This window comes from Castor canadensis, chromosome 9 (assembly GCF_047511655.1).
Source record: "Castor canadensis chromosome 9, mCasCan1.hap1v2, whole genome shotgun sequence".
NCBI classification, from domain to species: domain Eukaryota; kingdom Metazoa; phylum Chordata; class Mammalia; order Rodentia; family Castoridae; genus Castor; species Castor canadensis.
The window spans coordinates 57,735,371-57,807,459 of NC_133394.1; the positions used below are offsets into that span (position 1 = coordinate 57,735,371).

A 72,089-nucleotide genomic window follows, 5' to 3' on the forward strand; every position below is an offset into this window, starting at 1 on the left:
TCAAAGCCCACAGCATGACCTCACTGTTCTGTGCTAGTTTTGTCTCTTTTCCTTTCTTCCAGGAATCAGTCATTCCTGAGTTCATAGTATAACACTCCTGCCTCTATTATCCATATATATCACATTTAACTCTCTTCTCCTCCTCCTCCTCCTCCTCCTTCTTCTTCTTCTTCTTCTTCTTCTTCTTCTTCTTCTTCTTCTTCTTCTTCTTCTTCTTCTTCTTCTTTTTCTTCTTCTTCTTCCTCCTCCTCCTCCTCTTCCTCCTCCTTCTCTTCTTCCTCCTTCCCTTTCTGCTATTCCTCTTCCTCTCCTTCTCCTTCTTCTTTCTCCTCCTCCTCCTTCTTCATTTTGTTATTATTATATTAGGTCATCAGCTACTTCTTCAACCAGAGTTTTAAGGATGTTGACAGTGGCTTATCTGTCTTTGGTCGCTAGCATGCTCACATGCACCTCTCTCCACACTCCCCAGGAGCACACTAGGCCTCTAACAAATGTTTGTTGAATGCACACAGTAAAAAACAAGTCATTCTAAAGACAAAAGTTTAGGATTTAGTTAAGCTCCTACCTTTTTAACCCTTCAAAATGTAAAAGTAAAATTGTGTTTTCTAATATACCCAAAGGCAATTATAGAACAAGAGACAATGGAAAGACGCCATTGCTCTTCTTCCATATCTGTCATGTGTTCTCAGGAAGAGGGAAACCCCCTCTTAAATCCAGAAGATGAACCTAGAGGAGAAGGATTTGCCTCTCTCCACCCGTCACTCGCTCTCCTTCAGTTGGTTGTCAGAATGGTGGAGGAGCAGGCAGAGTTGGCAGAGTTGGTTGGGTATTTCTGGGTCCTTTCACTACTTCTTCACCTATTCTCTTCCCACTTAGGCAAGGTGAACAGAAGAACCCTGCATCTTTGGTGGGTGTGAATTTCCAATGCAGGAAAGTTTACTAGGCCTATAAAAGAATATGGCTTTATCAGTAACAAAGATGTCCATCTTGTTTTTGTTTTATTTTAATTGACAAACAATAGTTATATATATTTCTGGGGTACAATATGATTTGAGTTTTTTTGGTGGTACTGGAGATTGAATTCAAGCTAAGCATGCGCTCTACCACCAAATCTTTGATGTACCCCTAAACTGTGGATGACCAAGTCAGGCTAGTTAACACACCTGTCCCCTTAAATACTTACTTCTTTATGGTGAGAATTTTTTAAATCCATTATTTTAGCTATTTTGAAATATACCATTCATTATTATTAATTGTAGTCACCAGCAACAGAAGCAAAAGTAGACAAATAGAATTGCATCAAACTAAAATTCTTCTACCTGACAAAGGAAATAATTAATAGAGAGAAGAGACAACCCACAGATTGGGAGAAAATATTTGCAAATTATACATCAAATGAGGGGGATAAAATCCAAAATTTACAAGAAACTCAAACTATTCAATAATAAGAACAAATAATCCTATAAATATAGATAAAGGATCCAAATAGACATCTCTCAAAAAAAATGTTCAGATGGCTAATACATAAATGAAAAAATGTTCAACATTTCCAATCACCAAAAGAAATGCAAATTACAACTACATTGGGATATTTTGTCACATCTGTTTAATTGATCATTATTGAGAAAATGGAAGATAATAAGAGTCAACAAGGATGTGGAGAATAAGGAAGTCTTGTATGCTGTTGATCTTTACTGGCAACTAAAATTATATTTGATCTGCATTTATCTGACCTGTATATCCATCTAATAAATCAAACTGAGGTAGAGAGAAGGAGATGGTATTTTTTGCTCCTCCCTCACAACTTGGAAGTAATATATTTCTAGTTATTTGCTACCATAATATTGTGGAATTATAAAATTTCACATAAATTATTATGAATATACTAAGTAATTCAAATATGATATTTTAAAATATGGAGTTGAAGAAGAGCTACAAATAATCTGGCTTACTCAAAAATTGCTTCAGGATCATTCAATTGTGTGTGTGTGTGTGTTTCAGAGAATGGCAACAGGCTAGTTAGGGCTTATCGAGGTCTAACCCTCATCCAATGTGAATACTGAATTCAGCTGTCTTCTTGCTATGTGCATTAGACCACCTTGGTTCACTTTGACTCTGGTAATGGGAACTCATGAACTTTTGAGACTTCTTGTTTAGTAGCTGGGTAACCCCAAAGATGAATGGATACATTATTTTATGAAGCAGAAATTGCTGCTTCATAAATTTTTCTCTTCTTTGGTGGAATAATAGCTAGTCTGTTGCACATTTTCTTTCTTTCTTTTTTTTTTCATGGTACTGGGGCTTGAACTCAGGGCTTACACCATGAACCACTTCACCAGCCCTATTTTTGTGAAGGGTTTCTCGAGATAGTGTCTCGCCAACTATTTGCCTGGGCTGGCTTTGAATCGTGATCCTCCTGATCTCTGCCTCCTGAGTCACTAGGATTACAGGCGTGGGCCACCGATGTCTGGCTCTGTTGTACATTTTCCATGACAAAATTTTAGATAGTATTATTTCATTAAAATCAATGACTATATATATTTCATCTACATATCCCCCTTCTCTGCTTAATGATATTAAAACTAACATCTTTTGGGCATCAGGCACTGTGCCTGGTGTTCGTTATAAAAAATGAGTAAGACGTGGTTCCTTCCCTCAGAAAGAAATCACACTCATGTATAGAAATGACTGTGAACCATAGCATAAACTACTGCAATAGATGTATGCACAAAATGCAAGGAACTGAAGAAAGAGAATGTGCAACATTGCACCAGAAAGAAGGCTAGGATGTAGCCTCAGAATTGTTATCTGACTGAATCTTTGCTCAAGATGGAGGAAACATGGATGGACATGTGGTGAGTGGTAGAGAAGTCAGGAAATAAATGGTTTCTTATACCTACCATGGGTAGGTTTCTTATACCTACTTACCATGGATGTGTAAGAGAAGAAGCCATTGCAAGAGATGTGGTAGGAAAGTTGCTTACTGTACTTAAAAGTTGTACAATGGACATGGGACAAAATTAAAAGCAGGAAGACTATTTTGAAAGTTTTAGTTTCTCTTTTGATTTTTGCATTGGTTCAGCTGACTGCTAAACAAGGGTCAATGGGAACAAAGATGAGTAAGTGATGGCTGGGGATGTGGCCAAGTGTTTGAGTGCTTGCCTACTAACTGCAAGGCCCCGAGTTCAAACCCCAGTACCCCAAAAAAAAAAAAAAGTAAATAATGAATAGGAAGGATATGTAGCATGTAGAATAAATAAGATTTGTGGTCAGATAAAGTTGGAGTGAGAGAAAGAAGCAGAGTCTTTGACTAGGGTTGGTTTGTTTGGGATTTTAGGTGAAAACATCCAGAATGTTGCAAATATGAAACAATGAATCTTGGGAGAGAGTTCTGAGTCTGCTGTTCTTTCAGACTTAGGAACCTTGAACGCATGAATGGTGCTTGAGCCATGGGAATACACAGTGCAGAAAATGCCGTGGTGGAGCCTGTGGGAACAGCAGCACTTCAGGACTGCTGTAGGGGAGTGCCAGCCATACAGACGTGGAAGAGCTACTCAAAAGAGGTGAGAGGAAAACTCAAGAGAGAACAGGGCTACAGAGGTCAAGAGGGAGGGGAGTTTCTCAGAGTCTTCATCATTGTCAGAGGACTCAAGGAGGTCATGTTGAACAAGAACTGATAAACTTCTGGTGCATTTCTTGGTTCAGCTATCACTGATGATCAGAGTCAAGAGTCATTTGAGTGAGGTGAGATGGTAAGAAAAAGCAGAGCTGCTTTATTTTAGATACTAGCTAAGTTAGAAGGTGTTATAAAAAGAATGTATAAAGGATCAAGTTTCTGTCTTTGTTCATTTGGCTTATCTTACCTTACTACCTCTTAAAAAATAATAGGCTCAACAGATTTTAATACAAGACTTCAAATTAAGATGGAAATATTTGAATCAAATATAAATCCCTATAGCAATTTGAGATGTTATTTTTTTAACGTCTCTTTTCATTGATTCTGAAGAAATAAGTGAGATTTGTCATTGTTTCAGTCAGTACAGAATTGCTGTAACCAGCCTGGCTCATGACCATGGGAAGATCATTTCCAAGCTTGGCCTGGAGTTGTCCAAGTCTAGTTGTAACTAGATCTAAAAGGTCTCTGAAATCTGCACTCCACATTTATCTATCTCTCCTGAATATGAAATATTCTATCTTAATATTCATATGAATATGCAAATCATTATCAGAATGGAATTTCTCAAATGCCTATAAAATTCTCTATGGAAAGATACAGATAGAAACTAAAGGAAAAAATATGACACCACAAAAGGCATTTAAAATACTAGTTTAATATATTACTGCAACTTTAAAAGCAAAAAATGAAAAGATTAACTGAGGAACATGTATTATGTTCTTTATAGAATTATTCAAAAGATCCTCTCAGTGGCTTGATAATGGTAATGGAAATTTCTGAAAATTAGTTGTGCTTGAAAGAAATACTGACTTTTTTTCCAAAAAGTAGTACTCAATTTTGTATGTTTGTTTTGGACTTTGCCAGTTGCAAAGAAATGAAAAGGTCAAGTTAAATGACCAAGAAATTAGGTTTGTGAGTAATTTAATTATGTTATCATTGTGCAGACTGATACTGAAAAAAAAAACGGTGTTGCGTGGTAGATTTTTTGCTGGCTTATTCGACAACTTGACTATGGCAGTTTTTAAGAGCTAAGAGAAATTGGCTAGAAGTTACATTTAATCTCCCTGCAACTTTGAATGTGGTTATTTTTAGCCTAATTGGGTAGGACTTGGCTCTACCCATTTAATGAAAACAATCCTTATTTTTCTTTTGTGACCTTTCAGCCTTTTGTGGAAAATGAGTCTCTTCAATGGCAGGCTCATAAAGAGTTGGTCTCAAATATTTCTCCCATCTTGTTCGTCTTCACCTGGAAACCTGCCTGAATGGCCCCAGGTAATAAAACCTTTGCTAGTAACTATGAAACGATCACTCTTTTGGAAAAATATCCTGGTTCCCAGAGTTTTGCTTTCCTATTAAGTGGTTGATTTATTCATTATGCTATATATCTGTTATGAGTTGGTACTATTTCATTTGGTAGAAAATCCCCACAGGAGGGCTTCAATAGAGCAGGCTTTCCTTTCTCCCTTATGGAAATGAGATCAGGGCTCCCACTTCAGGTGCTTATGGCTCTGTGTCCTGTCAGAGGCCAAGGTTCCTACATTCTTGCTGCTACATCACTCTCAGCATTGAGTATCTGCCATCTTGTCAGCATTCCAGCCATCAAGGAGGAAGGGCTGAAGAAAGGCAGACTGCCTCTGACTAAAGATATTTCCAGAAAATTTCACACAATGTTTTCATTTACATTCTATTGGCTAAAACCCAGCCAGGCACCAGTGGCTTACACCTGTAATCCTAGCTACTCAGGAGACAGAGATCAGGAGGATAGTGGTTTGAAGCCAGTCTGGGCAAATAGTTCCACGAGACCCTATTTTGAAAAAAACCCTTCACAAAAAAGGGCTGGTGGAGTGGTTCAAGGTGTAGGCTTTGACTTCAAACCCCAATACCACAAAAATGAATAAAGATAAAAATAAAACCCAAGCACAGGTCACACCTGGCACCATGCAATCTGGGAAATGTAGTCTTTATTCCAGGTGACCGCAGACCTGGCTAAGGTTGGGGTTCCACACTGCAGAGGGGAGGAAAGCAACTGGTCCTGGAGAGCAGCCAGTTTTCTCTCCCCTCCTTGCCCTCCTTGCTGCCACACTATCTCCTCCACCAAACCTCAGTCACGATCCTCCAACTTTGCACAGTTCTTTTGAATATTCACCATCTCTTCTATAACTTTTAGGAAAAGGATTCCTGTGCTATTGTTTTTATGTATTTACATTTATGTTCATGATGTTTTTCTCATGTGTTAGAGGATCTTGTGGATCCCAGGCCTTGTACACAGTTATGCACCTAGAAGAAATTCAGTAATAACATGACTAAAAGTTGGAGGTAGAGAAATTAGAGATAAACATAAACACCAGGCAGTACTATTCCTGCCAGCACAAGGTCCTTCTAGAAATGTCTGTGATCTAGGAGTGGTGTCATTGAGCACGTCAAGGAGAGCATTGCTCTCCATCTACATCCCTGAAGTTTTCCTTGTGGCCAGGAAGGCAACGCCAAGGGACAGTCATGCTTGGACATAAGCAGGGAGAGTTCCTGGGAACCTCTCTTCACCACAACAGTGCTGGCACATTGCTTTATGAAGGATGAGTTATTCTTCATCTTTTCAGTGATCTGGGAACAGAAATAAGAATGATCATGAATAAGAAAGATTTGGTAAATCTGAGTTGTAAATTTAGTGAAGTGATAAATGGTAGAATCACGTATCCTAAGATAATGAAATATTTCAGTAGAAATAACTTCTGTGGCCTTGCCACTGTCTTTAGAGATGAGCTAACAATGTTCACACAGAGTTCTAAACTCCCTCAAACTTAACCTCTAAAATGTTTTTTCTATATTGTGTTAGGAATATGCACGGATTGAGATTTCCTGAAATAAGCAATCACTATTTTATGTTCAGGTTGAGAGGTAATGTTTGTTATAAACTATTTTTATAATGGCCATTAATTAGAGTTTTGAGGTAAAATACATGACACAGTTAAACTTGGAGTCAGATAAACAATGAGGGTTTTTTAAAAAGAACATGTATATGTCTTGTGAAATATTTGGAATATATTTACTACTAAAAAAAGGTTGGCTGCTTTTCTGAAATTCCAATGTAACTGGGCTTCCTGTATTTTATTTGCTAAGATCTGGCAACCCTACCATAATGGTTTGCATTTCCCTCTATTCTTGTCTCTTTGCAATACGGTGTTGCTGCTCATCTCTCAGAAGGAAGAGTTTATACTTCTCTTTGATTAAGTCAGAACTGGTCTTGTGATTGGCTTTGACTTATAAAATTTGGCCAAAGAGCACAGTGCAACTCATAGTACCTAAGTCTAGACCACTGTGTGATCTCTCCTTCACTCTCCCAGAATCCAAACCCATGTAAAAAGGCTGCAAGGCAAGAGAACGTGTGGTCTGGTGGGCGAGGCCATCTTGGACCAGCAGACCACACAAATGAATGTGACTTTTTGGGTGAGCTTGGTGAGAGCTTCAGATGAGCTAAACCACTGAATCATGAGGAGGATGCATTGCTATAGTCTGAATTTATCATACGTTGTAGGTGGTTTGTTAGGAAGAAGCAGAACAGTTGATTCAATTAGATTCATGAGTGTTTTTGAGCACACTTGAAATGACGATGTTCTAATACTTAGCACAAGGTGCCACCCTGTTTCCTGAAGGATGGATAGACTGACTTTCCCAATGAAAAATATATTCAAAGCTAAATAAAATACCTTAAAGCATGGTTTTACAATAGAAACATGGGTCTTTTGCATTGGCAAAAGGAAAATAATTAGAATAAGCCAAGAATAAGTGCAACAACAACCAATCAGGAGGACCAGGGTGCTGAGGCTGGAGCTTGATGAACAGATGAAAGGACATAGCAAAGGCTGAAAATAGCCAAGTTACTTATAAAGAAGAATAAGTTTATTTTTTCATATACAAGCCTGCTCTTAACATGTATGAAGTATACATGGAAACTCAGGAACCATGTTTCCAAATACTTAAGACTTACATTTGAAGAAAGCCTGGTTACTAATCTCACCAAGGCCCCCACAGCATCACAGATCCCAGGAACAGCCCCAGGAACCTGGAGGCTAGAAAACCAACCCTGCCCCAAGCCTGTGTACTCCTGTGGTCTATGGCACTGGTTTGTTGGGAATAGGTGGGGGAGAAGCTGAGCCCAGCCCTACCAATTCTGGGCAGTGAAGGGACCAGGTCAAAAACAGGGTGGGAACTGAGCAGGCCAATCTCCCAGTCACTCTTACCAAACTATTATATGAAGGCCCTGTAATTCCAGATATCTCCTAAGGATAGGGAGGAGGGGACAAACAATTTTAGGGAGCAACATGAATAGTTGAACTAATTGAATTTAAATCCTAAATGAACTGAGCATAGACTCACAATACATCAGGTTTTAAACTGCTAGTGACTAAACTGCTTTTGAGTAATGAGTAATTATATTTTGCTTTATAAACCAAGTTAACTAAATAAATTATTAAAGTGTATTAATTAGATGAATGGATATAAGAGAAGGCATAAACAAAGTATCTTATACTAACTAAATACTCAGAGCTATTATTAACATTGGTGAAAATGTGTACAGTAAGAGTTCAGTTCAACTTATGTAGCAAAAGAGTCCTATGTTGAAGTCTTTCTAATTCATACTGTGTAAAAACAAACTCACTACAATTGTGAAAGACACTCATGACCACATGACTCACAGAAGACACATTATATTCAATCAAAGGAACAACTTCTTGTACTGCTGAACCCAATATTGGTGGTTTACCTTTAAGACATCAGCATCTGTTACATATAACTTACCCTATTAGTCTAAATTGTATTGTATTTGTAGCTTTTAAATATAATTTTATATATGCTATGATTTTATGGTTCTAAAAGCTGTATTCTCTGGTTTAATGTTCCTCTACACAGTATTTAAGTATTATAATTAAGTCAAAACCAGAAGTCCTAGTTCTCCAGTTTAAAAGGTTCCTTCATGTTGGCCATTCAGCAAACACAAAGTGTATTAAACAGCATACTAGGCAATACAGGGAGAATTAAACAGATGGAGTCCTTATTGTTATGAGGTACATAATCTAAGGACAAAATAGATCATAGACAGTAAATATTGGACCAAGAAAGAAGTTAGAGAAAAGTAATAAAATAAGTAAGATGGTGCAGTACATTTTAATGAAAGATAACTTTTAAATATCATAAGTAAATCAATGTGAAGTCAAAGTACAGTACCATTCCTTTTTCTCCTATGGGAATAAGCAAGTGTCCCAGGATAATTTTTAGTGACGTCTCTGTAAAATGCCAAGTTTTCATAAATTTCTGGATCTGTTTTTAGTTCCATAATTTCATCAATACCATATTGTCTTAAGTGCTCTAAGTTTATTGTAAGATTTAATATCTGGTAGAGCCAGAACCTCTTTGAGTTGCAGACAGAGGACCCCCTTCCCAAGCCATGTCATCAATACTAAAAGGCGAAGGCATTTGGTCTTGGGATATATAAATTTTACTTTGAAAGTTGAGTAATCAGTTGAGCAAAACAAAATTTTGAGAGGGATTCATGAGCTGAACCAAGCCTCTAAGACTGGAGTGAAAAAAGACCTGAAATCTTACAGACACATGTGAAAAGGAGAATGTCACTTTTCCCTAAAAATCACAGGAGAGGTTTTTTTGTATGTTCTTTGTTTACAGTTCACTGTTCCACATCACTCAAAGCTATGTTCATGAAGACTCATCCCCAGTAACTGCTCTTGTTCCTTCACTTTTGCTAGAGAACTGTTGGGAGGTGTCAGGGATGCTTCAAACAGCTCAAGTTGGACAGAAGTCTGTCTACCTCGAGGGACAGAGTAAAAACTCTTTGACCAGTTCTCTGAGATCAAGAATTTTCTTCCAACAATACACCCAGCACTTGTTTAATCAGATATGGAAGACACACATACATGGAAATGCCTGTCACAATGGAAAATATTTATATTCACAGATCCTAAGCACAGGAGACAGGACATGGCCAAGGGGAGGCACCAGGCCCAGTGAGGAAGCAAAGGGAAGTAGGAGGGTAAGCAGGCTAAACAGGTTTATCACTGACTGGTCTGGTCAAGCTCCAGGGCAGGAATTGCCCTTCACTGTCTGGTACCCTCCTCCCAAGAGATACTAGGGCAAGGGGATAGTAGCTCAACAGTGACATCTTGATAAAGGAGGAGGGAGACGGGTGTGGATTCTGGTTTGGCCGGTTTGCATACACAAAGTTACTTTCAGGGGAACCATTTGCTGCCTCTAAGAGTTGGCTAGTTCTGGGAGGAGCAGGCTCTCCAAGATGAGCAAGCATTCATATTTCAAAGCCTTACGAAATTTAGAAGGTAAGAAAACATGATTAATACTTTTTCCCTCTGAATAAAATCTGGCCTTTACCCAATTAAAATTATATTTCTCATAATTCTTGTAACTAAAATGAGCTTCAAGAGATAGTTTTGGAATTTAAAAAATGAAAAAATAATTGACCTTACCTTGACTTGCCCTCCCTGTGAAGCATGTGTCAACCTCAGTGGGTAGACAGTCTAGAGAATGGTCGTGAATGGTAATAAATTGGATATTATTTCAAAACACTATTCCACAGTGAAGTATTTTAAACCACTGTCCAAAATGATAGGTAATGACAAACTTATCATGGCATGTTTATGTTTTTATTTGTTGCTATTAAGGTACAAACTAATATGTGCAAACATGGAAGACACAGGATCAATTCATCTGCAAATTGAATATTGTACCAAATGCAACATCAATATGATACAAATAATTTATTTGGCATCTTATAGTGTCATATGTCTCCAGGATGCCCATCATTAAGAAATATTACCATAGATATGTAATTCAATAGAAGACACATGGAGTCATAATCAGATTCACATTTTAGGACTGCTAATTCTACAGCAGGAGTCTGAAAATGACATCCAATAGGCCAGATCTGGAGTGCCTTCTTTTTGGTAAATAAAGTTCTATTAGAATACCACTCTGCCTATTAATTTACATATTATATGTCTCAGTTTTTGAATTATCTCAGCAGAGTTGAAGTTGAGTATTTGAGAAAAAGACTTATGGCATGAAAATGCTGCAGTACTCCCTAGCTCTTTATGGAAGTTTGCTACCCCTACTCTAAAGTATAGACAGAATGGAGATGAAATTATTTACATGAAGATGAATTAAAAAGTATTGACTTACAAAGATACAGTAGTTATGCGAATACAGAGCAATCAAGATGATGTGTAACCATCAGAACTTCATGTCTGACTGGAGAAATGATAAACTCAAGGAGGAAAGCACACTGAATCTGATGTTCTCACTCTGAGTGACAGGGTGGAAGCTGCAGCCATTAGTAAAGATAAGACCATATGACAAGCAGGTAGTCCGTGTGTGTGTGTGTGTGTGTGTGTGTGTGTGTGTGTGTAAAATAAGGATTGTGTGGAGTACATTTGTGAGTACAAGAGAAACCGTGATGATTTGGATCAATCTGAATTCTGAGTACCTATGGGATAACACAGAGAGAGTTTTAGAAGAAAAGAAGGATATTGAAAATCTAGTTTTCATGGAAATGAAAACACAGAAATTTGTTTTTAAGGATATGAGCATGTGAGTGTGCACAGAGTGAGTAAGATGGAAAGAAATGAAGGTCATGGGCAGAAGGCTGGAAATGATACATCTTAGAGATTGAGTGAAGAACAGAAGCAGTAGAGAGGATCAGGGGGGTATACTTCCTGAGGACTGCTTGCCCTATACTTTGTCTCTGGCCATCCAAAGCTTTCTGTACTTGAATCTTATGGCAATCTTATGCATGATTTCAATGATGTCTACTTATGTCATTGTTAGTCACTGAATGTACAGGTTAAACTCTGTTTCTTCAAAAATAATACTCAGCCCCAAATAATCTCCCTTTGCACTACTTCCCTTTACAACATCATAAAGAAATTTTTCCTGTAAATAATGTCTTATATGATAGTGGGTACATAACTGATACTTAATAAATACACAAATAAAATGCTAACTTGGGTATTAGTTTTGCTCTAATGGTTATTTCCCTCTTATATTAAAATACATATATATCTCAGTACCATAAAAACAACAGTGGCTCTGAAAAAGCAGTATCTCTTGTCGCAGCCCACACATCAAGTCTGTGGGAACTGGAGACAGGTGGCATGGTTTGCAGTCATCACATTGCAACAGTAAAAGTAGGGGTTATTTTTGAGAATATTAGAATCATATATCTATTTTCAGTCTTTCCTGGAGGCATGAGTCACTGTCTTGCTTATTTTAAAGGATGTTTTCATCTTTGACAAACACGTTCAATCCCAGTTATTGTAAGATAATGCACTTATAGCCTAAGTGATGTTCTATCAGAAGCATGAATGTGGTTTGGAAGAGCTCATAATTGTATAAAGTTACTGAATTTCACTTTACTCTTAGTATTTTATTTGATAGTTTTCTTTTTGTACAAAAAGATAGTTGAATAAAACAGTAAGGGTAAAGAGCAATTCATACTTTTTCTTTTTTCTGCAATACTGGAGTTTGAACCCAGGTTGTTGCACATGCTAGGCAAGTGCTGTACTACTTGAGCCATATCCACAGCCCCTTTGCTTATATTCTGGTTTTGAGAAAGGGTCTTATTAACTTTGCCTGGGGGTGACTTTGAATACATGATCCTCTTACCTCTGCTTCCAAAGTAGCTGGGATTATAGGCATGCACCATCATTCCAAGCTTAATTCATGCATTTCTGTTTAAAATAAAAACACTTCTATTTAGTGGCCTCAACTTCCAAAATAAGAATATGGAAAAATAAGAGAAAATTAAACACAGAGTAAACAGAAGAAAGGAAATAAATGCAAAAACAGAAATCAATTACATAGGAAGTCAGGACCAAAAAATCTGTTCTCTTCAAAGAAAACAGAAGGTGTTTTTTTGAAAATTTATAAAAGCTTAGCTAGAATGTTTCAAAAAGAAAAGAGAGAAGGATTCACACAAAGGTATATATATATATATATATATATATATATATATATTATAAGATACATATAGATAGACAGATGTGTGCTAGATCTAGCTCACAGAAAGGAAAAGGCTACAACTCTTTTCATATTTTCCTTAGGTATATAACTCTAGTAGGCTGAAAGCAATTATGACATGAAGATTTACACTATAAATATAAAATATAAAATGTAAAATTTTTTTGGCAAAAACTACAAGTTGGAAATTTTTCTTCTCCATAGGGATGGTTTGAAGTGTCATCTTTTAGCAATGAAAAGATGTTAGGGGCAACTTAGTCAGCTTTGAAACACAAGATACAGTTGCTACTTCCAGGAGCTGGGAGGACTGATGCTTGTTGTTGTTTTAAAATAGGGACTGACAATGATCCAAAGAAGAAATGGGCAAGTGAACTGAACAGAACCTTTTCAAAAGAAGAAGTCCAAATTGCCAATAAACACATGAAGAAATACTCAACTTCCTTGGTCATATAGCAAATACAAATCAAAACCATGCTAAGATTCCTCACCCCTCATCAACATCACCATGTTGATGATTCCTCTATCATAGCTATGATAGAATGGCTATCATCAAGAGCACAAACAACAACAAATGTTGCTGAGGATATGGGGAAAAGGGAACCCCTCATACACTGCTCATGGGAATGTAAATGAATACAACCACTATGGAAAACAGTATGAAACCTCCTCAAAAAACTAAAAATAGAACTGCCATGTGATCCAGCAATACCACTCCTGGGGATATACCTGAAGGAATATAAGTCAGGTTACAACAAAGGCACCTGCACACCCATGTTTATTGCAGCACTATTCACAATAGCCAAGCTATGGAAACAGCCAAGATGCCCCACTACTGATGAATGGATTAAGAAAATGTGGTATTCATACACAATGAAAGTTTATTCAGCCAAAGAAGAATGAAGTTTTGCCATTTGCAGGTAAGTGGATGGAACTGGAGAACATCATTATAAGTGAAGTAAGCCAGGTTCAGAAGGCCAAACCAGCATGTTTTCTCTCATATGTGGAATAGAGGCTGAATACAAATACAAGCATGTTACAAACATAACAGAACATGTACCCCAAAGTGGAACTGGTAAAGGAGACAAAAGGAAGAGGAAAAGAAGAAAAGAGAGATAGCAAATAATGAAGAAATACATCATATCTGTGTAGGAACAAGACACAAGGAGACATGATGAAAACTGTGAAACAACACAGGACAGGGGAAAAAGGATGAGGAAGTGCATGGAGGGGGGTATCATTGACTGAAGCATAATAGATGAGTAATACCTTGAACAATACCCGTTCAAGGCGAAAATGCCATTGAACAACGAAGAGACACCTAAACAATGAGGGACAAGAGTGAAAAACAGGTCACATTAAAGGGAGGGTATTAATGGAAGGGGGAGGGTAAAAGAAGGAAGTAAAGAAGGTGAATATGGTTGGTGTACTTTCTATACAAGAATGAATATAGAATATTTAAACTTATTGAAATCACCATAAGAAGGAGGTTAAAGTAGAAAGGAGAAAAATGGAAGGGATGAACCAATCAATTCAGGATATATATTAATGGAAATGTAATAACGAAACTCCCTGTATAACTATCTTAAACAAACAAAAAAGTCTTTTTTTCAAAAACAAAAGACAGGAAAGTAAAAATGGGTCCTGTCTAGGGGTAGGTATCTTTGGGAGGGGGAAGGATTTAAGAAAAGGGTGTAGGAGAGTGAATATGATGGAAATCTTATGTACTCATATATGAAAATGGAAAAATGATACATACTGAAACTGTTCTGTGAATGGGAGACATAAGGGTGAATGGTGGAGGGGAAGAATCTGACTAAGATATATTGTAAGCCTTTCTGTAAATGTCACAGTATACCCCATGTACACCAATAATATGCTGATAACAATACAATTAAATTAAAAAAACAAAATGGGGATGGATAATTCATTACAGTGAGGCTAAGGTTGTTAATTACAATGAGATCTGAAGTCATTTAAACATATTAAAGGAGAGAATAAATTTCTACTCAGGGTAATGGAAAGATTTTGTAAGTAGAATTTGGTACTGTGCAACACTGTAAATACAGTTAATTACACTGAACCACACACTTAAAAATGGTCAAAATGCCAATTTTATGTTACATATTTTTACCACAATAAAAAGTTAAAAGCGAAAGGAAGGAATATAATTGAATTGCTTCTAGTTATGTTGTGGTAATGTACATTAGTCTCATAGCCTGTGGTAAAATTCTGTGTAAAAGGAATAAGTAGATCTTGTTATTATTTCTACTGGCAAGTCATTTCTGTGTTCTTCGTGTAGTGCTCCTTTAGGCTCCTAGAGTTGCATGGACACCTTGATCGTGTGTGTTAGGAACAGAAGGAAACATATGAGCACAAAGCTTCCCTTTCCTGGTCAGATTCCTTTCCCAGTGGACTGGCTTGGTTTACAACTGCTCCTCCTTGACTTCTTCAGCAGGCCTCTCTCACTTCCTATGAGGGACATCAGCGCAACATGATCACTGATTTGTGTGTTTTTCTTTTTGGGCTTCAAGTGTGCAGTTTTTCATAGTTTAATTACTTGATATATTTACTCATCCACCTATGAATGTAGGAGAAATACTTACATTCCCTTACCAGCAATGGAATCACATAAGGTCACTGAATCCATTTCTTTATCTGTGAATGAAGGAGAAGACATGCATATCATGGTTACTCTTTTTCCTTCATAAGCCACCCCTCATTCCGCAATGTAAGACAACTATTTTATTATGCTGTGTGTTCTGTGGGCCAGGCAGGATTGAAGTCTTAGCTCTACTGTGTAGTGTCTGGGACCTCACCTATGAAGACTCAAAGCTGGGGCTGTCTTAAGGACTTCAGGATGGAACTATCCAAAGGCTGTCACTCAAATATCTGGATCCTGGGCATAGAAGACTCAAAAACCAAGACTGCCAACCAGGGTGCCTGCACTTGGTCTATGCATGTGGCTTAGCTCTTGGTAGCACAGTAGTCTCAGGATACCTGATGGTGGTTCAGGACCCAAGTGCAAGTGTTTCAGTTAACAAAGTAAAAGCCACACTGTCCTTTCGGACCTGTCCTCTGAAATCACATAGCCTCTGTTAGTTTCAAATGAGTCACAGGCACAATCACGCTCAATGGAGTGATTCATAGATCCTTTTGGCTGGTGTATAGATCATGTTGAAAATGAGAGTGGGAGAAAGACGTTTTTAAAGCCATGTTTGGAAAATTCGGTCTGTTACACTATTTGATTTCTAGCTGTCTTCTTGTTCAGCTTTTCAGTTTCCATAGTTCATTATGACTCAGGAACATTTGAAATAGAATTTTAGCATTCACCATCCTCACTTTCCTTTATCTCTATCCCTATGGAGCCTCCATTACTTTAGCCATATTCTATGTTTGTAAGGCTAAGCACCAAGTGGAAGATAAACTTTTATAATTACCTGGTTTAGGGCTATTTTTTTTATGACTTTTCAGAGCCAAAGAGGAAATTTCCTGTTATGACTGTAAAAACTTCCTGATGTTTGTCCAATGCTTGGGGAAGCAAAACACTACAGAAAGAGTATTGCTAGCCAAATCAACAAGTAAGATTTACTTTGTAGAGATTGCTAATCCAGACATATTTTCTTCTTTTAACTGTAAACTTACAGTACTAAATTAGGTTTTATTGAAAACAGTGGTCATTTAAAGCCACTATTTAAAAAATATCATGATTGAGTTCCAAGAGGTGAAATTCAATATAAATTAATTCATTGTCCCATGCGCTGAATAGTATTTTCCTTCAGACACTAGGCATAGCCACTATAGCAGTGGATGGAATCCAGCCTGGTCCTTCCCTAAAGTAGCATTTTGTTGAATTCACAGGAGAGCTGAGAATGTGTTGTAAGAATTATCATATCAATAAACACACAAGTAAATATGCAATTCTAAATTGTGATAAGTAAAGTGAAAGGGAAGGATAGAGTCCCAGGAGAGACATGAAAACAGGAAGCTCATTTGGATTATACGTGTCAGGGAGGAAATATTTGAGAAAATGACTTTTACCTGCTACTTTATGATGGTAAATTATAACTAATGAGGCAAATATAGGAGGAAAAGGGTTTTTTCCTAAACTTTTTCAGAGGCTCTGAGTCAGATAAAACTTTGTTAGATTTTAAGAACTGTAAAATGACAAAACATTGATGCATTTTAAATGGAAGAATAAGACCCATTTGTACTTTAAAAGATCTCTGGTGTACAAATGATGAATAAATACATGAAGAAGTGTTCAATTTCCCTGGTTATAAAAGAAACAAAAATCAAAACTACACTAAGATTTCATCTCACCCAAGTTAGAACAGCCATATTCAAAGATAATAACAACAAATGCTGATGAGGATGTGGTGCAACAGAAACCCTTATACACTGTTGGTGGGAATGAAAATCAGTACAACTGTTATGGAAAGCAGTATGGAGATTTCTCAAAAAGTTAAAATAGAACTGCTATATTATCCAGTGATACTGCTCCTGGGCATCTACCCAAAGGAATGTAAGTCAGGATGCAATAGAGACACCTGTACACCCATGTTCATCGCAACACTATTCATAATAGACAAGCTATGGAAACAACCCAGATGCCCTACAACTGATGAATAGATCAAGAAAATGTGATATATATATATATATATATATATATATATATATATGTACACAATAGAGTTTTACTCAGCCATAAGGAAAAATGACATGTGGTTTGAAGGTAAATGGATGCAAATGGAGGACATCATGTTAAGTGAAGTAAACCAGTTTCAGAAAGACAAAGGCCACATGATTTCTCTCATATGTGGAAGATAGACCCAAAAAATAAACATATACACAAAACAAACATTATCATATGCAAATTTATATATAAAACATGTTTGTAATAGTGGAACTGCTCTATGGAACTCAGGGGAAAGGAAGGAAAGGAAAAGAGAGTGTAAGAGAGTCAACAATATTGAAATACATTGCATCTGTTCAGGCAGAGGATATAACAATAGGTATTGAAAGCTGTTGAATAATGGGGGGGGGTGGGAGGGAAGGGATAAGGGAGACTAACAGAAAGGGTTCAACTGACCAAAGTAAAGTATACTTACAGTGGGAATACATTGAGAAACCCCTTTGAACATCGACTTTGGAATTAATAATGAAAGACAGGACTGTAAAATATGTACAGTATGGGGGGTACTTGTAGGAGGGAGGAAGGTGAAGATGAGGGAATATGGTTGATGGGCTTCATATACACATATGAACTAGAACAGTGAAACTTCTTACAATTGCTTTAAGTTGGGTGCAGAGGGTGATTAGGGGGAGGGATGGTGGTGGTGATCTAGCTAATATATAATATAAGCCTGTTTGGAATTGTCACAATGAATTCCCCCTGTACAAGGAATATATCCAAATAAAAATAAAAAACAAAAAGATTGAGAAGGAGAAAAAAAAAGATTTCTGACTGTTGTTGTGTAGAAAATGGATTGCCCAGTATTCAGGAGGTGGAGGCAGGAAGATTATAAGGTCAAGATCAGTGTGGGCTACAAAGCAAGACCTGTCTCAAAAAACAAAAAGAGAAAAGAAAAAAATGATAATGAATTGAAGCAGGACTGAATGCAATTGATCCTTGCTGATATCTATGTGAAAATGTAAAAAATTATGTAGGAACTATTTTATCAAGAAGAAATAAAGAAACATCCTAAATTTTCTAATTACCTCATAGAATAATCTGAGGAGTACAAAGGATAATCTGGGTCTACATGCAGGCTCTTCCAGGAGAAAATTCCCCAGGCTACTTCTGTGATTCTTGACTTCTTGCCTTCTGCCTTTGCACATAACTTTTAATTGTAACTCTAGAGAAAGCCCTTCTCTGTCAAAATCTTAGCCATCCTTCATGTTCCAATTTAAATGCTTCCTCATACAGGAAAGGGCAATACCTTTAGCCAGGTACTTCCTCTTTCCAGACTCCAACTCTCTTGCATTTACTTTACATGTTTCTTATGCCATTTTTCTATTGAGTGCAGAGCTAAATTTCCTTGTGTCATGTGTCAGGCTGGATTCCATGAGTCATGGACCTAGGATCTGCATATCATCTGATGGAGTGATGGTATGTGATAAGCATAGGTAGAGTAAATTAATTTATATCTGAAATGTGCATCCTGGCAGGGAAAAAGGAAACCTCTTAAACACCGTTGGTGGGAATGTAAACTAGTACAACCACTCTGGAAAAAAATTGGAGGCTACTTAAAAAGCTAAACATTGATCTACCATTTGATCCAGCAATACCACTCTTGGGGATATACCCAAAAGACTGTGACACAGGTTGCTCCAGAGGCACCTGCACACCCATTTTTATTGCAGCACTATTCACAATAGCCAAGTTATGGAAACAGCCAAGATGCCCCACTACTGATGAATGGATGAAGAAAATGTGGTATCTATACACAATGGAATTTTATGCAGCCATGAAGAAGAATGAAATGTTATCATTCACTGGTAAATGGATGGAATTGGAGAACATCATTCTGAGTGAGGTTAGCCTGGCCCAGAAGACCAAATATCATATGTTCTCTCTCATATGCAGACATTAGATCAAGGGCAAACACAACAAGGTGATTGGACTTTGATCACAAGATAAAAGTGAGAGCACACAAGGGAGATATGAGGATAGGTAAGAAACTTAAAAAACTAGATAGCATTTGTTGCCCTCAACGCAGAGAAACTAAAGCAGATACCTTAAAAGCAACTGAGGCCAATAGGAGAAGGGGACAAGGAACTAGAGAAAAGGTTAGATCAAGAATTAACCTAGAAGGTAACACACATGCACAGGAAATTAATATGAGTCAACTCTCTGTATAACTATTCTTATCTCAACTAGCAAAAACCCTTGTTCCTTCCTATTATTGCTTACACTCTCTCTTCAACAAAATTAGAGATAAGGGCAAAATAGTTTCTGCCAGGTATTGAGGGGGTGGGGGGAGAGGGAGGGAGATGGGGTGGGTGGTAAGGGAGGGGGTGGGGGGAGGAGGGAGAAATGACCCAAGCATTGTATGCACATATGAATAAAAAAATTCAGAAAAAAAAAGAAAAGTGCATCCTGAAACAAAATCATCAATGTACATGGTTTTCTATTTTTTAGGGATTGGGCTTATTAAAAAAACTCCTTTTTTTTCTTTGTCCATCAGCCATCTCTTAAAATTACCTCTCCAGCATGTATTTTCCATGGTTCCTCTGTAAATGTTTATTGAATCAAATTTAACTTTAAATTTAAATAACATTTGAAAATTTTAAAAAATGGTTAATGAGGATTTACTCATTTACTTAGTTAAATATTATTGTCCATCTCTAGATATTATGTAGTTAAATATCAGCTAAATTGAGGGCTTTGTGAGTTTAAGTTATTATTTTATCAATCTCTAAATGCCTTTAAGTGTGTTTTTATTATTTAAGTGCCCAGCTCAACTATCAGATATTATTTGAGAGTGTAGTTAATTGGTATTGTGCAATGTTATTTGGTGTTTAAGGCTAAATTAATACATTTAAGGGTTTAAAAGAGAAGTTAAAGAATGAAAACATATAATTGTATTTAAAATTATATACGTTGCTTAATTGAAGCAGGTGTGATCATACACAAATGACAAGCACTTCCTAGGATCCACAGAGGCTGTGACAAAATGGTGCAACAGTACAAAGTTATTACTGATGCTTGATCAGTCCTTCAGTCTATTCAAGTCTATTGTGTTATCAGTATAACTTATAGCATTCTTCCAGTTCTTATATTTTCCTCTAAATTTATTAAACTTGAAAAATGACAGTGTTCTATTCAGTAATTAATAAGTAAACCAATGACCTTATTCAGATCTTTAAGATTTTCTTCTCTTGTATAAGCGATATTTGCAACAAATATGTATTCATCTTATAATTTCCAGTTACAATCATTTTCACAACTCAATTTTGGGATTTTGTACTGGCTAAAAATAGCAATACTCACTATAACATAAAAAGAGACAGCTAGTTGGTGGAATGAGTGTTGTAAAAAGCAAGTCACAGGATTCAAGTGTATGCCTGGTTCCTTCACTCCCAATTATGTAATCATGAATTATAATTTTTTTCTGTAACAAAGAACACCATGTGAGAAGACTTGCAATCATGTTGATGGATTAATTAACCTATTGTTCTGTTTCCTCATGTCTTTCCACAGATTGCACCCAAATACAGAATCAGCATTTCACTTACTGACTAGCAATGCCACAAGGTTTATGGCAATTAACTTATTTAGTGATTTGCTTTAAAGTTATGGTTATTACTTTGTTTTATTTTTATCTAGGCTGATTGTGGATTCATGTATTTGGAGAAATGATTAAGTGTTTTACCTGCTTGTAAGAGAAGTGAGTAAAGAGAACTCATGGATGATATCAGGTAATAGGTAATTAGTTTGGCACCTGACCAGAGTGAGGTCCAGGCATGGGTATTTTTTTACTTACTAACACAAGGACTATTTAGCTTTTGGGTCAGCTCAGATAACTGCAAAACAGATACTCTGGCACATTTACACCCTGGTGAACAAATTTATGTAATTTTTGGTCCTTCTTTTGATTTACCTGAAAAATACATTATGTAAGATAATGAATTTAACAGAAGAATATCAGTAAATACTTTTGCACAGTGTCACTTTTTATTATAATGAAAGATCTGTCATTTCCTCACTTCAGCTTGTCCATCCTCATGTGATCTCGGTATGAGAGATGTGGCCTCATCTTTTAAATTGAAATTTTCCTTTGATTAGTTTCCCTTTCAATATTGCATATGTTTTGACCAGAGTATTTCCAACCTGAGTCAAGCATATGTATAAGCCAAATATTTTCAAATATTAAGACTACACAAGTAATTAACAAAACAAATACAGAATTACTTCTTCTTTCTTTTATTTGCACTTCAAAATACAGCTGAAACTTTGACCAGAGCACTTGTTCAGATAGAGCTAGGATTGCAACAGGGGTGAGGGTGGAACTGGAGTGAAAAAGGAAAGTGGAAAGTAAGGAAACTTTTCTTCTTTCAGTATTATGTGCTTTCTCAGGAAGGACGACCTGATTTATTTATTCACACATTCTAAGATTCACCAGTAAGCCTATCAGATAAACACACATAGTTTCTGAGAGGTAGATAATTCAAATAAACCATAGAAAAGACTGATTTAGAAATAAGCTAAGATGATTTAAATAAAACTCCTTGGAGGAAATAACACAACAGATATACATATAGGAAATAAAAACCAGCAAATGCAAAATGATGATTAAGGTTAGGAACATATAAGAAATTAAAATAGGCACTCAAATACTTCTTAAAAAGTTTGGGAGAGGGTGGATTAGGGGAAGCTAAGTGATATCACCTGGCATCTCTCCTTATATGGACACCTTATTGAGCTGCTGTCCTTATACCAAACTCCTTACAGAACTGCAAAGGAAATCAGTGCTGCCAGCATGGTAGATTTGATTCTGCCAGCATCTTAGGAACTTGCTAACAGGTACTGGCTTGCACAGATCTGAGCACACTAGTGGCACTGACCAAGCACAGACTCTGAAGGTGGTGGGAAGAGAGGTGGATAGGGGAAGCCACAGGGAGTGGGATCTGTTGGTCCAGCTATGCTATCTCTGCACAGAAACTGGGGAGACTACAACACCCACATTACAGAAACCCCTACTGCAATACAAAAATAGAGTCCTGAGGACCAGCATAGTCCTGCTCCTAGTCACAATTCTATCTAGGAAATCTCAGTGCAGGTTTAAGTAACATGACCATTGAGAGAGAGCCAGCAAAACCAGAGTACAGCATAGCAATCTCAAACCCAGGAATTGAATGGCACAGGTTGTTAGTAGGACCATGCAAGATAGACAGTGCCACAGATTAAGAGGGGAATGATTGGGAGCTAGGATATAGGAGCCTAGACTCAGAAGTCATCATGGGAGCTTGTAATCAGAACTTTAAGCCTATTTTTCTGTGCTTGGGAACCACTCAGGGCTTTGAACAGCCACTCTCTTGCTGAGCTAAGCCACCAAACTAGACAGCCCTTACTGGACTAACTACTTTGGACTAGAAAAAAAAAAGCAATAATAGGGATTGCATAGGAATTGCTGTATTCTCAAGGTGGGTGTCTATTAACTGTGATTGCTTCAACAACTAAATTTCTTCTTCCTGAGTGGAGTAGAGGCCATATCCAGTATTTCAAGTGCTATGGTTGAATGTCTGACTACTAAGACACATAGTGGCAGTGATGAGAAAATATACCACAACATTGCCACTACTCAGTCTTGCCTAAATTTTGTGACTACTTCAACTAAAAGGACAGAGATTAAAACCTCCAACCCAAAACTTGGCCTCACATGCTTAAATCTCAATGTTGAAATACAAGTAATACGAGAAAACAAGGCAATGTGTCAACAATTCCAGAATAAAGGACTCGAATGATAGTGAAGTGAATGAAATCTCAAATACTGAATTAAAAATAACAAGAATAATCAATGAAATTGAAGAGGACACATATAAACACCTGAATGAATTCAAAGATAATACAAATAAAGAACTGAATGAATTCCAAGAGAATACCATTAAGCTACTGCATGAAATGAGGAAGACAATGCAGGATATGAAAGAGGAATTCAATCAAGATACAGAAATCCTGAAAAGAAATCAAACTGAAATTCTGGAAATGGAAAGCTCAATAAGTCAAATAAAACCTCAGTTGATAGCCTCTTCACTAGATTGGATCAGATTGGATATCAGGGTTTGAATGCAGGGAATGTGTATTAGAACAATCAGGTAAAGGAAAAGAAAAAGGTAAAGAAGTATTAATGCAACATCAAGATCTCTGGGCACTAAGAATAATGGGCATAGAAGAAGGAGAAGTGGTGCAACCTAAGGGGAGGAAACATATTCAATAAAATAATAGGAAAATTTTTCTCAGATCCTGAGAAAGAGGCAGCCATGTGAGTGCAGGAGGTTTTTAGGACACCCAACAGATAAGACAAAAAACAGCCACTCTAAGACATAACGTAGTTAAAACATTAAATGTACGGCAAGAGAGAGGCACAACATATAAAGACAAGTCTATCAGAAAAACAGTGGATTTCTCAACAGAAATTCTAAAAACAAGGCGGGCATGAAATGATGTATTTCAAACCTTGAATGAAAATAACTGGCAATCTATATTATCAAAAGCTATCCTTCATAAGTGAAGGAGAAATAAAAACCTTCCATTACAAACAAAAACTAAAGGAATTCATGACCACTAAGCCAGCACTGCAGAAGACACATAAAGAAATCCTATACACATACAGCCAGGAAAATATTAGAACAAACAAAACTCAATAGATGACTTGATAAGCAAATGGGGATTAGTAAAGAATTAAACATTACAAGAACAATTAAATGACAGGAATTACTACATATTTTTCAATGTTAACTAAATGTTATTAATCTCAATTATTATTGGAGAATAATCTCAATTCTCCAATCAAATGACAAAGATTGGTGGGTTGGATTAAAAAAAGATCCCAGCTGGGCAATGGTAGTTCACACCTGTAATCCTAGCTACTTGGGAGGCTGAGATGGGAAGGATTGTGGTTTGAGGCCAGTCCTGGCAAATATTTTGAAAGACCCTCATCTCCAAAATAACAGAGCAAAATAGGCTGGAGTTGTGACTCAAGCACTAGAGTATCTGTTTTGCAAATGCAAAGCACCAAGTTCACCAAAAATCAAAACAAAAAACAGGACCCAACCATTTGTTGCTTACAAGAAACACATCTTACTGAAAAGACAAACACAGGCTTAAAATGAAAGGATGGGGAAAGATTTCCAAGCAAATGGAGCTCAAAAGCAAGCAAGAATAGCTATACATTTTATCTGCTAAAATGAACTTCAAACCAAAATGAAACAGAAGACACAAAGAAGGTCATGTCATGTTGATAAAGAGAACACTCCATCAAGAAGGAGAAAACAATTATAAATATATGCACAGTCAATGTTGGCACACCCCATTTCATCAAAAATGCTTAAAAGCACAGATAGACCCCAGCACAAAAAGAGTGGGAGACTTTAATACCCCATTCTCACAGATACACAGGTCATCTAGACAAAAAAAAATCAACAAAGAAACCAGAATTAAATAACTGACATCTACAGAATATTTCATTTAAAAGCTGCACAACAATGGTTCTTCTCAGCAACTCATGAAACAGTCTCAAAAATAGATCATTTTTAGGAGATAAAGCAAGTCTTAACAAATAAAAGAAAATTGAAATAACCCCTTGTATTCTATCAGAATACAAAGGAATAAAAGTAGAAATCAATAACAAAAGAAACTATAGAACATATTCAAATGCACAGAGACTAAAGTGTTGAATGACTAGTGGGTATTGAAGAAATAAGGGAGAAATTAAAAAAATTTAAGTAAAGGAAAATTAAAACACAACTTACCAGAACCTTTGGGATATAGTAAAGGAAATTCCCTGGGGATAGTTTATAGCTATAAGAACCTACATTAAAAATAATACAAACAGGTAGGTCACAAATAGCTAACTGAAAAAATGTACCTGAGATTTTAGAAAAACAAAAATAAACCAAACCCAAGATACTAGATGGAAAGAAACAATAAAGGTTAGGGCAGAAATTAATGAAATAGAGACTAAAAAAATACAATGAAATGAAAATTTGATTTCTTGAAAAAATAAGCATGATTGATTAACCTTAGCCAAATTAACCAAAAAAAGGAGGAAGACCCAAATTAATAAAAGTAGAGATGAAAAAAGGACATCACAACAATTATCAATGAAACCCAAAGGATCATTAGGAAATACTTTGAAAACTTATATTCTAATAAACTGGAAAACCTAGATGAAATCAATAAATTACTAGATGTATTTGAACTATCAAAATTGAACCAGACTCATTCTATGATGGCAATATTATCCTGATATCCAAATCCCTTAATGAAACAACAGAAAAAGAAAGTTATATACCAATTTCTTTGATAAACATAGATGGAAAAAAATTCTCAATAAAATACTTCAAACTAAATTCAACAACGTATCAAAAAAAATCATATAGCATGATCAGGTTGGTTTCATTCCAAGTATGAAAGGATAGTTCAACATATGCAGATCAATAAATGTAATACAGAACATAAACAGAATCAAGGTAAAAAATCACCTGATGATCATCTCAATAGATGCAAAAAAAATTTCATTGACAAAATTCAATATCCTTTCATGATAAAAGCACTGAAGAAACTCAGAATGGAAGGAATGTACCTTGACCTAATAAAGAATATATATGACAAACCATAGCCTACATCATACTGAACAGGGGAAACCTGAAATAATTTCCTCTATAGTCAAGAATGAGACAAGGATGTCCACTCCCCTACTTGTATTCATATAGTGCTGGAATTTTAGCCAGAATAGTAAGGTTAAAGAAAGAACTAAAAGTGATTCAAACAGGAAAGGAAGAAGCCAAATTATCCTTATTGGCAGATGATATGATTTTATACTTAAGAAATTACAAAGACTATACACACATACAACAACTACTAGGATCTGATAAACATTTTTGGCAAAGAAGTAGCAGGATCCAAAATCAGCATTCAAAAATCAGTAGCTTTTCTACATGCAACAATTAATAGGCCAAGAACGAAATCAGGAAAACAATCCCATTCATAGTAGCCTGAGGAAAAAAAAATGCCTAGGAATAGACTTAAGTAAGGAGGTGAAAGACCTCTACAATTTAAAGTGTAAAACCTTGAAGAAGGAAATTGAAGAAGGTATTAGAAAATGGAAAGATCTCCATGTTCATAGATTGGTAGAATTAATATTGTGAAAATGACTTTAGTAGTGAAAGCAATCTACAGATTAAATGCAATTCCTATCAAAATCCCAATGTCATTCTTTACAGAAATCCTAAAATTCTCTTGGAAGCACAAAATGCCATGATTATCAAAAGCAATCCTGAGCCAAAAGAGCAACACTGGAGGTATTACAATACCAAACTTCAAACTGTGCTACAGAGCCATAGTAATAAAAACAGCATGGTATCAGCACAAAAGCAGAGCAAAGACAAATGGAATTGAATATAGAAGAGAAGGTCCAGAAATAAATCCACATAGTTACAGCCATCTGATTTTTGACAAAGGAGCAAAAACACATGGTAGAAAAGACGCTCTCTTTAACAAATGGTGCTGGGAAAACTTGCTGTCTACATGCAAACAACTGAAACTAGACCCCCTATCTCTCACCTTTTACAAAAAATAAATGCCAAATGGCAAAGATCTCAATGTAAAACCTAAAACTTTGAAATGACTACAGAAAAACATATGTAAAACACCGGAAGACTTAGGTACATGCAATTATTTTTGAGTTGGACTCCAATTGTTTAGGAAATAAGACCAAGAATTAACAAGTGGAATTACATCCAACTGAAAACTTCTGCATATTAAAGGAAGTGATTACCAAAATGAGAGACAACCCACAGAATGGGAAATAATCTGCCACCTATTCAACTGAAAGAAGATAGAAAGTGTGCAAGGAATTAAACACCAAAAGAACAAATAATCCAATTAATCAATAGGCAAATGAATTGAACAGCTAATTCTTAAAAGAAGTGCAAAAGCTAAAAAATTCATGAAGCAGTGTTCAACATCTTTACCCATAAAGGAAATGCAAATCAAAAATACACTAAGATTCTTTCTCATCTCAGTCAGATTGGCCATAACCAAGAAAATAAACAAAAATGCTGGAGAAGATGCGGGAGGTGGAGGGAAAGGAACCTTCATACACTGTTGATGAGAGTAAACGAGGACAAATACTATGGAAACCAATATGGAGTTCCTGGAAATCTAAAAATAAATGATACTACCATACCACACTGTTGGGCATAAATCTGAAGGAGTGCAAATCAATATATAAGAGAGATATCTGCACACCCATGTTTATTATAGCTGCATTCATAATAGCCTATTTATGGAACCAGACTAGGTGCCCAATAACTAATGAATGGATAAAGAAAATAGTTTATACACACAACGGAATATTATTCAGCTACACTGAAGACCAGAATTGTGTCATTTGCAGGAAAATTGGCTGAAACTGAAGATCATCATGCTGAGCAAAGCAAGCCAAGCTCAAAAAGCCAAATATCATGTTTTTCTCATGAACACTGAATGGAGGGGGCACTGTTTTTTCACTCCCTCCTTTGTTAGAGCAAGCTTTCTCTCTCACTCCTGGTTATTATCGAACCCAACTATGCTTAACTGGGGGCAACTGGAGATTCAGAAAAAATACAGGATAGACAGACAGAAAGTGGGGTCAGGTTTGTTGAGCACTCAGGTGGAGATGTCCAACCCTCATTGCTTCTTTGCTCTATCTTTATTCTTTAAGGCTTTACTTCTTGCAGTTCTTTAAAACCTTGCTTCTAAAGTCTTCTTTAAAATCTTGCTTAAAACCTCTTTCCTGAGAGTCACACTGTCTCATGTTTTCTCTTTACTTATCTTTAGCTTAATCACTCTTGCCCCCAGGCTTGCAGCTTGTCTTTAGCATTCTCTCTTTAGCTTCCTTTTTTTTTTATTGTTTTATTATTCATATGTGCATACAATGCTTGGGTTTGGTAGAATCAACATAGTAAAAATGTCTATACTCCCAAAAGTAATCTACATGTTTAATGCAATTCCCATCAAAATTCCAATGACATTCATTAAAGAGATTGAAAAACTCTAGCTTTCTTAAAGCCTTGGTGCTCAGACTTGCAAAGTCTCAGTCCTCTATCTTGCACTGTCCCATGTTCTCTTTGGCTTTTCTTTAGCTTCTAAAAGTTCTTTGTTTGGCTTAGCTTTCTAAGGCCTATGTGAAAGTTCTCGGTGCAGACCTTCTATCAACCCCTCTTCAGCCATTCTTTTCCCTTCAGCAATTTCCCTTTAGCAATTCTTTTCCCTTCCAAAAGCTTCCCACACCAAAACTCCCAAAGCAAAAGAATCAAGCCAAAGCCCAAAAAACACTCAAAAGCAAAAGTTGAAGGCAAAAAGCAAAAAGCCCCAAGTCCTTCTTCAGGGGCCTTTTATAAGCAGCAGCAAACAGGGTGGAGCAAAGGCTCCTGGGGAGGGGCGGGACATTGTAACAGGAGAAACCTGCTTTCCTGCTTCTCTGAACGCAAGCTTAGGAGACACAGCTGTTCTGCTTTTTCTGTTTCATGGCCAGGGCTGTGCCTATCAGCTGTTCTGCTTTTTCTGTTTCATGGCCAGGGCTGTGCCTATCTCAGCCTACAGGTAAAAGCAATTAAACCTCATCTCACCTTGCTTACGTCCAGTTCTCATAGGCTTTTCATAATCTGCTCTCCACAGCTGAATACAGACCTAAAATGATGATAATAGCACCAAAACTGGGACACTAGTGTAAAAGCATCACTGTCTAGGAGGGGGAATGAGTGAGAGTGGGGGCAGGAAAGGAGAGGCTATGGGGTGTGGGAAGAGGATCAAAGTACATAATAAAACCCACCAAACAGTGTTTGGAAAATGGGAAGAAGAGGAGGAAGGTTAAAGGAATATAACAGAGGTGAACTTGTTCAAAATACTCTGTACAAATCTATGGAATTATCACACTAAAACCCTTGCACTATTAATGTATGCTAATAAAAAATAAAACAACTACAAATGCTTGGGGGAAAAGGAACTGTCATACACTGCTGATGAGAAGGTAAATTAGTGCAGCCACTATGGAAGTCAGTATGGAGACACCACAAAAACCTAAAAATAGACCTATCTTATGAGCCCAACATACCACTCTTGGGCATATATCCAGAAGACTGTAAAACAACATAGAAAATACCTGCACACCCTTGTTTATTGCAGCTCTATTCACAATAGCCAAGCTTTGCAATCAGCCTAAGTGTCCAACAACTGAAGAATAGATAAAGAAAATGTGGTCAATACACACAATAAGGCATTATTCAGGTATAAAGAATGAAATTATACTGCATGCAGTAAAATGGATGCTGGGTGAGATAAGCCAAGCTCAAAAAGCAAAATATTACATGTTTTTCATTCATGTGTGGAATCATCTAAAATGATGATTAAAAATAGATAATGATAATGTGATTTGAGCTTAAAAGGAAGGCTGTATGGGGGGAGTCAACACGGGGCAGGGAATTAGAGAGGGTACTGGGGTGTGAAGAGAATCAAAGTATCACACACACACACACACACAAGATAGCTTAATTAAACCCAGTAAATACTGTTTGAAAACAGGGAAAGAGGGAGGATTAATGCAGTATAATAAAAGGGGTAAAGTTGTACATTGTTGCATGTATGGAAATACCACAATGAAACTCCCTTCTACAATTAATGCACACTAATTAAAAACATTATAAAGAAGAGAATGGAAGGAAAAGAAAGAATGAAATAAAAAAGGGGCTAAACGTTTTTAAAAGATGGGTTAAAATTATTTTATTATTGACTAATTTTCTGGTAACATTTGTTAATTTAATTGGTAAACCCTGTGCTATTTTTAGCTACCTTGTCCATATAGAGAAATAAACTGAAACATAATTATTTGGTTATTTTTTACTTTAAAATCATTTATAAAAATCCCATTTATGAATGGCATGATCATTTTCTGATTTTTATAGTTTTCAGATCATTATAAAATAAGCAATAAGCATCAGCAGTCAAGGAGACAAAATGTGGGGCTTGAGTTTTTGCTTTGCCACTTACCATCTCCAGATTCTTAACTTCCTGTGCTTCAGTTTTCTCATCTGAAAAACAGTGAATAATAACATTACCTGATTCTTAGGTGTACTGCATTAAGTGAATGAACCTACATGAAGCTTTTGAAAAAGAACGCTTACAATATAATGTTTCGATATAATGATCATGCTTGAATGAGGATATAGTACAGCATCCATTATTGTTCCTTTCCTAAGGGTCAAATAAGACATTTTTTTTCTTTAAAAAGAATTTCAAGAAATTTATAAATTGTAAGGTAGTTCTTTGAGTTTTTGTCATGTTTCTACTTTGAAGTGAGGGGTATATGGCCTTAAAATTATTTTAATTGTAGAGAAAATGAGGTCATCTTTTTGAGGACTTTTGTTGTACATAACTAGAAACTTCAGGGTTGATAGTAAAAAATCTTCACTTGTATTCTCTGAACTCAATTTTCTTTACATCCCTTTGACCAAGAGAAGCCAGAGAATGCTGGGATTGAATTTGATTAGAAATAAAAAGAAGATCTGGAAGTGGTGTTAGTTTATCACATTCTTTCAGTAATCCAATGTGCCCTGGGGCAGGGGTATGGATGATTAGAATTTCTAGTTTCTGAAAGCAACTGGTGTGGGTTTAACAGCGTAAAACTGAACTACCCAGCATCACATATGCTTTAGCTCAATCACATATGAGTTAGCTTGATCTCCTGATATGAGTTGAATTTATTGGAAAGAGTTAATCAGAAGTCATAATGCATTCATGATTGGTCAATAGCCTTCACTGTCAAAAAGCAGTGTGTTATTAATAAAGTAAGTTATATGTAGCCTTTGATTATGAAGTTCTACATGTGACTAGCAACCAAAAAGGCTTTTTAAAAAAATTTTTTTACAATAGTAAAAAATGACATAACTGTTTATACTATTGTCTTTGCTATTATTACTTTGTTCAATGAACACTACCATAGCCATAGCCTTGTTTAATTAAGTGGATAAATGATAGGCTCAGGGCATTAGAAATACAATTTCAGGTCATCCTTACAAAAACTGTGATGTAGTCACTAATAAGCTAGATTTGAATAATAGAATTAAGGATCAAAGCTACTAAGTTATTAACTCAAAGTCATCCAAATAGTAAGGCATGCAGTCAGATTTGAATCTGGTCTTGTGTAAGTACCAAAACACCTGCCCTTCCTATTGTACTTGCTTTTTGTGTTGTTCCCATAATTTTGTATGACACATGCTTTTAAGATTTCAAAGCAATTTTGGAATTGTTCATTGAGTCAGGATATTTCTAAGAGTCAACAATTGTTATCTCAGAATTAACTGAATAAAGTTTTAAATTTATGCTTATATGTTCCTATAATGGACTGTATTTAGTCTTATGGAGCTCAATGCATCATCCTTATTTCTTATTTGTACACCTTCTGGTGAAGACACTTCTGGATTGGCATTAGCTTTGTGGTTTTGTCTTTGGAAGATACCACATGGTATCACAGTGACCAGACTGCTTCTGCTCCCAGTTTTATAGTAGAAGAGTTACTGAAAAGAAATGTGTACAGAGTTGCCGTGCTTAAGTTACTGTACATTACCCCATTTATGTCTACTAGAAATTGTGAAATAACTTCACTCTAACACATGAACACTCATGATGCTTGAAAATCTTTGAATTCTTGTGATTTGCATAAAATGAAGGTGATATGCTCTTATTTTAAATCACTGCCTATTAGTTAAATAAGTATTCAATCAATATGATCCTGTATGCTCCTTTTAAAGTAAAACATTTGCTGTAGTTTGAATGTGTTTCTACCTCCAAACTCATGTACAATTCATACACAATTCCCAATGCAATAGTACCAAGAAGTGGGTCATTTAGATGTGATTAGGGGATGAAGGCAGAGTGTACAGGAGTGGAGTTAATATCTTTGTGAGAAAGGCCTGCAGGGGCTTGTTTGCCCTTCTGTGAAGCAGGAAGCAAGGCCTCACCAAATACCAAGTCTACCGATGCTTACTTGGGCCTCCAAACTCCCAGCGCTGTGAGCGATAAACTTCTGCTGCTGGTTGAATATTCAGTCTGAGTTATTTTGTTACATTAGCCCAAACAGACTAACATAACATTTTAAATATTTTAGTGTCAACATTTTAAATGTTTAATAGTTTCATTTTATTTTAAGTTTTATTTGACTTCATGTCACTTGAATTTGGAAATAACTTGGAAATAACTTGGATTTTGGAAATAGCATTGGGCTAAGTTCCTAAAAGTTCTTTGTAATTTTTTAAAGGGCATATGTAGGTAACACTTGGATTTCTAATGCTAAAATTAAACATGTAAGTACACATTATTGTTCACATATGAAGTGTTCTCTAAAGCACTCTCTCTGTAACACCAGGTACATTTTTATGATTTGTTTAATCTGGCCGGATCATACTTTTTTAATGTAAGATTTTTAAGTTTCCTTCTACCACCAGACACTGCTGTATGAAGTCTGCTAACTGATCCTTTCATAACAGGTAGCAATCAGATTAACCTTTATCCACCAGCATCACATACAACTCAAATATTCATGACTTCAGCTCTTCTTACCTTTAAGACCTGGCTCCTTCCTCTAGCAACTAATCTTAATCTTAACCTGTCTTAAATTTGGTAATAAAAAATTAAACACTCACAAGAAAAGACTGTACACAGGTATAGGGAATCTACAAATAGCGATTTACCCCAGGCCACAGTTCTAGTAAAGTGGCATGCCACTTCATGCCTGAATTTTCACTTTAAAAATCTGTTTGTTAAGAAAGAAAAATACAGTTTTGTTTAAATACAGTTTAGAAAATACTGAAGAGACTTTAAAAAATTTATTTTAGAAAGGAATATAGTTTAATGGCCCAAGTTCAGGCAAAAACTGAATCAGATTCTCATATAATTTAATATATGAAACTCTTGATGTCTCTTGAATGTGTTTTAAGAATGTTCATGTGGCTAAACCAAAAAGATGCAAGACAATTTAAACACTCAGGTAGTGTTTTCTGTGTTCTAGATATTGTTGTTCTGGAAACATTTAATTCTCCCTGCAATCCTAAGAGAAGGTGCTGTTATCGTTTTCATTTTATAAACATGGCCACGGGCCCAGAGAAGTGATCTCCTTACTTGAGGTCACGTGGACAGCCATGGTGGCACTGCACCTTGAGCCTGAGCTGCCTGGCTTCACAGTCCAGGCTTTGGCTACCATGCCACACCTGTTTTGTTTGAGGCTTGTTCTTATCTGTCTGTGCTATCCCATTGGAGAAATGTGAACAGTACTTCTTAATGTTTTTCTGAATGTGTTCTGTTTGGCATCCATATTTTGGTACTATTTTTTCTTATTAAGGTTAAGCAACCCTAATCTGAAAATACAAAATTTGAAGTGCCCCCAAATTCAAAACTTTTGAGTGCCGACATGATGGCCAAAGGGAAAAATTCCGCACCTGCCCTCATGTGAAAGGCAGCAGTCAAAACACAGACGCTCAAAAAATACTTCATAAAATTACTTCAGGCTATGTCAATGATTTTTGTGTTTAGGCTTGAGTCCCATCCCCAACGTATCTCATTATGTGTGTCCAAATATTCTAAAAGCTGGAAAAAAAAATCTGAAACACTTCTGGTCTCAAGCAGTTTGGATGAGGGATACTCAACTTGTATATAACTATAGCTTTAAAAATAATGCTTTTGTCATTTTTTATTTCAAATATTAGATAGGCTCATTGATCCTTTTTCTATTAGATTCTGACTCATGATAAGTTATTAATTGATGATAAGCATTGAATAGCAAAACAATCCCTTATGTAGAGATAAAGTATGGAGACTTGTTAGTAGACTGGATATTCTCCAGCACCAGTAAGACTTCTCTCCTGTGAGTGAGCAGGGCATCTTTCCCTGTTCCTGTTATGTGTTAGATTTCAAAACTGCTTTTGTTTTGATTTCATGGTTGTTGTGTATCATTTCTAGCTTTTTAGTCACAAAGAACAGGTCAGGTCATCCTGTTCTTTACCTGGAGAGACAGCCATATGACATCAGGGCATTCCAGTTCATGTTTCAGTTACTTACAAATCAATTTTAAAATTGGTCATGACATGAATTTTCAAGTAGATATGTCAATAATGCTAGTGACAAGTCATGGGCTGCTGTGATCTGAATTAGAGCTCATACAGCTGTTCTATACTGCACTACACAGAAAGTAAGTGCTCCAATGGCATCTATCCTTAGTAAGGTCCTTGCAAGGGGGGAGATTCTGATCAAGTGGCTTTTAGTATGTTGGTGCTCATGACAACTTTAAAAAAAAATGAAAAAGACACATTTGGTGTTTTTAAAATGTCAGATAGGCTTGTGCTCCAAAAAGATCAATGAAAGCTTGTAACCTGGGCGTTGCCATCATGGACCTTGTAACAGTGAGGGAAGGTATAACAAACACAGGTGAATGATAAACATAGATTGTAGATAATTTATTGACAAAAAGCTCAGTTGGCACTGATTCATCCAGGAAGATCCTAATCATGGGTGAAAAGGGACTGTCTAGTAGAATGGGGAAAATACAAGTGTAAATATCTATTCAAAATAATCATGTGTATCTGTAGGATATTTATAACACTAACTAGTAACTCAGTGGATGCTAATGCCTTTCTTCTTGCTTATAACTGCACTAGGCAAAACATTTCCCCATAAATGACAATTTAATTTTCAAACAAATCCCAGATCATTGCTTCTGTCAGAGTCAATGTTACTTTTGAAGTAAATGCTGAAACTAATGGCTTTATAATGATATTTTTACAGACTTTACTTATTTAAATAATCTCATGGCTATTAAATTACTACATTGGATCTGGCAGATGAAAGTAGTTGTGTTTTGCTTTACAAATTTGTTTATATCAAAAACTGCTTCTTCAAAGAAGAAGAATGAGTGTAGGGTGTAGTGATCTTGCCATCCCATTTTAAATAGATCTGTACTTCTCACTTGTAAATTGAAAGGACAGGGTGGTAGACCTAAATGAAGAAAAAGTCATAATTCATTCTGAAATCTCTAGTCTGGCATTCATTTGCCAAAAACATACAGGAATAAAACCACGTGGAAACACTTACAAATGAGAGAAGAGCTTAGACAGAAGGGTAGAAGGTATGGACAGACATACTTCTCTCTTTCCTCACTTTCTCTCTTTCCTGTACCTATATAAATTACCTGCACACTCACCTGCCAGCTTTACCATCCAAGGGTACAGTCACAAAATGTCCACAGCTAGATTCAGAACTCCTTACAGCTCATAGGTTTTTGGTGGTGACAAATGGACTCCCAACCTTCTCTGTTCCCACCATCTTGCTGTGCAGTTCTAGAAACAGAATATTTCCTCTTGTGAGTCTCACATTTTTCTGGAAAAGTTATCTGTATCATTAATTTCTAGAGTGACTGCTGCCTTGGTCTTGGAGAAAGAAATGTTGCTATTCCCTGGAATAGACCCTTTTGCTGTAATTTCCCATACATTGAGAGAACCTGTAATTTTTAGCAGAGTTTATGGACAGTTAAGAAATAATGGAAAGAAACTATCAACAGAGTAACTCCGAGCTGCTGTCCTGGCCAGAGCCATGACTTGTCACTGTGGCACATGACAGAAGCTATTTCCCACCTATACTTGGGACTGTTTCAGCTACTGTAAGCTAAATCATTCTAAGCTCTTCTCCAGATTAATATTTGCTGCCAAAAACCATAATATTGGTTTCTGCCAAAATTTTTCGCCTGCAGAAACTAACCATTCTCTAATTTGACAGGCCTTCCTATAGAAAGTGGGTGTGTCTGGGAGAGTTGTGAGCACTTTACCCACAGTTCTACCTTTCTGCTCCTTATAAGGCAACCTAACAATAGTCCAACCCTAATATGTTTTCCAAATATGCACTAACTGATCTTATAAAAGCCACAGGGGGCAAACAATGGTGTTCAGGTGAGCCCACATCAAACTCTGTCCAGTCTCTCTTCCATCTCTCCTTCCCAAAGATTAAAGCAACCTGGGTGTCTACAGCCATGTCGGGTTACTTGATACAAGTCTTTGTATATTAAAATAAATAATTTATTAACTTTATTATAATTTATTTAATCTTTAATTGACAAAAGTTTTATATAGCTACCTTGTACATGTTTTTAAATATTTATACATTGTGGAATGGCTAAATAGAATTAATTAATATATGAATTACCTCACAATTATTTTTTGTGATGAGAACATTAAAATTTACTTTTAATAATTTATAGGACTATAACACATTGTTATTAACAATGGTCAGCATGTTCACAACAGATCTCTTGAGTATGTTCCTTCTATATAATTGAAATAGTGCAACCTTTCACAAACATCTCCTAATCCCTCTCTCCCCAGCATCTGGTAACTGCCATTCTACTTCCTATTTTTATAAGTTTAACTTTTATTAGATTCTAAATATAAGTGAGATTATGCTACATTGTCTTTCTATGTCTGGATTGTTTAACTTAATATAAACTCTGAAAATTTCATCCACATTGTCACAAATACAGGATATCCTTCTCCCACCAGGATTTCCTTCTTTTTAAAGGTGTGAATAGTGGGAAGGGGGATAAAGGAGAGTGATGGAAGGAGTGAATTCAACTATGATATATTATAAGAATTTTGTAAATGTCACAATGTACCCTGCACAACACCAATAGTGATAACAATACTGATAATAATAATAGTAAGATATTTCAGAGACAAAATAATAAACAAATAAAAATGAAGGGTGAATAGTGTTCTAGTATACATGTCACATTTTCTTTAGTCATTCCTCTGGTGATGGACACTTAAGTTGATTCTATTTCTTGCCCATTGTGAATAATGGAGCAAAGAACATGAAAGTGTGGATGTCTCTTTACCACACTGATCTTACTTCTTTTGGATATATACTCTGTGGTGCCATTGCTGGACAATACAGCAGATCTAATTTAAAGTTTTTCCAGAACCAGCACATTGTTTTCCATAATGGCTGTACCAATTTACACTTCTGCTAACAACGTACAAGTACAAGAGGACCCCCTCTTTGTTATCTCTCAGCTTGTTGACAATAGTCACTTTAAGGTGTGAGATAATATCTTATTGTTGTTTTTATTTGCATTTCCCTGATGGTTAGTTATGTTGAGCACCTTTTTATATACCCATTGGAAATTCATATATCTTTTTTTGAGAAATGTCTATTCAGCTCCTTAACACATTTTAAAATTGGATTATTTGTTTTTTTACTATTGAGTTGTCTGAGTTCCTTGGGTATTCTAGATATTAATCCCTTATTAGATGTATGATTTTCAAATATTTTCTCCCACTTAGTATGTTGTCTCTCCCTTCTGCAGATTGTTTACTTGACTGAGCAGAAGCCTTTTCCTGGCAATGAGCTCATGGGTCTATTTTTGCTTTTGTTTTCTGTGGGTTCATATGTAATAACTGATGGCCAGACCACTGCTAAGGAGGGCATGCAGTTCTAGAGTTTCAGGTCTCACAGTGAAGTCTAACCTATTTTGAGTGGATTTTTGTGTATAGTGTGAGAGAAGGGTCTATTTTCATTCTTTTGCATGTGTATATACAGTTTTTCCAACACCATTTATCGCAAAGACTGTCCTTTCCCCATAGTGTTTTCTTGGCATCTTTGTCAAAATTCTATTGAACATTTATTTCTGAGCTCTCAATTCTGTCCATTGGTCTATTTTCTGTCCATGTCTTTTTTATCGGGATGGTTTGATTATCATAACTGCATAGAACATTTGGTGTTAGGTGGTATGGTCAGGGTCTTTTCTGGTTCTATGTGAATTTGAAGGTTGTTTTTACATTCTTGTGAAGAATGACACTGGAATTTTGGCACAGATTAAATTGAATTTGTTAGATTGCCTTGAGTATTATGAACATTTTAACAATATTATTTGTTTTAATTCATAAACATGGGATATATCTTCATTTATCTGTGTCTTCGATTCTTTTAACAAAGTCTTATGGTTTTCAATATACAGGTCTTTTATCTCCTCGGTTAAATTTATTCTTAAGCGTTTTTATTTTGTTTTGTGTTTTTGATTTTTGGTATAAGTGTTTGAACTCATGGCCTTGACCTTGCTAGGCAGGTTCTCTCCCACTTGAGCTAAACTTCTAGCCCTATTCCTAAGTATTTTTATTATTTTTGTACCTATTATAAATGTGATTGTTTTCATGATTTTTTTAAGGAAAGTTTATTGTTGGTATACACAAACACTACTGATTTTGTATGTTGTTTTCATAGCCTCAACTTTACTTGTCTTACTTGTTTCCTTAGTTTGTTAATTAATTTAGGGTTTTCGTTATAGCTTAACTTTGAGTGCCCTCACTCCTTTTTCTTGTCTAATTGATCTGGATAGGACTTTCTATACTATATTGCATAAGAGTAGTGTTGAGTAGACATCCTTATCTTGTTTCTGATCTTAGAGGAAAAGCTTCCAACTTTTCACATTGGGTGTGAGGTTAGCTGTAGCTTTGTTATACACAGTCTTCATTGTCTTGAGATACATTCTTCCTATTCTTAATTTGTAGGGGGTTTTTATCATAAAATATTTGTATGTTTTTATTTATCACCTCATTCCACATAGAATTTGAGGTAGTTTAAAAAATATTGGCAATCTAAAGTAAAACAAGAAATCAGGTCAGGAAAAAAATTACAGAAACAAATAAAGAATGAGCACATTAGGAATAATAGTGCACAGATTACATAGTAATTTCCTAAGGTTGAGCACAAATTTGGCCATGAAATTTCTATAATACAAAGAAAAAGTATTGGTGAGTGTGAAGAGTTGCAGTCTTTCAGAAATCACACGCACATTACTAACAAGAATTCTGAGTAACAAAAGATTAACACAAGGAATGCAGAATGTATGTCTTTATTAATGTGCCTAAAATAAGTTTACCATTTCACATCTCCTCCTCCATCAAACACTTTAGTCCGAGACTGCATCATCTCATAACTGAACTACATAAAAGCACCTTCTAAGTAGTCTCCCTTTTAGTCTTATAACTCATTATTTAGATGGTAGCTTTTTAATAGTGTTGTTTTGAAAACATCAATTAGATTGCATTAGTTCTCTGTTTAATATGAAATCATTCCCATAACTTTCCACAATGAGAGGAATAGAATCCAATTCATTACCCTGTCTTCACTACCCTGCATTCTCTGGCACCTGCCTCCTTCTCCACACCATCTGTACCCAGTTCGCCTCACTTGGTCTGCTGTGACCTCTCTGACCTTCATTCAGTTGCCAAAACACACCAAACTTTTTCTACTGAAACACTAGGCTCCTGTATTCATATGCTTTCCTCAAAGCCAAGGATGTTATTTTAGGTTTTTATTGTGATAACACCTACTTTTGGGTACCCAAACCTGATAATTGTCTTCTGCTGCAAAATCAACCACCTCAAGGCAAGTAGCTTAAAAACTATTTATTTAATGTATAAATACACAATTTAAAAAAGTTTAGCAGGGAGTTGCATGCTATATGAGCAAAAAAAATTTTTTAATTTAATAATTTCATAATGAAAATTCAGCAAATAAGGGAAAGGCTGATAAAAATAGGTCCTGGTGTCTATAAAAATACAGCTAACATCATTAATATTGAAATATTAAAACACTTTTTTCAAGGATCACGAAAGGTCAAGATGTCCCTTCTCACTGTTCCTACCCAATATTGCACTAAATATTCTATGAAGCATAGCAGGGCAAGAGAAAAAAGAAAAGGATAAATAATCTATAAAAAGAAGTTAAACAGCTGTCATTCCCAGATGACATGATTGCTCAACCAGAAAATACCATATAATCTACAGATGAAGAACTAAAGGTACTAAGGAAATATTGCAAATTCAAGGAAACAAGTTTTATATAGAATTGTATATTAGACATAAAGTTTTTAAACAATTAGAAAATAAAATTTAAATGATGTCATTTTCTGTGGCATCAAAAATTATTCAATGCTCAAGAATGAATTTAATGTAAGATGTTGTGGATCCCAACGTGCTCTGCTCTGTGCATACAAGTTGTGACTGGGTTTTGCACACCTAAGGGGGCAAAGATGATGGGATGCACTTCTTAAAGTAGGTTACTCTATTCTAAAAACACATTCTAGAAGATTGTCTACATGGTCTTACAGAGGAAACAACTGTGAACTGGTCATGGAGAGAGCCACATGGGAGGAAACTGAAGGCAGCCTCAGGCACTGATGTAGAACAGTAGAAAGTTTGGGACAGAAAAAAATGGGAGAATTGACTGTGTTCAAGACCTTCTGTATACCTATAGTGACCAATGCAGTGTGTATCTGCAACAGGTTAGACAAATAGCAATAGAAACCAGAAATAAATCCACACAGTGATGGTCAACTGAAATTTGAGGAAAGATACCAGGAAGATTCAATTCTAAAATGAGTGTCTTAATATTACTGAGAAATGGGATATCAATACAGAAAAACGAACTCAATTGCCTTGTAACTTCTTACCCCAAAAGTTATGAGCTGGATCATAGACCTTGAACATAAAACTTCTAGAAGAAAATGTATGAGAATATTTTTTTGATCTTGGGAATGTAAAGATTTCCTCAACTACACAAAAACAAAAAGCAAAAACATGAGAAGCAAAAAAACCATAAACTTTTAAAAAAGTTAAATTTTTATCAAAACCAAAAAGTAATAATTATTAAAAACACCAGTAATCTAAGGCACAGTGGTGCACACCTACACTCAATCCCAGCACTCAGGAAGATGAGGCAGGAGGACTGTGAATTCAAAGCTGGCCTCAGCTTCATAGTGAGTCCCTGTCTCAAAAAAGAAACCATTAAACACACAAAGCACTGTCTTTCTGTATAATTAGTATGAATTAATAATAAAAATACTTTAAGTAAATTATAGAAATGCCACCGACTGGGAAAGTAGTAATAGTATATGTATCTGACTAAGACATGTGTCCAGAATATATTAATTATATTACAAATAATAATGTAACATAGGCAAAATGTTTAGACAGATGCTCCATGAAAGAATATGTGTGAATGGAACAGACAATGAACTCATGAAAGCAGCCAACCATCATCAGTCACCAGGAAAAGGAAAATGAAAGCCACAATGAGCTTCTACCCTTCCTCTTCCACACCTCTTCTTCCTCCCTTCCCTTCCTGAAAACTCTCATCTAAAGCCATCATCAGTGTCTGTGCCAGTGGAGCCTGGAAGCCATGGTGTCCCGGACAGGAGTGGGAGCCTGGGCAGGTCCAGGAGGCACCTGTGTGGGGAGGTGACCCAGTGTGTGGTTTCATGACACTGAAGGGAAGGAAGGAAAAAGTGCTGGCAGATGGTGATTGGTTAGGTAATAAGCTTCCAAATATGGAAGCTTATTAAGGAAATGCAAGCCAGGTTTCTCATAATTGGAAAAGTGTTCACCAAAATGGATGGTGGCTATGTCACTGTGTACACAATTTGAAGACTCACAAGCAATATCTTTGTGATTTTTTGTATCTTAATTATACTGCATTAATTTTTTTTAGCAAATGATTTTATCAGAACATGTGGGTGGATTAGTTAGGACTAAAATAGCTTTCTGTTCCTTTTCCACCTTTCCAGGTATAATTTTACAATGGTATTCCTAAACAGAGAACACATATAAAAAGGAGTCTCTATATGGTTGTCAGTAAGTTATTAATTGCATTAAGATAAAATCCATTTAAATAGATTCTGACTTATTAGAAAAGAGGGAGAGTAGACAATTTTCCAAGCAAATGGCCCCTGAAAACAGGCAGGAGTAGCAATATTTATATCAGATAAAGAAGACTTCAATCCTAAATTAGTCAGTAGAGACAAAGAAGGTCACTTCATACTAATAAAAGGAACAATACATCTAGAGAAAATAATTGTTAACTTATATGTGCCCAAAGTTGGCACAGCCAACTTCATTAAATAAAAACTACTGGACTTAAAAGCACAGATAGACCCCAACACAATAACAGTGGGAGACTTAAATACCCTACTCTCACCAATAGATAGGTCATTCAGACAAAAAAATCAACAGAGACTTCAGAATTAAATTATACCTTAGACCAAATGGATATAACAGACATATACAGAGCATTTCATCTGGCAGCAGTACAATAGATGTTCTTCTCAGCAGCCTGTGGAACATTCTCTAAAATAGATCATAGTTTAAGATATAAAGCAAGCCTTGACAAATATAAGAAAATTGAAATAACATCCTTCATACTGTTTGACCATATGGAATAAAACTCAGCAACAAAAGAAATGGCAGAAAATATTCAAACACTTAGAGGATGCAGGAAAAAGGAACCCTCATATACTGTTGGTACAATGTACATTTGTGCAACCACTATGGAAAACAGTATGGAAGCTCCCCCAAAACTAAAACTGGAACTACCATACCACCCAGAAATTTTACTCCTAAGCAAGTATCAGTCAGGTTACAATAAAGATACTTGCACTTCCTTGTTTATTGCAGCATTATTAACAGTAGTTATACTCTCGAAACTGCCAAGGTGCACCGTAACTGATGAATGGATTAAGAAAATGTGTAATTTATGTATAATGGAATTTTATTGAGCCATAAAAATGATTTTTTTCAAAGATAATTGTATAGGACTGGAGAACATCATGTTAAATGAAGTTAGCCTGGTTCAGAAAGACAAAGGTCAAATGTTTTTCTCTCACATATGGAAGATAGATCCAATACAAATACAAGAATCACATATACATATAAATATATACAGAACATGTTTCTAAGAGTGGGACTGTTAGAGGAGAGTAAGGGGAAGGAAAAGAAGAAAAGAATGATAGAAAGTGAGTAATAATGAAATGTATCATATCCATATAAGAATAAGGTACAATGAAAACTGTTGAACAATACAGAGTAGGAGGAAAAAGGTGAGGAAGAGTACTGGAGGAGGTTGGACTCATTTATGCACAATATTTATAGGCAAAATCCCCACTGCATAATGAACAGAAACTTAAACAATGAAGGACAGGAATTTGAAACAGGTCATGCTAAGGGGAAGGTATTAGTGGGAAGGGGAGGGTAAACGAAGAGGTTAGAGCAGAGTGAATATTGTTGATATACTTTCTATACATGTATAGGAACATTATAACCTGTTGAAGTTATTTGAAGAAGGGGAATGGGGTAGAAGGAGGGGAATGGGGTAGAGGGAAAATAATGGAGGGGATGAACAAAACCAAGGTATAATATATGTGTACATGGAAACATCACAACAAAACTCCCTATACGATTATCAAATAATAAAACAAGTTTTTTTGTTTTTCAAAAAAAAAAAAAAGAGAGAGAGAGAAGGAAATTTTTTTCTTCTTCCTTGGTTGTCTGCTGAATTTTTAGGAGACTCAAAGCTGGAGAATGAGGCTTAGAAGCCCATGGCCAGTCATTACCCTACAGCACTGGTATACAAGGCACAGAAGTGCAACTCATGTCCCACTTTGACTGCCAACTCAGTGGCTATACTGCTGCAGGCAAGTACTGTGGCCACCACCCCAAACATGATGGAGCTTTCATTCTACCTTCTCCAGCTTCTAGTTCAATTTACATAGAAAATTGTCATGAACAGACTCTGTGTTCATAAAATACAGAGAGAGAGAGAGAGAGAGAGAGAGAGAGAGAGGAGAGATGTGAGGGCTTAATGATTTATTTCCTTCCAGAACACTGCCATGTCACAAACATGCACACAATGCATGGATGAAGGAATGATTTTTATCTTGAAACTAGGGAGGGGAACTACTCTTCCTGTTTTCAGGGTCCATTTGTTTGAAAAATCTTTTTCCACCCTTTCGCCCTCAGTCAATGTTTATTTTTGTCAGTAAGATGTGTTTCCTGTAGACAACAAGTTGCCCTGTCTTGATTGTTAAACCAGGTGGGAATTCAATTTTTTCCCATTATTGGTGTGCTGGGTGGGGTACATTGTGGCATTTACAAAGGTTCTTACACTGCATCAACTATATACACATACTGCATGGGTTCATATCTGGATGTTCTATTCTGTATCACTAATAAAAACATGTCTGTTTTTGTGCCAGTACCATGCTGTTTTCATTGTTATGGCTCCGTAGTATAGTGTTGTTCTTTTTGCTATGTATTGCCTTGCTATTTGAAGTCTTTTGTGCTTTTAAATGAACTTTAGGGTTGATTTTTCAGTCTTTGTGATGAACGTCACTGGAATTTTGATGGGAATTGCATTAAACATGTAGATTGCTTTTGGTAATATAGCCATTTCCACAATTTTGATTCTACCAATCCATGAGCATGGGAGATCTTTCCATCTTCTGTAGTCTTCTTTGATTTCTTTGTTCAGTGGTTTATAGTTTTCCTTGTAGAGGTCTTTCACATTCTTTATTAAGTTTATTCCTAGGTATTTAATTTTTCTTGAGGCTATTGTAAATGGAATTATTTTCCTGTATTCTTTCTCAGTCTGTTCATTGTTGTTGTAGAAAGGCTACTGATTTTGTAAATTAATTTTGTATCCTGCTACTTTGCTGTAGCTGTTTATGAAGGAGTTTTTTGTGTCTTTTATGTATAAGAACATGTCATCTGCAAATAAGGATAGTTTGACTACTTCCTTTCCAATTTGTATTTCTTTTACTTCTTCTTCCTGGTTTATTGCTCTGGCTAAGAATTCCCAGACTATGTTGAATAAGAGTGGAGAGAGTGAGTACCCTTGTCTCATTCCTGTCTTTAGAGGGAATGATTTCCATTTTTCCCCATGTAGTATGATGTTAGCTATAGGCTTATCATATATAGCTTTTATTATGTTGAGGTACATTCCTTCTATTCCTAGTTTCATCATGAAAGGATACTGAATTTTATCGAAGGTTTTTTCTGCATCTATTGAGAAGATCAAGTGGTTTTTGTCTTTGCTTCTGTGAATATGCTGTATTACATTTAATGATTTTCATATGTTGAACCATCCCTGCATTCCTGAGAAGAAACCAACTTAATCATGGTGTATGATATTTTTTATATGCTGTTGAATTCAGTTTGCCATTATTTTATTGAAGATTTTGGCATCTATGTGCATTAAAGATATTGGCTTGTAATTTTCTTTTTTTGTTGTGTCCTTATTTGGTTTTGAGATGAGTGTAACACTGGCTTCATAGAATGAGTTTGGCAGTTTTCCTTTCCTTTATATTTTATGGAATAGTTTGAGGAGTGTTAGTATTAGTCCTTCTTTAAAGGTCTGGTAAATTTCAGCAAATAATCCATCAGATCCTGCACTTTTCTTTTTTAGGAGATTCTTTACTGCTCCTTCAATTTCATTGCTTATTATAGATCTGTTTAGGTGATTAATGTCCTCCTCCTTCAATTTTGAATGGTCATATGTGTCTTAAATTTAGTTTAAATTTAAATTTTCTTTTATATTAATTTATTTGGATACAAGTTTTCAAAGTAGTTCTTAGTGATTCCCTGGATTTCCTTGGTGTTCATTTTGATCTCTCCTTTTTCATTTCTAATTTTAGTAATTTGGATCTTTTTCCTCCCCAATTTAGTCAGATTTGCCAGTGATTTGTCAATCTTATTTATCTTTTTAAAGAACCAGATTTTTGTTTTGTTGACTCTTTGTAATTTTTTTGTCTCTATTTCATTGATTTAAGCCCTTATTTTTATTATTTCTCTCCTTCTACTAGTTTTGGGTTTAGCTTGTTCTTGTTTTTCTAGGAGCTTGAGATGCATCATTAGGTTGTTTATTTGAGATCTTTCTGTTTTTAATATATGCTCTCGTGGCTATAAACTTTTCCCTTAGGAATGCCTTTGCTGTGTCCCATAGGTTGTGATAAGTTATGCTTTCATTCTTGTTATGTTCTAGGAACTTTTTGATTTCCTTCCCTTATTTCTTGATGATCCACTGATCATGGAGCAATGTATTGTTCAGTCTCCATGTGTTTGAGTATTTTCTGCTGTTTCTTTTGTTGTTGAATTCTAGTTTTATTGTGCTGTGGTCAGACAGTATGCAGGGAGTTATTTCAGTTTTCTTATATTTGTTAAGACTTGCTTTGTGACCTAAAATATGACCTATTTTGGAGAAAGTTCCATGGGAACTTTATATTGTTAATGTATTCTGTGCTAGCAAACTTGTATCTTTACCTCACTCTTTATGCCAAAAATATATATACATATATGTGTGTATATATATATATATATGTATATATATATACACACACACACTTTTTAAAACCCTCAAAAATTGTGGGAGAAAAGAACTTTATTCATAATTTTAGTGCAAGAGACGACTTAAGTGCTCTAAACCAGAATTCATAAAGCATCCTTGAGAACCAAAGCAATTCATTCATCCAGACAATATAAATTTCTGTCTGATGAAAAGAATCATCAACTGTGTAAACACACAGACATTATTTTAGGGGAAAATTATAATACATGTGGGAGAAAAAAAATCACAGCTAATTTCTTTGATTTACAGTGAGCTCAAATATTTCAGTCAAAATCAGATCATTTAAACAAGCCAAGAATTGGGGGGCAGGCATTTAAGACAGTGATCATGGACCATGAACAATAAGGTTCCTAAAACTGCCGATAAGCTCATTTTCACTGTCTTGCCCCTTGTTTTCCAGATTATGCACCAAAATTTTACCTTTGCACCTCAGATTGTGTTTTTTAAAATGTCCTTGCTTCTTAATTTTCTGAGTTTCTACTTTCTCAATTTTGTTGCCGGTTATAAAACAACTGAAAGATAAGAAACACGTGTTTTCTCTTCAACTGTTTTTAATTAAACGTTTGGTCAAACAGAGATTATTGTAATTACTCTTTCATTATCTTTAAGGATTTCCTCAAGCTTCCTTTTTTTCAGTTCATTGCTGGCAGCAAAGGAACAGGAAGAAGTTGTGTTCATTGGGTGGCTCCTGTCAGGAGTTGCTGAGCCCTATCTAGAAGCAGTGATTTGAAGAACACATTCTTAGGTCCATAGCTCTATCTCTGCTGTCTCTTGGTCATTGCCTTGTCTCCACAATTCCATCTCTGAAATCTCCCACTTAGATTAAAGGCTGTGCTTTCACAGAGCAGTAACACATCTTTAGTACAGTCCACAATTTTATAAAAAAACTGCCTATTACTCTTTTCTTCATTTTTGGCCTCTAGGGAAAGAGATCTAAGGTTTTTATCAGTTTTTTCAAATTTTCACTAGCTAGCAAGAATTTAAGTCTCCTTAAATATTAAAACCAGACTTGAGCTCCAGTAATAAAATCTGCATCAATATCTGGCGATGGATCCCAGAGCCTCACATATACTAGGTAAGGGTTCTATCACTTGCTCCACATCCTCAGTCCTTGTTTGCTTTTAGTTGTTTTTCAGATAGGGTCTTAGGCTAACTTTCTCTGGCCTTGAACTGTGATCCTCCTGTCTAACCCTCTTGAATGTTATATTCTCTTGAATCAATATTTTGTATGCTATAAGTCTTAGCTAGAGAAATAGAGTCTTCAAAGTGGAAATTTGGAATGTTTTAAGTTTTTCCCTCTTCTTGACATAGTGATCCATCAGTGGGATGCTACAAGTAGTTAGGCCAGAAATGCCAAAAACCCTACAGTGAGGAGGGTACACAAAGAAGAATCCTCTTACTGAGTGACACTTAAATGTGCCTCTGATATCACTGTGACCTCCATCTACCTGTGCCTTAATTATATACAAAAATAATTTGTGATGCTTTTATTGTGCACTGAATTTTTTTAAAGTGTAACTCTTTTTAATTGCTGAGTAAAAACCCACATCAAATAAGCCTAAAAATACAAATGCAGTATTCCCTTGATATCACAGGACACAGTTCTGAGACCTCTGTAGATGCCACAGTTGCTCAAGGGTTGAATAAAGTGCTCTGGTATTTGCATACAACCTACGAGGTTCGTAATCTTTAAACCCTCTCTAGACTATCTAATAACATATATCATAACAGAAATGCTACATAGACAGGTGTTATATTGTATTACTTAGAAAATAAAGACAAGGAAAAAGTGTACATGTTTAGTACAGATGTAATTTTTTCAGCGTATTTTCAACCTACACTGGTTGAATCTGTAAATGGAGAACCTATGAATATGGAGGGCTGACTGAGTTTATTATCTCAAGTCTTTCTGGGTAAAGATGAGTATTCTGGACATACTTTGCAAAGTCCTTTGTTCAGGGTTCTAGAAAGTTTCCATTAAGCTCTTAACCAGGCACATGGTCTCATGTAAGAATAAGTCCTCTTCCAAGCTCATGTGGTTAGTGGCAGAATTCACATCCTTGCAGCTATAGGCTCTTAGCAGCTTGCTTCTTCAAGGCTGGCAGTAGAAAAGATCTCTGCTGCTTCTAGCCTCTCCAGTCTCTCAGTTAAAGGCATTTCCTGATGAGGTCAGGCCTACTTCAGATAATCTTCTCATTCATGTACTCAAAAATCAACTGATTAGGAAACTTAATTGTACCTATAAAATCTTTTCATCCTTGCCATCTGGTGTGACACAATCACTGGATTGATATCTCATCAAGTTTGTAGTAAGTTATTGGTTGGAATCAAGTCACAAGGTCCATCTGAACTCAAAGGGAGGGCCTTACACAGGCCATGACTAATTGGGGTCACCCTTGGTTTAGTCTAGAGTAATAACCATGGTAAGTCAAGGGAAGATTGAATTCCATTTCATTTAGAGCTTTTCTTAAAGCTGTTCATCATTTGGAAGAATGATGTAATTGGCAACCATACCTCTTGCAGCTGTCACACAGCTCTAGTCACTGTAATCCACAAATACACTTCACTGTCTTCTGGAGTACAGACCTTTGTAGAAGTATTTTATTTTATGTAAATTAGTCTCTCTTCTTTTCCTTATGCTATAGTTAACATATTATATTTGCTTTTGCTTGGTTTTGTTTTGGGGTTTTTTGAGACGGGTTCTCACTATGTAGCCCAGACTGGCTTTGAACTTCACATCCTCCTGCTTGCGGGCATGCACAATCATGCGTAGTTGTTATAATGACTTTTTAAATTTTAATTTTCAAACAGTAAAGGGAGATTTATAGAATATTTGTTTTAAAAGGAAAGATGAGTCAAGTTAGGTTGAGCTCTACTGTGATAGAGTTAAAATATGCTTTATTTACATAAAATAACAGAATTTTTAACATTATAATTATTAATGCACATTAATTATACATGCTAATGGATTTTACTGTGACATTTCTGAACATACATTTGTCATGCTTTTATTGTATCCACCCTCCTTACTCTCCTCTATTATGCTTCACCCATCCAAGTACTAACCAGGCTCAACCTTGCTTAGCTTCCAAGATCAGACAAATTGAGCTGCCTTTAGGGTGCTATGGTTGTAGACTCTGCTATGCTTCTCTTGTTCCCCTTCCCCTGCAATCCTCTTTACTCTTCCCTTTACTGCTTTTAGGGCACCTTTTATTTTATTTGAAATCCTTGATATTCAACATGTGAGAGAAAGCATGAAATACTTATCTTTCTATGTCTGAATTATTTTGCTTATCATTAGAACCTCTAGTTCTGTCCATTTACCTGAAAATGACATGGTTTTGTTATTCTTGGTGTAGAATACCCTATTCTTGCTTTTATTTCCTGAGGAATTGGAGTCCTATTCAGGAAATTGTTGCCTGTGAAAATATCTTTCAGAATTGCCACTCATCTCATGACTCTGTATACACACCAAACTATCTTTATCAGTTTGTCTGCTGATAGGCACCTAGACTGATTCCATAGCTTGGTTATTGTGAATAGTGCTCCAGTGACCATGGGTGTGTGGACATCTCCATTGCAATGCTGACCTCATTTCCTTTCATTATATACCCAGAAGTTGTATATCTGGGTCATATGGTAGTTGTTTCAGTTTCCTGAGCAATCTCCCTACTGTTTTCCGAAGTGGCAGCACTAATTTACATTCCCATCAACAGTGTATAATTACTTCCCTTTCCCCTGGTCCTCATCAGCATTTACTATTTTTGTTTTTTTTGGATAATAACCATTCTGACTAGGTTGAGATGGAAACTCAATGTAGTTTTGATTTGCATTTCCCTGGTAACTAAAAATGTTGAGCATTTTTTCATATTTATTGCCCATATGTACTTTTGAGAACTGTCTGTTCAGATCATTTGCCCACTCATTGATTGGGTTATTTGTTCTTGTTACTTTTCTTAGTTCTTTATATTTACTGTGTATAAGTCTTCTGTGATGTGAATGGCTGGAAAAATTTTCCTTCCATTCTGAAGGCTAAATCTTCTCTCTGTTGATTATTTTCTTCACTCTGCTGAAGGTTTTTAATTTGTTTTGGTCCCACCCATCAATTCTTGCTTTTATTTCCTAAGCTATTAGAGTCCTATTCAGGAAATTGTTGTCTGTGAAAATATCTTTCAGAATTGGCACTCATTGCACCAGCATTTTTCCCTTTGCCCAAAATGCTCTTTCCTTGGATACTGAAATGTTAATTTTTAAAAATCTTTTAAAATTTTGTTGTACTGGGGGTACAACAAATGTCACTTTGGTGATATTTACCAAAGTTCTTACAATACGTCATAGTTGAATTTACCCCCTCCATCATTCTCCTTTATCCCCCCCCCCATTCCTGGTATAGTTTCAACAGGTTTCATTTTTCCATTTACACACATGTGTACATAATATTCACCCTCCACCATATTCACCCTCTTACAACCTTTCCCTACATCTTCCCTGGCATAAACTTCCCAGGCAGGACCTGTTTTACCTTCCTGTTTTCCGTTTTTGAAAAAGGACATCTTTGTCTGTATAAATGATGATACCCCCCTGTACAATTTCACCCTTTCACACTTTCTCTCTATTTGATTTTTTTCTCCCAAGTCATATAATAACCTAACATACTATACATTTTATGCATTTATTGTGTTTATACATTAGAATGCATATTTCATGAGGATGGAAATTATAGTTTGGACTACTAAGTTTTGTGTGCCTGGAATGTAATAAGAGTTCAGTTATTGTTAGTTGAATGAATAAATTAATCTTATTGAGGTAAATGTAATCTGCTCTACTTGGTAAACAGTATGGAAATTCTGGGTTTTAATTCCTGGACATTGACATATTGACTGTGTTAGATTGTCCCCAAATACACATTTCTTCATGTATATAGTGGTGAGGTTATAATATTCCTTCAGTACCTCCAAAATGTGGAGAGGAACAAAAGAAAATGTATCTTATAAGGAAAGCCCAACACTGACAAAACTTAGCCTACAATTTGAATTAAATCTCATTTTGTAGCATGGATTTGCAATTTTTAATTGTAGGAAATTGCAATTTTCTTACTTAGTAGGTATAAAGTCAGAAGATAACAACTTATACAATACTGTCCCCAAAACTATTAATAGTTAATGGGCTTTTTACTAAGGAGACATGTTTTCTATCTTGGAGACATCTTTAAGATAAGGAAGCAATTTCTCTCATGTGTGGAATATAGACCTAATACAAATACAGCAATACTATGAAAAATGGGTCACACTAAGGGGAGGTCACAAATGAGAGGGTCGGGGTAAAAGAAGGAAACTAAGAAGATGAATATGGCTGACATGCTCTCTATAGAAGAATGAATACAGAAATCTTAAACTGGCTAAAACCACCACAAGAAAGGGACTAAGAGAGAACGAAGAAAAATAGAGGAGATGAAACAATTGGGGTTACAATACATATGTACATAAAAATATTACAAGAAAACTCCCTGTGTAGCTGCCTTTATCACAAACAAGCAAAAACATCATTTTTTTTTTCTTCTACAAAATCAGAGAAAAGGAGGGCAGAACAGGTCCTGCCCAGGGAGGGGGATTGGTACCAGTGGGAGGGCAGAGTTGGTGGAAAAAGGGGATAGAGGAGTGAATACGCCACAAATACTGTGTAAATGCAAAAATGATACCAGTTGAAAACATTCCAGGAATGGGGGAAGGGGTGAATTTAAGTATGATATATTTAATATATTGTAAGAAGTTTTATAAATGTCACAATGTACCCCCACCCAACACAACAATAAAATAATAATAAAATAACAACAACAAAAAGATAAAGGAACAAATGTAATTTTCCCTTAAAAGTTAGGGGTGGCTGTAGTTCTTCCCGTAGGAGGGTTGGGACTTCCGTAGGGCAATGTCTGCAGATATTCTCTTGCCTTGCTGGGATGGGCAGAAGTAAACATCCAATCATGCACAGGATGTTCTCCCACAATAAGTTATTTTCTACTCCAAAATTCTCTGAAGGCTCTTGGAGCTGAAGAACTTCTCCCCTCACTTTCCTGCCCTGCACTGAGTTGCAGGGTGAGCTGTTTTTGTTAACAGGTCTGACAGCAGTGGTCTGGGAGCATCCCGGGAAGCAGGCGGCTGTGCAGGAGCAGGGGCATTGGCAAGTGGGGAGGGGTCTGCGCTCACAACCGCGCTAATAGAATTAGTAATTCAGTAACTACTACTTTGACCATCAGTACGTTTTAAGGTCTACAGAAGGGATTGTGAAATTATAGTTTTCTTTTGCAAGAAAACATGGCTTTGACTTCTCCTGTCTTTTTCAAAGGCTAAAATGCAAAGAGAAAGCTACAGTAATTGTCAGTTTTTAAAATGAGAATTGTAGGGTTTAAGAGCTAGGCTTACTTATTTAAACGTTTTTCATAATAAAATTATGTTTCTAGACTGTTACCAATCTATTCTTTGAAAAGAAAAGAGAGTGATCTCAACTCCACCCTTTTATTGGAATAACAATTCTCTTTAAATGTCCTAATAGCAAATTGGTTTCAATTTATGAACAGTAAACGAAGAACATACTACAAATGTAGAAGAAAAAATGGACATTCTGAAGTATATAAATCAATATTTATATATTGATCTGAAAACAATTACAGCAACAATGCATTTAAGCAGCGCTAACCTTGTCACATAATAATTCTGGGTAAAAAGGGACTTTTACTTTGCAGAACCAAAACCCCCAAGAATTTCCAGTTCCAAATCCTAATTCTTTTGTGGCTATTACTAACTGGGGAAGACCAAGGAATGCAGAAAATGTCTGAATGGACTTAAAGATATTAATTATTACATATATACCCCAAAAGATCTGATTATTAACAGAAAATTTGACTTTTGCCTCTGATTTCATACAGAAGAGGAAGGTGAATTTATAACTAACTAAATAATTCAAAAGTTGTTCTGTGGCCATTTCTTGAAAGATTTTTCTTTACATACTTTATGTGATTTCTAAATATGAAGTTTTCGGCGTCACAATGCATACAGCTCTGTATTCGCCGCCTTTTATTCTTAACTGGGGATTTTGTATTTGACTATGTAATATCATTAAAAATATTATACTTTCTTCCCTCGTGTTGGGGATGTAATTAATGGATATTTAGCTCATGGCAACACCCAAGAGATTTTAGATTCATTAAGAAAAGGCTGAATCTTGTGTCTGTATTAATATCTTGTGAACGTGTCTTATCATATTTGTCTGAGTTCTTGCCGTTCATTTCCTTGTGATAAGGTTCCTGGGCAGAGCAAGTCTTCGGAAGTTAGCCCACAGGGCTGCCTGGCAAGTTTATTTTGGGAAGGAAATAATCAATTTAGAGCTCTTACTGAAAGAGTTCTTATCGAGCTCATTTCCTCGGCTAATGCTTCACAAGCTAATATTACGGGTTTAGCAGCAACTTCAAAGGGGCAGCTCTGTGCTTTGTAGGTTTCATTAATGCAGAATTTCTCCAAGGGCACGGAGTGTTTGTCATTAACATGACTACAATCCACAGACTTGCAAACATAGGTCATAAAAGCTGTAGCAGAAACCTGCGCTGCTGCAGCTCCAGATCGCTGTGGTACTGCCGAATTAATTGGGCTTGGGTTGTGGGATGGAGTGGGGAAGCAGTACTACGCCCACAGTCTTGATTTGTCTGTACTCCTCTTCTTCATTATGGCTCAGTGAATTGAAAATAGTGATTGATCTTACCAGCAAGGTAGTCAAAAGCATGTATAGACAGCATCTAGCACATACCCGCCCAGGTAACAATAGCACTTTGAAATTCGGAACCTTATCTACACAGAGATGCATTTAACGTTCCAGAATAGAACAACAGGAAAGAAAGCCTGGGCATGGCATGCAAAACACCTGAAGGAAGGAAAGGAGGGAGTTTCAAGGCAAGAGGCTTGATTCTTCTGAAGATTTTTAAATTAGAAACATGAGTGGTTGGCTACCATTGCCAAGTCAAGATATTTTCAAGTTCATTTCTAGGCATTGCAGTCTGGTTGTCTTTTGCCCCAACATACTAGAATATTATTTTCCTTTATGATGTATTTGACTAGACTCCTGGGGCAGGCTGCTCTCTGTCAGGCAGCCTAAGTAAACTCCAGGGAGACATGAGGAGACAGTTTTAATTAAGTGCTATCTGTTCTTGTCTCCTATCATTGCCCACTTGAACACTATTCCATTTCCATTCCTACCTACCACTTCAGGAGGGCTTCCTTCCATCTGCAGATGAGACATTGCACCAGAGCCTGGAAGACAGCTCAGTTCCCAGGCCCGAGAGGCTTTGTGGACGCTCCTGCTGCAAATGGGCCACAGCTGCTCCCTGGCAATGGCTCTCGTGTCCAGAGTGGGAAAACCAAAACATCCCTTGGAATTTGGAGAGCTCTATAGGAAAAATAGGATAAAAATACAGAAATTATAAGAAAATCATTAGCAGTTGTTTGGTTATTTTTCTGTGTCAGTAGACTTTTGCTTAATATTTTAGATATTTGAGCAGTACTGTAAAAAGCTTTTGTTTAGTTCTTATTAAAATAGCTACATTAAAAATAGCCAGTTGAGCAGCTAGGTTTCCAGAGTAGGAAAAGAAGAGAGGAAAATGATACAGAAACTCTAAGCTAAAATAAATCCTAGTATCCAATTTAAAGTGCATAAAGAAAAGAGATAGATCATGAGGCTAACTTTTTTGTCTTAGCTAGCTATCAAAATACTTCTATGACTAATATTTGTTTAGAGCTCAGAGGGGAATATTTTAAAATATTTTTCTGACTAAAACAAAAATTGTAAAACACTAAATAAAATCTCTGATGGATATTAAAACAGAAAATCAATTTTTATTTTTTAAAGCATTTTATTATTTTATATTTCCATACAATCCTTTGAAGGAAGTATTTGGGGAGAGGTGTTTGTACACTCAGATGTCATAAAACTGAATTGTAGTATTTCGCAAACCAAGCCAAGTTATTTTACTGTGAAAGTAACGCAATGGCAGTTTTTGAAGAGGGAATATAAAATGAACTTATTTTTTTCTAATAAATTAAAAAAAGTCCCTAAACCCAAATATAGTGCAATGTTTGATGATTACTTAGTCTATGTAAGTTTAGTAATTGTTTAATTTAGTGATCCCATATTTCATGGTGTTCTGTAGGCTGAACTACAGCACCTGGATGCTCTTTCTCCTGAACACAGCACAGGGATGGATACAGCTGCCTGTTTCTCAGGCTCTCTGTGTCAGGGACTCTATTAACCTCACGTGGCTTGTAAGGAAATAATAGCCTTAAACAACAAACTCCAAGCACTTCTAAAACAGCCAAGGGAATTTGACAAGAATTTTTCCATTGGATCCAGTGTGTGGGTTCCATCCTGAGGTTCCTCAATTCTTTCAAAGTTTTTTACTTGCCTTTGGGTTTCATTTAAGTCTGAGTATCACCTCCATTTATGGACTCTTCTTGTTTTATGTTTATACAAAATTATCTATTTTTAAAGATGTAGTTATTTTCTGCAGCCTCTTTTCTTCTGCTTTTCTTGTTCCCCTTCTTTCCCTTTTCTTTGTTTATATCTTTTATTCATTTTCTTGGAGTTAGAAAATGACTAGCTTTTATCCTATCTTGTCACAAAGTGGCAATTTATCTGTATCTAAGGCTTCCATGGAGGTAGGGGACAGCAGAGACAATGCATAATTTATGCCCAAAATGGAAATAACCGGATATGTATTTTTAGAAGTGGGTATGCATGTAATTTTTGTAAAATCTACCATAGTATATATTAGGTTGTTATAGAAATTGCCATTTTTGTAGGTAAAAAAGCCAAGTATTGCCAATTTTACATGGCTCCTATGTCACACCTTCATTTATTATAGATGCTAAGAAAATGTCTATTGTTTTTTACTTCAATAAACTCCCCAAATTTAAGCATCTATTTTGAAACAAACATACTTAGAATCCTTCCCCTCCCAGCTTCCTGCAAAAACCACACAAAATATAATTAACATTGCTTGAGATGTCTAATTCCCTGATGCACCACTTCACAATTGCATATGGTTTTTCTAAAACTTCAATTGCTTTCAGTTGCTACTCTAAATGGAATGAAATTCACAACATCACTTGCTGACTTTAGCTAAAGTTTATTACCATAATGCTGTTGGAAAAGCTGAGCCCGTTTTGCAGTGAGGTAACTGTGAAGGCTGTAGCTTGCAGGCTGGCTGGCCTGAGGAGGCTGCTTTTCAGCATCTTAATGAGCAATATTCAGTTTTCTCCCCTGTGGTTTTCATGATTCATCAGTCCCTTCCGGACTCTGGATCAAAACCATATTTTGCCAAGAGTTCTGTTACACCCTGCTCTTGTTCAGTAGGGAATTGCTCCCGGCAATGTTCTTTTTTCCTGTTAACACCTGTACCAAGCTGTTGAGGAAATAGTTTTCAAAGCAATCCTTGGAGAAGAGATTCTTGTCTTTTTAATAGGAAGAATATTTCTTCCAAATGGGAAAGGCATTGTTTATAAGGCCAAAATTACTCATAGTTTCATCTAAATATGTAGTTTTAGTTATATACATAAGGTTACTTATTATAGTGGAAAAGTTTCATGGATATATCACACCAAAAATCTACCTATGCTGCAATAGATTTTCTATCATGTTTCAATGCATTTATCACAGTAATTCATGAGTCCATATGTCTTCTATATTGTAATGAGAAAAGTTAATTTTTAATATTCTATAGATTGGTATTCGGTATTCGAAGGTGCTAGCTTATTCCAAAAACTTATCTTGAGAACGTTCAGAAAGTAGTTTGTGAATGTATTCTGAGTCCATCCATCCATCCTTCTATCCATCCATGTGTCATCTATCCCTCATTCTGGATATTCTCTATGTAGAGATCTTTTGAGACTTCCAGTACTTGTAGAAAACCCATCTCACTGTCTGTCAGTTGGAGGAAAGGGGGTTGACTGGGAGATAGAGGTTAAGATAACATGGGCTCTTGAAGGATATGGATGGTGAAACTTAGAAAAGGAGAAATAAAATAAAACACAATCCCCTATTAAAAGAAATCCCATCTAAAAATAAGGATTATTTCAATTTTACATTTACAAACAGGTGTGATCTATACTACAAAGGCCCTACATAGTTATTTTCCTATGGAAACAGCCAGTATGCAACACAAATAAGCCCTCTTACATCTGTCTCTGTTTTTCTCATCTGAGGTGAATCTTGGTGACAGCTGAAGATAAAAGAGGGATGTTAAGAAGAAACAAAGCACCCAAATCAAGGTCTATACAGTGGAAAAATCAGAAAATAATTAATAATTTAGAATGAAAAATAAATGTAGTAGTGCCTCTTATGGGTGGTTTTCTTCCTATGGTTTCAGTTACCCTCAGTCAACTGTCATGTGATGACATTATTATACAATAAGACATTTGGGAAGACAGGGGATGACAGAGAGAGAGAGAGAGAGAGAGAGGAAGACAGGGAGAGATTGAGAGACAGGTCACATTTATATAGCTTTCACATAGATTGTTAGGATTTTCCTAAATATTATGGTTCTTGTTAGTCTCTTACTGTGTTTAATTTATAAATTAAGCTTTATTATAGTTATATACATATTCAGAAAAGAACACAGTATTGTAGAGTTTGGTATCTACATCTCTAGGCATCTGCTATGGACAACTTTACATTAAAATAAATAGAAAAATAAGATAAAAAGAGAGGTTAGATTGAATGACAAGGAATATGAGATTGATTCAAGAAGGAAAAATATGGACTCAGTATTGGATTTGAACTTACGGTTCACAGGCAAAGGATTCAAATATATATATATTTAATTGTCAAGTGGTTCTTAGCATTTTCTTGACAGTTAAATAGGATAACAGATGAGAAGATGTTAGGATTTTGTCTGAACTATAAATAGTACTCCATACTTATTAGATCCCTTGCTGTGTGACTTTGGCATAAGTCTTAGGACTTTGAGAAAGCTTTTGTCAATGTGACTGGACACATGGTAGTCTAGAAATTACACTTAAAGTGAGCACACGATAGCTCATTAAGTACACTTAATAAACCAATTGTGACCTTGGGTTTGGATTGCTAAATTCAGACTTTTAGAGCCAAGTTCAGACACACCAGTAAGTACCACTATTCAGTTATCTTACACTGGTGAGTGTGTACTTATGGTATATCAGATGGAGGGAGAAGCAATCCCAAGCATTTTCTCTCCTTGCTCATAAGTCTGCATCCTTCATATTACTCAGAGTGGAGAAGAGAGGGCAGGGGGAGAACTTTGCAGGAAAACCCTGGTTCATTTACAGCTGTGGACTGTGATGCTTTTCCTACCCCACCAAGGTAGGTTTCTCTGGTTCCCCATAATTCACAACACATAGATGTTGCTTTAACAGTAAATTGAATTACCTGAAATTTTTTATGTGTGTATATTATTGTCCTAAATATACAGAAAGTATGTCTTCCTAGGCTTTCTCCTTGCAGTGCTTATCACAGAATTATGCATGTTATGTGAAAATGTATTACAAACACACTCTCTTTATTCCTTCTAACTTGATGATACATATATTTCTAATTTTCAGTTTCATTTAAGTTTTCCTTCTTGTTTAGAATTAGCAGTTGGTGCACTTTATCAGTTTATTTTAAAGAATCAACATTTTGGATTAATGTGTATTACTGCATCTATTTTTATCAGTATTTTCTTTCATTTTATTAATTTTATTATCCTATTTTTCAAAGATTGCTTATTGTTGCTTTCAAAATTTCACACTTGAATGCTAATTGACTTACATTTATTCTTTCTCATTTAATCATGACCATTTTTAACTGTGACATTGTCTCTAAGATCAGTTCTGTCTGTCCACTTAAGTTTTTTTTTAAAGAGTTCTCATTCTGGTATGTTTCAGTTCTGTTTTTCCCTTATTCTTTTCTGGCCAGAGAAGGAGGCCATCCACACTCCACTTTAGGTAATTTATTCGAAATTACGTTTCTGTCCTTACATGTATATTCTAACTGAGGCGTAACGTTTTGCATATTCCCCAGATTCTTAGCATACTCATATTTACTATTGACATTTACTTGTGTCCTCAAGGTACATTATTTTTCTGAGGCGTAAACTTGGAGTTTCTATGTTATGAGACTAGAGGGCATGGAAAGAGTAACTTGAAAGTCAGTAGGCCCGGTTGTCCACTGATCCTCATATAACCTGTGGCTACCCCAGGGCTATCAGGTATGCCGGAGTTCTTAGTAAATGTGGAGAGTACAAGGGATTACCAGTTGTGTGAAACGATTCATAAGGGAAATTATATCCTGCAGCTTTTTTTAAGTTGAGAGAATAAAAGCATTCTTGGAGTTGTATATATGTGCTAACAAATACATTTATTTTTTTATTTTTATTTTTATTTATTTATTTATTGTTTTATTATTCAAATGTGCATACAATGCTTGGGTCATTTCTCCCCCCTGCCCCCACCCCCTCCCTTACTACCCACTCCACCCCCTCCCTCTCCCCCCCACCCCCTCAATACCCAGCATAAACTATTTTGCCCTTATCTCTAATTTTGTTGAAGAGAGAGTATAGGCAATAATAGGAAGGAACAAGTGTTCCTGGTTGAGATAAGGATAGCTATACAGGGCATTGACTCACATTGATTTCCGGTGCGTGGGTGTTACCTTCTAGGTTAATTCTTTTTGATCTAACCTTTTCTCTGGTACCTGTTCCCCATTTCCTATTGGCCTCAGTTGCTTTTAAGGTATCTGCTTTAGTTTTTCTGCGTTAAGGGCAACAAATGCTAGCTAATTGTTTAGGTGTCTTACCTATCCTTACACCTCCCTTGTGCGCTAAAGCTTTTATCAGGTGCTCAAAGTCCAATCCCCTTGTGTTTGCCCTTGATCTAATGTCCATATATGAGGGAGAACATAGGATTTTTGGTCTTTTGGGCCAGGCTAACCTCACTCAGAATGATGTTCTCCAATTCCATGCATTTACGAGCAAATGATAACATTTCGTTCTTCTTCATGGCTGTATAAAATTCCATTGTGTATAGATACCACATTTTCTTAATCCATTCATCAGGGTTGGGGCATCTTGGCTGTTTCCAAACTTGGCTATTGTGAATAGTGCCACAATAAACATGGGTGTGCAGGTGCCTCTGGAGTAACCTGTGTCACAGTCTTTTGGGTATATCCCCAGGAGTGGTATTGCTGGATCAAATGGTAGATCAATGTTTAGTGTTTTAAGCAGCCTCCAAATTTTTTTCCAGAGTAGTTGTACTAGTTTACATTCCCACCAACAGTGTATGAGGGTTCCTTTTTCCCGCATCCTCGCCAAAACCTGTTGTTCGTGGTGTTGCTAATGATGGCTATTCTAACAGGGGTGAGGTGGAAACTTAAGTGGTTTTAATTTGCATTTCCTTTATTGCTAGAGATGGTGAGCATTTTTTCATGTGTTTTTTGGCCATTTGAATTTCTTCTTTTGAGAAAGTTCTGTTTAGTTTGCTTGCCCATTTCTTTATTGGTTCATTAGTTTTGGGAGAATTTAGTTTTTTAAGTTCCCTATATATTCTGGTTATCAGACCTTTGTCTGATGTGTAGCTGGCAAATATTTTCTCCCACTCTGTGGGTATTCTCTTCAGTTTAGAGACCACTTCTTTTGATGAACAGAAGCTTTTTAGTTTTATGAGGTCCCATTTATCTATGCTATCTCTTAGTTGCTGTGCTGCTGGGGTTTCGTTGAGAAAGTTCTTGCCTGTACCAGCTAACTCCAGAGTATTTCCAACTCTTTCCTGTATTAACTTTAGTATTTGTGGTCTGATATTAAGATCCTTGATCCATTTTGAGTTAATATTGGTATAGGGTGATATACATGGATCTAGTTTCAGTTTTTTGCAGACTACTAACCAGTTTTCCCAGCAGTTTTTTTTGAAGAGGTTGCTATTTCTCCATCGTATATTTTTAGCTCCTTTGTCAAAGACAAGTTGGTTATAGTTGTATGGCTTCATATCTGGGTCCTCTATTCTGTTCCACTGGTCTTCATGTCTGTTTTTGTGCCAGTACCATGCTGTTTTTATCGTTATTGCTTTGTTATATAGTTTGAAGTCAGATATCGTGATACCTCCAGCATTGTTCTTTTGACTGAGTATTGCCTTGGCTATTCATGGCCCCTTGTGTTTCCATATAAATTTCACTGTAGATTTTTCAATCTCTTTAATGAATGTCATTGGAATTTTGATGGGAATTGCATTACACATGTAGATTACTTTGGGGAGTATAGACATTTTTACTATGTTGAGTCTACCAATCCATGAGCATGGGAGATCTCTCCACTTTCTATAGTCTTCCTCAATCTCTTTCTTCAGAAGTTTATAGTTTTCCTTGTAGAGGTCATTCACATCTTTTGTTAGGTTTACACCTAGGTATTTGATTTTTTTTGAGGCTATTGTAAATGGAATTGTTTTCATACATTCTTTTTCAGTTTGCTCATTGTTAGTGTATAGAAATGCTAATGATTCTTCTATGTTGATTTTATATCCTGATACCTTGCTGTAGCTGTTAATGATGTCTAGGAGCTTCTGAGTAGAGTTTTTTGGGTCTTTAAGGTATAGGATCATGTCATCTGCAAATAGGGATATTTTGCCAGTTTCTTTACCTATTTGTATTCCTTTTATTCCTTCTTCTTGCCCAATTGCTCTGGCTAGGATTTCCAGTACTATGCTGAATGGGAGTAGAGATAGTGGGCATCCTTGTCTGGTTCCTGATTTTAGAGGGAATGGTTTCAGTTTTTCTCCGTTAAGTGTAATGCTGGCTGTACATTTGTCATATATAGCTTTAATAATGTTGAGGAACTTTCCTTCTATTCCTAGTTTTCTTAGAGCTTTTATCATGAAATGGTGTTGGATCTTATCAAAGGCTTTTTCTGCATCTATTGAGATGATCAAGTGGTTTTTGTCTTTGCTTCTGTTAATGTGGTTTATTACATTTATTGATTTTCGTATGTTGAACCACCCCTGCATCCCTGGGATGAAGCCTACTTGGTCGTGGTGAATAATCTTTTTGATGTGTTGTTGAATTCGGTTTGCCATTATTTTGTTGAGGATTTTGCATCAATGTTCATTAAGGAGATTGGCCTATAGTTCTCCTTTTTGGAGGTGTCTTTGCCTGGTTTTGGGATAAGTGTAATACTGGCTTCATAAAATGTGTTTGGCAGTTTTCCTTCCCTTTCTATTTCATGGAACAGTTTAAGGAGGGTTGGTATCAGTTCTTCTTTAAAGGTCTGATAGAATTCAGCAGAGAAACCATCAGGTCCTGGACTTTTCTTTTTGGGGAGACTCTTGATTGCTGCTTCACTTTCATTTTGTGTTACAGATCTATTCAGGTGATTAATTTCCTCTTGATTCAGTTTTCGATGATCATATGTATCTAGAAATCTGTCCATTTCTTTTAGATTTTCAAATTTATTTGAATATAGGTTCTCAAAGTAGTCTCTGATGATTTCCTGGACTTCCATGGTGTTTGTTGTTATCTCCCCTTTTGCATTCCTGATTCTACTAATTTGGGTTTTTTCTCTCCTCATTTTAGTCAGGTTTGCCAGGGGTCTATCGATCTTGTTTATTTTTTCAAAGAACCAACTTTTTGTTTCATTAATTCTTTGTATGGTTTTTTTGGTTTCTATTTCGTTGATTTCAGCTCTTATTTTTATTATTTCTCTCCTTCTATTTGTTTTGGGATTTGCTTGTTCTTGTTTTTCTAGGAGTTTGAGATGTATCATTAGGCCATTGATTTGGGATCTTTCAATCTTTTTAATATATGCACTCATGGCTATAAACTTTCCTCTCAGGACTGCCTTTGCTGTGTCCCATAGGTTCCGGTAGGTTGTGTTTTCATTTTCATTGACTTCCAGGAACTTTTTAATTTCCTCTTTTATTTCATCAATGATCCATTCTTCATTAAGTAATAAGTTATTTAGTTTCCAGCTGTTTGCATGTTTTTTGTCTTTACTTTTGTTGTTGAGTTCTACTTTTACTGCATTGTGATCAGATAGTATGCACGGTACAATTTCTATTTTCTTGTATTTGCTGACTTGCTTTGTGCCCTAGGATATGATCTATTTTGGAGAAGGTTCCATGGGCTGCTGAGAAGAATGTATATTGTGTAGAGGTTGGATGAAATGTTCTGTAGACATCAACTATGTCCACTTGATCTATTCTATATTTTAGATCTAGGATTTCTTTATTGATTTTTTGTTTGGATGACCTATCTATTGATGATAATGGGCTGTTAAAGTCTCCCACAACCACTGTATTGACATTAATATATGCTTTTAGGTCTTTCAGGGTATGTTTGATGAAATTGGGTGCGTTGACATTGGGTGCATACAGGTTGATGATTATTATTTCCTTTTGATCTATTTCCCCTTTTATTAGTATGGAGTGTCCTTCTTTATCTCATTTGATCAATGTAGATTTGAAGTCTACTTTGTCAGAGATAAGTATGGCTACTCCTGCCTGTTTTCGGGGGCCATTGGCTTGGTAAATCTTCTTCCAGCCTTTCATCCTAAGCCTATGCTTATTTCTGTCAGTGAGATGGGTGTTCTGTAAGCAACAAATTGTTGGATCTTCCCTTTTAATCCATTTCGTTAAGCAGTGCCTTTTGATGGGTGAATTAAGTCTGTTAACGTTAAGTGTTAGTACTGATAGGTATGTGGTGATTCCTGTCATTTAGTTGTCTTAGTTGTTTGAAGGTTTGATTGTGTGTACCTAAGTTGAAGTTACTCTTTACTCTCTTGCTTTTTCTTTTCTTGTGGTTTGGTGCTGCTTGTCTTTTCATGGTTAAGTTGGGTTTCACTTTCTGTGTGCAGAATCCCTTGCAGAATCTTTTGTAATGGTGGCTTTGTGGTCACATATTGTTTTAGTTTCTACTTATCATGGAAGACTTTTATTGCTCCATCTATTTTGAATGATAGTTTTCCTGGGTAGAGTATCCTGGGGTTGAAGTTATTTTCATTCAGTGCCCGGAAGATCTCACCCCACACTCTTCTTGCTTTTAATGTTTCTGTTGAGAAGTCTGCTGTGATTTTGATGGGTTTACCTTTGTATGTTACTTGTTTTTTCTCTCTTACGGCCTTCAATGTTCTTTCCCCAGTTTATGAACTTGTTGTTTTAATGATGATATGTCGTGGGGTAGTTCTATTTTGGTCTCTCCTCTTTGGTGTCCTGGAGGCCTCTTGCATCTGTATGGGAATATCTTTCTCTAGATTTGGGGAATTTTCCATTATTATTTTGTTGAATATATTATGCATTCCCTTCGCTTGCACCTCTTCTCCTTCTTCGATGCCCATAATTCTCAAGTTTGGTCTTTTGATGGATTCATTGAGTTCTTGCATTTTCTTTTCACAGGTCTTGTGTTGTTTAATTAATAGTTCTTTGGTTTTTCCTTTAATTACCATTTCATCTTCAAGTTCTGAGATTCTGTCTTGTGTTTGTTCTATTCTGCTGGATTGGCCTTCCGTTTTGTTTTGCAGTTCTGTTTCGTTCCTTTTTCTGAGGTTTTCCATATCCTGGCTGGTTTCCTCTTTAATGTTGTTTATTTTTGTCCTGAGTTCATTTATCTGTTTATTAACCATGTTCTGTTTTTCACTTTGGTGTTTATACAGTGCTTCTATGGTTTCCTTTATTTCTTCTTTTGCTTTTTCGAATTCTCTATTTTTTTTTCTTGGAATTTCTTGAGTGTCTCCTGTACATTTTGGTTGACCCTATCCAGTATCATCTCTATAAAATTTTCATTGAGTACCTGTAGTATGTCTTCTTTTAAATTATTCTTGTGGACTTCATTGGTTCCTTTGGCAAAGTTTATCTTCATTTTGTTGGAGTCTGGATCTGAGTATCTGTTTTCTTCATTCCCCTCTGGTTCTTGTACTAATTTTTTGCTGTGGGGAAACTGGTTTCCCTGTTTTTTCTGTCTTCCCATCATTGTCTTTGGTGTTGTTACTGTCCCTGTACTGTGTGTAATTAAGTATTTTCTAGCTTGTAATAATAACAATGGTGATATTTAGAATGGAAGGATGAGCGGAGATGGAAAGCAAGATGTTAAAGAAAAGGGAAAAACAAATAAATAGACAAGAAGGAGAAAACAGAACAAGGAATCAAGACAAGAAAGTTTCAAAGGTATAAACAGGGAGTGCTAGTGTACTAATCAACAGTAAGCTGAACAGGCATTAGAGAGACAGAGAGAGGATTGAAAATAAAAAATAGAAAAAAAGATAAGAATAAAAATAAAAAATAAGTAAATGAAAGAAATATATATACATAAAAATAAAATAAAATAAAATGAAAAATAGAAAATTAAAAAACAAAAAACAAAAAACCAAAAAACCTCCATGTTCAAATGCAATGAAGTTTCAGTCTTAATAATCTGGGTGTCCGTCTCAGTCTCCAATCCTGGAGATAGTGGCTCAGATGTTGTTCTGTAGTTGTCTCAACAAAGGGGATGCATAAAGTGGAACAAAACTACACACACACACACACAAAACCCACCAAGTGTCCCAAGTTCAAATGCAATACAGTTTCAGTAAGTTTTTCCGCATGCAGGTGCAATTCGTTTGTTCTCTCATCAAAGGTAGGAAGAAAAAGAGAAAAAAAAAAAAGGGGTCTGGAGACAGTTCTGAGAATGGGATCTGTGGCTGTGGCTTGCCTGCCCACTGCTGTCAGCCTGCTGTTGCTGGAGGCGTTGTTTATGCAGATCTCTGGAGTGAGCTTAGCACTCACCTGGCCCTGCAGGCTTTGTTTGTTCAGAGTTCTCCTGTGCGGGAGCCTCTGCTACAGGCTTTCCCCTTTCCAAGCACACTTGGAAAGGTGACACTATACCTGCATTCTCAGGCCTGTGTGTTTTGTTACAGTTCATGTAGGAAGTGAATCTTCCCCCCTCTCCTGTGTAGTTTTCCTCCCACTGCCACTTTTACAAGCTTTCCTGCTCCTGATTACTGGGCAGTGCTGCTGCTCCTGCCAGCTGCCATGTTTGTTTACAGTTCACGTGGGAAGTGGGTCTTCCCTCCTCTCCTGTGGAGTTTTTCTCCCTCCGCCACTCTCACAAGCTTTCCCATTCCTGGTTGCTGGGCATGCGCCCCCGCTCCCACCAGAGCCTCTCCTGCCCACCCAGCTTGTTTATTTACAGTCCCAGGAAGGATTCCCTTCCCTCAATCTTTGGCGCTCAGTGCGCCCCACCCTCTTTCCCGTGCTTCTTTATTGTTCTTATTGCTTATTAGTCAGTTTCTCTTTTTTCCCCGGGTGGAGGTTGTTCTGTCCAGGGGGCTATGTTGCTCTGGCCCAAGGTACTGTGGTACCGCGAAGCTCACCTTGTCTGCATCTTCCCAAGCCATCTGGGCATGGGCGACTGGCAGCCTGGGGGCCCTCCTTGTTTTTCCGTTTAGTGGATATTCTCTGCACCGGCTGGAGGTGTGGAGGGGTCAAAGTTTTGCCTCTTCTTGGTGATTTTGCCTGCAAAGTGTGTCTCCAGCATTTCTCCAAGATTTCACTATAGGAGGCTCGCTTTCTGCTTCCTCCCTCTAGCCACCATCTTTGAATCCAACAAATACATTTATTATAATTTCCTAAGTTTATATGTAGCTTCTTTTATTTTCTCTGCAAAGGTGTAAGTGCTCCAAAGCAGTCTCAACAATGGTATTATGGTGAATATTTCCTTATTTTCAAACTCTTTGTTTCCTTGATGAAGACCTATGTGATTGGTAAGGTCACATATGAAGTTTTGTTCCTCAATATATTGTTTCCAATTTACAATATCTTTGAGAATTTTACCTTCTAGCAATGTGAAATACCTGTCTTTTATTGTTAATTATTGAACTTGGCCTTGAATTCTACTTGATCTGATTTAATCATACTGCCTTTCAGTTTTAACATAGTAGTATACTTTTATCAGTAATTATTTTACATATAATTAAGATATGGTTATTTTGGTAATTGACAGTTGGATTTTGTTTTAATACTAATTTTAGTGTTTGCCTTTAATGAAAACTTGAATGTAAACATTAATATCTTTTGAAAATAAACAATGTGTTTAAGTGGAAGAAAGTCTAAAGATATGAAAGGACACACAGTGAAAAAACCTGTCTCTTGGTCTTGCTCTCAGCTCTCGTTTTTCCCTTCTAGAAGCAGCCACTATGGTCAATTTCCTATACATATTTCAGAGATCATATGTGACTATAGAAGCAAGTGTATTTTTCACACACATACAGAGTTCCTATGTTTTCCCTTTTTCTCTACATATCTAATTTTAGAGCTTTTTCCTTGTTAGCATATAATATTTTCTTTGTTCTTTTAAATGGCTGCATAGTATTGCATTTTGCATGCAGGCACACTTTATCTTACTGTTCCACTAATATGTGTTTAATCTTTTGATTTTAAAGTTTTGTAGTGAATAACATTATATGTAGCCCATTTTTCACATTGCTAATGTATTTATAAAGTTCTATAAGTGAAATTATAAGATCAGAAGACATTTGAAATTTCCTTTTGAGGAATTTATTGTTTTTAGTTCTTGAGTATATAATGAACCATAAATTATGAAATTCAAAGGAAATGATAGAATAGGCAGAATAATTCCTCTTCTCCCAGACAAGTATGTCTGTATTCTGACCTCCACAATCTATGCATGTTACTTTGTAAGTACAAAGTATGTTATACAGACTTTGCCTGCGTGGTTAAAGTTAAAGATATTGACAGGGTGAGATTGTCCTGGATTATTTGAGTGTGCCTTGTCTAACCACAAAATCCCTAATTGGACAATGTTTCCTGGTTGCAGTTACAGAGAAGGAGATCAGGTGGAAGGTCAGAGAGATGTGATGTACTGATGCCGGAGATGGATGGAGGATCCACATGGCAAGGCGTACATACAAGTGGTCTCCCCTAAAGCCTGCAGAAAGACACGAGGTCCTCCTAACACCTTGGTCTTATCAGTCAGACTTTGTCCCAGCAACTGCAGCAAAATAAACCCATGTTGCTTTAAATTCCTAAAATTGTGGTAACCTGTTACAGCAGCAAAAAGACTAATACAGGGAGAAAAGAAAAGAGAAAATCTCCACACGCCTATTCACTGAGTGAACTTTGCCCTCATCATACAGAACAGCTTCCTTCTGCTCTCACAGATCTTCTGCATATCCCCAAGCATTTGCATATCAGGTGTTATGGAGCTTGAGGCACATATGCTTTCCTTTTTAACCCTGTGAAATTCAGACGTGTCTTACAAGCACACATTCGAGGTGCTACCAACTTAAGACTACGGTAAGTTACATTGTCTGTCTGAGACCCTCTAAATTAAATCACGTAACTCAAAAATCTGCTGGTGTTTTTGAACCTCAGCGATAATGTAAATGAACTCCAGAAACCTGTTGGAGTAATGGCTTTTGGGTAAATTCTTGGGAATTACTTTTCTGTCTCCGAGTAGTGTCTAGTTAGAGAGAAACCAGTTTTCTTGTCATCTCTCTGAATGATGGGTTTAGTTTCCATTTCCCTGTGTTCTTTTTTTGACTTTACTTCTTTTTTATTGTAAAAAAATTTAATTAGGATGTATTCATTATACAGGGGGAATTCACAGTGACCATTCCAATAAGGCTTATATTGTACATTGGTTACATCACCCCCATTGTCCCTCCCCCACAAACCCCTCCCCACCCCACTTAAAGCAACTGCAGGAGATTTCTTTATTCTATTTCATACAAGTATATGAAGTCCATCCACCATATACCCTCACCTTAATCTCCCTCATTCACTCTCACCTCTCCCACAAGTACCCCACCCCCATTTACACTGTACATAGTTTATAGTCCTATCTTTCATTATTAATATTTAGGTTGGTGTTCAAAGGGGTGTCTCAATGAATCCCCGCTGTGGGTATGCTTTATTCTTGTCCCTTCAACCATTCAATTACTCTCCCTTACCCCTTTACCTCCTACTCCCTATTTTTCAATGTACATCCTTATATCCTCTACCTTCACATCCTACAATCTTACTGATGCTCTGTCATTCTCTTTTCCTTTCCCTCTCTCCTTGAGTTCCATAGACTAGTTCCACTGTTACAAGCATGTTCTACATATGAGATTGTATATGATCACACTTATTTTTGTGTATATGTTTATCTTTGGACCTATCTTCCATGTATGAGAGAAAACATGTGGCTTTTGTATTTCTAAGTCTGGTTTACTTCACTTAACATGATGTCCTCCAATTGCAGCCATCTACCTTTCAACCACATGCCATTATTCCTTATGGCTGAGTAATACTTCATTGTGCATATGTACCACATTTTCTTGATGCATTCATCAGTTGTAGGGCACCTGGGTTCTTTCCATAGTGTGGCTATTGTGAATAATGTTACAATGAACATAGGAGTACAGGTGTCTCTACTGTATTTTGACTTACATTCCTTTGGGTAGATGCCCAGGAGCAGTATCACTGGATCATATGGCAGTTCTATCTCTAGTTTTTTGAGGACTCTCCATACTGATTTCCATAGTGGTTGGACTAATTTGCATTCCCACCAGCAGTGTATAAGGGTTTCTGTATTGCCACATTCTCACAGCATTTGTTGTTGTTATTACCCTTGAATATGGCCATTCTAACTGTGGTGAAATGAAATCTAAGTGTTGTTTTGATTTGTGTCTCTTTTATAACCAGGGAAGTTGAACACTTCTTCATGTATTTACTGGCCATTAGTACTTCTTCCTTTGAGAATCCCCCATTTATTTCATGTGCCCCTTTATTGGGATGTTGATTCTTTGGTGCTTGAGTTTTTTGAGTTCTCTGTAGATTCTGGGTATTAGTCCCTTATCAGATGAGTAGCTGGCAAAGATTTTCTCCCATTCTGTGTACTGTCTTGAGTCTGGTGACTGCTTCTTTTGCTGTGCAGAAGCTTTTAGTTTGATGCAGTCCCATTTGTTCATTCTTTCTCTTAGATGTTGAGCCATTTCAGTTCTACTTAGGAAGTTGTTCCCTATGTCTATATGTTCCAGTGTATTAACTACTAGTTTCTGGAGTTGTTTCAAAGTTTCAGGCCTTATATTAAGGTATTTGGTCTACTTTGAGTTGGTTTTGGTCCAGGGTGAGAGACTGGAATCTAGTTTCAGTCTTCTACATGTGGATATCCAGTTTTCCTAGCAGCATTTGTTGAAGAGGCTGTTTTTTCTCCATGATGTGTTTTGGGCTCCTTTGTTGAAGATCAGTTGGATATAGATTTATGGGTTCATGTCTGGGTGTTCTATTCTGATCCATTGGTCTTCCTGTCTGTTTTTGTGAGAATACCATGCTGTTTTTATTGCTATGGCTCTGTAGTATTGTTTGAAGTAGGGTATTGTGATACCTCCAGCATTGGACTTTTTTGCTTAGAATTACTTTGCCTGTTCAAGGTCTTTGTGTTTCCATATGTATTTCATGATTGATTTTTCTAATTCTGTGAGGAATGTCACTGGAATTTTGAAGAAATTGCATTGAACATGTAGATTGCTTTTGGTAGTCTGGCCATTTTCACAATGTTGATTCTACTAGTCCATGATTATGGTAGGTCTTTCCATCTTCTGATGTCTTCTTTGATTTCTCTCTTCAGTGGTCTATAGTTTTCTTTGAAAAGGTCTTTAGTTTCCTTTGTTAAATTTACTCCAAGGTACTTTATTGTTTTTGCGGGTATTGTAAATGGGATTGTTTTCCTGATTTTTAATTCAGTTTGTTCATTGTTGGTATATAGGAAGGCTACTGATTTCTGCATGTTAATTTTGTATCCTATTACTTTGCTGAAAGAGTTTATGATTTCTAGTAGTTTTTTGGGAGCATTTTTAGGGTCTTTTAGGTGTAGGACCATGTCTTCTCCAAAAAAGGATGGTTGACTTCTTCCTTTCCTATTTGAATCCTTTTTTTTCCCCTTGCTCTTGTCTTACTGCTCTGGCTAGGAATTCCAAATGTATATTGAATAGGAGTGGGGAAGGTATGTATCCCTGTCTCATTCCTGATTTTAGTGGGAATGATTTCAGTTGTTCTCCATTTAGTATGATGTTGGGTCTAGGTTTGTCATATATAGCCTTATTGTGTTGAGGAATATTGTTTCTATTCCTAGTTTCTTCAGAGCTTTTATCATGAAAGAGTGCTAGATTTTGTCAGAGGCTTGTTCTTCATCTATTGAGAGGATCATGTGGTTTTTGTCCTTGCTTCTGTTTATATTTTATATTATGTTTATGGATTTATGTGTGTTGAACCGTCTATATATCCCTGGAATGAAACCAACTTGGTCATGGTATATGATTTTTTTTGATGTGTGAATTCTGTTTGTCAGTATTTTGTTGAGAATCTTTGTGTCTATATTCATTAA

The 72,089-nt window shown here is 36.2% G+C and overlaps 1 long non-coding RNA gene across 1 annotated transcript; it reads right to left on the minus strand.

Annotated features, from left to right (window-relative positions):
* Positions 1-15,311: 15,311 nt before the first annotated feature.
* Positions 15,312-55,242, minus strand: LOC141410900 (uncharacterized). The gene is made up of 4 exons (XR_012435706.1): positions 54,939-55,242; positions 35,668-35,803; positions 30,468-30,508; positions 15,312-15,370 (listed from the first exon to the last, which is right to left on the minus strand). It is a non-coding gene; the product is annotated as an uncharacterized lncRNA (long non-coding RNA).
* Between the last annotated feature and the right edge of the window lie 16,847 nt (positions 55,243-72,089).